Source organism: Rhipicephalus sanguineus, chromosome 2 (genome assembly GCF_013339695.2).
Source record: "Rhipicephalus sanguineus isolate Rsan-2018 chromosome 2, BIME_Rsan_1.4, whole genome shotgun sequence".
In the NCBI taxonomy this organism is placed as follows: domain Eukaryota; kingdom Metazoa; phylum Arthropoda; class Arachnida; order Ixodida; family Ixodidae; genus Rhipicephalus; species Rhipicephalus sanguineus.
Genome location: NC_051177.1, coordinates 132353760 through 132425848, shown reverse-complemented (window position 1 = coordinate 132425848; position 72089 = coordinate 132353760). Strand labels below are relative to the sequence as shown.

At 48.9% G+C, this 72089-nt stretch overlaps 1 protein-coding gene across 1 annotated transcript; it reads left to right on the top strand.

The window, feature by feature from the left end:
• Positions 1–47504: 47504 nt before the first annotated feature.
• On the top strand, positions 47505–48368 carry LOC119381883 (uncharacterized). Its single transcript, XM_037649634.1, has one exon. The coding sequence runs from the start codon at positions 47505–47507 to the stop codon at positions 48366–48368; it is 864 nt and encodes a 287-aa protein (XP_037505562.1).
• The last annotated feature ends 23721 nt before the right edge of the window (positions 48369–72089 follow it).

Genomic DNA, 72089 nt, shown 5'->3' with positions numbered 1-72089 from the left:
CGTCTACTTGTATAGAAACATACATCGTCTTGTATGTCACTAAGGAAAATGCGTGTCATGGGTTTCATGTTACCTTCTATTATTTATGTTCGTCACACAGTCACGTCGCGCAATACCAATTCCGGGGTAGATCAAGCTAGCGGAACGGCCGCCAACGCACCATGAGCGGGGCACGTAAGTCATGCTGTACATGACATGCGTGTCATGATTTTCATGTTAACTCGTGTTTTTATGTTCGTCACACAGTCACGTCGCGCAATACCAATTCCGAGGTAGATCAAGCTAGCGAAACGGCCGCCAGCGCCCCATGAGCGTGGCACGTAAGTCATGCTGTACATGACATGCGTGTCATGATTTTCATGTTATGACTTGTCATTTATGTTCGTCACACAGTCACGTCACAAGATACCAATTTTGGTGTATATAAAGCTAGCGAAACGGCCGCCAGCGCACCATGAGCGTGGCACGTAAGTCATGCTGTACAGACATCCGTGTCATGACTTTCATGTTATGACTTGTCATTTATGTTCGTCACACAGTCACGTCGCAAGATACCAATTTTGGTGTATATAAAGCTAGCGAAACGGCCGCCAGCGCACCATGAGCGTGGCACGTAAGTCATGCTGTACATGACATGCGTGTCATGATTTTCATGTTATCACTTGTCATTTATGTTCGTCACACAGTCACGTCGCAACATACCAATTTTGGTGTATATAAAGCTAGCGAAACGGTCGCCATCGCACCATGAGCGTGGCACGTAAGTCATGCCGTATATGACATGCGTGTCATGATTTTCATGTTATGACTTGTCATTTATGTTCGTCATACAGTCATGTTACGCCATACCAATTTTGGTGTACATTCGATTAACCAAGCGACCAGGAGAGCACAAAGTCGTAGGCGGCTAGATAGATAGATAGATAGATAGATAGATAGATAGATAGATAGATAGATAGATAGATAGATAGATAGATAGATAGATACGCTCAAAGTCGCAGAAGTTCGCTAAGAAATGCTTCGCATTTAAAAGTGCCGCGCTGTCGCAGGTATGCGATGCAAATAAAATTCCCAAGCTTGCCAGGCTGGCAATAAAGATATTAGCAATTCCGGCGACGATTGCAAGCAGCGAACGTAACTTCAGTTCGGGGGCCTACATTATGCAAAAGCGCCGCACTTCGTCGAAGCCGGAATCGTTGGACTGCTCGCTGTTTTTGCACTACAATTTGTAATCTGTGTAATAGAGACTGTTCGTCGTAGGTAGTTTGATCATATTTGATATGCTCAATAAAATGCCAAATTACCGGAAAACAGTCTTTTGTTTTCGCAGCGAACCTTCAAAAAGGCGGGCCCGGCCGGGCGGGCCCGGCCCGGCCCGCCCGGCCCGCCTTTGTGTTTTCGAACGTCGGGCGGGGCCGGGCGGGCTCGCAGCCCGTTGCTGTCGGGCTCGGGCGGGCCTTCGACAAAGTCAGCGGGCCCGGGCCGGGCTCGGGCTCGGAAATACGGCCCGTGCACAGCTCTACCTCCTAGCGATATTGTATTGATTGAATACAGGGCAGGCAAGTGGCGAGCAAAAGAAAAACATATTGGAAACAAGGAAAAAAACAGGAACACAAAGAAAAGAAAACAAAAGAAAAAGAACAAAAGTTTACCCAAAAAAGGAAAAAAGTTTATTTTAAAAAGAAACAAAAAATGCACCAGATGTCTCATTTTACCCCAATCTGCGGGGCAAAGCGAGACGCTGCGTGGGGCGAAACGAGACGGTGTGAAAAAATTTCATCCCTTCAGTTCTTACAGTACAGCACAAAAAATTCACTCCGTGGGCCCTCACGCAGTCTTCATGAGCACAGTCTTTGCACTCCACGCATTTAATCAATACAGAACCCGGCGCTGTGTTACTCCAAAACGCCTGAACAACATTCAGTTCATTTTTCTAGTCGTTTTCCTCCCAGGAAGCTCTAGATGATGTTCTGGTTGTCAAGACGTTTATTAGCGGGCACTCGGCGACGGCGACAGTCAAAAGCGGGGCCGACTCTCTGCACGAGGAGCGTGCTCTCAGAGAAGAAGCGACCCACTAGAAGGCGCTCGAGAGGACGACCCATTACCGACTACGAACGCTTCGCTACAATTACCCCGGGTACAAAAAGGGAGCCGCCTGGCGACCTAGCAGCTTGTCACTATGAGCGGGTCATGGTAGGGCTTCAGGCGCTCCACGTTGACAATGTCGTGCCCTCGACGGCGCATGTCCGAAGATGGTTCGATGGGTTCGATTAGGTAGTTGACCGGGGATGTGCGTTCCACGACACGGTAGGGGCCTTCGTATTTGGGCAGTAGTTTGGAAGAGAGGCCAGTTGCAGTGGTCGGGACCGAGAGCCACACGAGCGCTCCAGGGAGGAACGTGGACTCAGAAGTGGTGGTGTCACCGCGAATGCTCCTCTGCCGCTCTTGTTCGTGCGCTGTAAAGGTCTTCGCAAGCTCGCGACATTCTTCAGCAAGCCTGGCTGTGTCCGAAATAGGCGCACATTCAGATTGATCTGGCTTGTAGGGAAGGATGGTGTCGATTGTGTGCGACGGGTGCCTGCCGTACAATAAGAAAAATGGTGAGAAACCAGTAGTGCTCTGAGAGGCGGTATTGTAGGCGTACGTGACGAAGGGTAGAATGGCATCCCAATTTGTGTGGTCGGCGGCGACGTACATCGAGAGCATGTCGCCGAGCGTGCGGTTAAAGCGTTCGGTGAGGCCATTCGTCTGCGGGTGGTAAGCAGTAGTTTTGCGGTGAACAACGTTGCACTCTTTGAGAATGGCTTCCACGACTTCCGACAAGAAGACACGGCCTCGATCACTGAGCAGCTACTGGGGCGGACCGTGACGCAGAATGAATCGGTGGAGCAGGAAGGAGGCCACATCGCGCGCTGTAGCCGCAGGGAGGGCGGCAGTTTCAGCGTATCGCGTGAGGTGGTCTACAGCGACGATGACCCAGCGGTTACCAGCGGATGTCAGAAGAAGTGGCCCATACAGATCGATGCCAACGCGCCCAAACGGTCGGTCAGGGCAAGGTAGAGGGTGCAGACCTGCCGGCGACAGGTGCGTTGAAGTTTTGCGGCGCTGACAGTCGATGCAGGAGCGAACGAACTTCTGCACGTAGCGGTACATCCCTCGCCAAAAGTACCGTTGGCGAATGCGGTGGTAGGTTTTCGATACGCCAGAGTGGGCACACTGCGGATCAGAGTGGAACGACTCGCATATGTCAGAACGCAGACTGCGGGGTATTACTAGTAACCACCGGCGGCCGTCGCCGTTGTAATTGCGTCGATGGAGCAGGTCGTCGCGAACGGCGAAATGGTGGGCTTGACGACGCAACGCGCGAGTAGATGGTGTGGCCGACGGATCAGTCAGTAAGTCTATCAGTGAGGCAATCCATTGGTCCTTGCGCTGTTCGGTAGCAATGGTGTGAATGTCGATGGAAGAAACGGCAAAGTGAGACACTGAGCTGTGGGCATTTTCGTCAGGCAAGGGAGAGCGCGACAGGGCGTCGGCGTCAGCATGCTGGCGTCCGTTGCGGTACAGCACGCGGATGTCGTAGTCTTGCAGGCGAAGTGCCCAACGGGCGAGACGGCCTGAGGGATCCTTCAACGACGACAACCAGCACAGTGCATGATGGTCGGTGACAACATCAAATGGGCGACCATACAAATAAGGCCGAAACTTCGCAAGGGCCCAGATGATTGCCAGGCATTCTTTCTCCGTGACGGTGTAGTTGGTCTCGGCTTTAGTAAGCGTACGGCTTGCATATGCCACGACATATTCTGGGAACCCAGGTTTGCGCTGCGCAAGGACAGCGCCGAGGCCAACACCGCTGGCGTCCGTGTGTACCTCTGTAGGGGCCGTTGGGTCGTAGTGGCGTAGTATGGGAGGAGACGTCAACAAACGACGGAGCTTTGCGAAAGCGTCGTCGCACTGTGACGACCACGAATTGAGGGGCCCGTTGCTGCCAAGGAGCTTCGTCAGCGGCGATATGATAGTCGCAGAAGTTTCGGATAAAGCGCCGAAAGTAGGAGCATAATCCTACGAAACTGCGCAGTTCCTTGACGGACGTAGGCTTGGGGAACTCTGTCACGGCCCGAAGCTTGGCTGGATCAGGGAGAATTCCGTCCTTGGACACGACGTATCCTAGTATCGTCAGCTGCCGTGCTGCAAATCGGCACTTCTTTAGATTCAGTTGTAGCCCGGCCTCGCTCAAACGCGTCAAAACATGCCGCAGGCGTTGAAGATGCGTGGAGAAGTCCGGGGCGAAAACGACGACGTCGTCGAGGTAGCACAGGCACGTGTGCCATTTCAAGTTGCGCAGAACGGTATCCATCATGCGCTCAAAGGTCGCGGGCGCATTGCACAGCCCAAACGGCATGACGTTAAACTCGTACAAGCCGTCGGGTGTGACAAACGCTGTCTTCGGTCGAGCGTCATCAGCCATGGGGACTTGCCAGTACCCTGAGCGCAAATCGAGCGATGAAAAAAATTCTGCTCCTTGCAGGCTGTCAATGGCGTCGTCTATTCGAGGTAGGGGATAAACGTCCTTACGGGTAATCTTATTGAGTCGTCGGTAGTCCACACAGAACCGCACAGAGCCGTCCTTCTTCGCAACGAGAACGACAGGAGAAGCCCACGGGCTGTTGGAGGGTCGAATAACATCGCGGCGAAGCATGTCTTCGACTTGCTCGTAATTACACGACGCTCTGCTGGCGATACGCGATATGGACGTTGCCGCAGTGGTGGTTGGGTGCCAGTGTCGATGTGATGCGTGACAGCAGACGTGCGGCCGAGAAGTTTGCGCGACATCGAACGAAGAACGAAAGTCTTCCAATAGGCATAGAAGCTGGGAACGCTCGACCGATGTAAGGTTGTCAGCAATCGAGGAACCAAATACATCAGCGGGTGACGAATCAGATGTGGAAACAGCACTGAGCGAACGGGAGCTGGCGCAGTGCGTGTCACCCGGTGCGTCCATAACTTGTGCGTCTTCGAGGGCTTCCGCTCTGCCGAGACATTCCCCTCGCACCAATGTAACAATGTACGGGAATGGGTTCGTAACAAAAATATCGGTGTCGCCCTGAGTGACTTGCACGGTCGCAAATGGCACCAGCAAGCCTTTCCTGTTGAAAACGCGGTCAGATGGAGAAAGGAGTCCAACGGTGTCAGCGAGACCGGTGCAATAGGCTGACACAGCCGTTGACGAGTTTGCAGGAAGTGTGGTGTCGTCTTTGACGAGTACCTTGGTCGCAGCCGGTAGACTGTCCGCCGGCGTCAAATCTGGGAATGGTGAGAGCTCTATTTCGGCTGGTGCTCACCGAATTACGGCGTCGTGACGTGCGAGAAAATCCCATCCCAGGATGACGTCGTGGGAGCATGAACAAATTATGATGAATTCAACGGCGTACAGAGCGTCCTGAATCATGACACGGGCGGTGCACACCGCTGTCGGGTGAATACTTTGGGCGTTGGCTGTACGGAGGGAGAGCCCGGAAAGTGGCGTCGTCACTTTTCGTAGTAGTCGGCTAAATTTAGCGTCCATAACGGATACAGCAGCTCCAGTGTCTACAAGGGCCGATGTGCGCACACCATCTACAAACACGTCTACTACGTTTGATGGGCTTTGCTGAGGGCTTTGGCAGTTCGATAGCGTCGCAGCCCTTGCCTCTTGGACTGCGACGACTAGTTTTCCTGTTCTCGTGCGACCGGACGAGGCCGCATCGGCGACAGTGATCGGCGTCGTGGGGACGGTGAACGGCGGGTAGATGAAGCTGGGCGTGACGTCGGCGACATAGGCGGCGGCGGGTCGTAATACGGGCGGCTGGACTGGTTGGTGACGGTTGATCCGACTCGAGGCGGCTGCACGCGGTTGCAATAGCGGGCGACATGACCGGCCCAACCGCACGCAAAGCAGATGGGGCGGTTGTCGGCAGTGCGCCATCGGCTTGCCGGGCTAGGTCCCATCCATGTCGCAGGACGCGAGGGACGGGGCGGCGGCTGATATGACTGCATGGTGGTCTGCAGTCGAGGCGTATGAATGACGTCGGCGTACGCAGCCGGCACACTCGCTTCGAAGGCCTGAGGCCTGGCGACGGCTCCGGCGTAAGTTAGCGGGGGCACCACAGGGAGCGCTGGGGGCGGCCTGGCTACAACTTGCGCGTAACTGAGAGGCGCAGGCGCTGGAGGGGGCTGGTGGTATTCCGGCATGACCTCCGCGATTTCCTGCTCGATTGCCCGGCGTAGGGAGGGAGCAGTGTGGTCGACGGCTGCTCAACATGCTGCGGGTGAGCGAAGGACAGTAGAGAAAACTGGCGGGCAATTTCCTCGCGCACGAAGGACTTGATCTCGGCGAGTAAGACGGAGTGGTCCGACGTGGCCGACAAGCCAGCGAGATCGGCGTCGCGTGATGGAGGTCGGCGCGTCATCAGCCGCTGCCGGCGCAGCTCCTCGTAGCATTGGCACAATGTGATGACTTCTGCCACAGTGCGAGTGTTTTTGGCGAGCAGCATGGTGAAGGCATCGTCGTCGATGCCTTTCATAACGTTCCGGATCGTGTCGGACTCAGACATTGTCGCATTGGCTTTCTTGCACAAGTCGAGCACATCTTCAATGTAGCTCGTGCAAGACTCGCCGGCCTGCTGGGCTCGTTCACGTAAACGCTGTTCGGCTTGCAGCTTGCGAACGGCAGGGCGGCCAAACACGTCGATAATGGCGGTCTTGAAAGCCGACCACGTAGCGAAATCGGATGCGTGGTTATTGTACCATAGGCCGGCAACACCCGCGAGGTAGAAAACGAGGTTGCTCAGTTTGCCTGCCTCGTCCCATTTATTGGGGACGCTCACACGCTCGTAGATCGCGATCCAGTCCTCGACGTCGGTGCCATCCGCGCCGGTGAAGACAGGAGGGTCGCGGATGCGGGGGACACCTGGACATGGCGTCGGTGGAAGAGGAGGCGTTTGCTGGGCGGCGTCTTGAGTCATGGTAGCAGGCACGGTACGGGATCGAAGCTCCAAGGCCATCGAATGCGGACCGTAGTTGTTGAAAGGGCACAGCACTCTCCACCAAATTGTCAAGACGTTTATTAGCGGGCACTCGGCGACGGCGACAGTCAAAATCGGGGCCGACTCTCTGCACGAGGAGCGTGCTCTCAGAGAAGCGACCCACTAGAAGGCGCTCGAGAGGACGACCCATTACCGACTACGAACGCTTCGCTACATGGTGCACGTCCGCACCATCCTAAACAAAAGAATATTATATTATGAGCGCAAGTAAATTTTTCACTTAATAAGACATTCTCTAAGGGAATTCAATGCCTTTTTGTTGCGTTTTGCCCCTCTCACATGCCCAAATTTTAAAAAATTTCCCCTTTGGCTCATGGCACCAAATGAACTAAACATTTGGGGGCATGTACACTCTAAGCCAAAAATGGGGAAAATGAGAGTAACTGTGGGTTTTAGTCCTAAAGACCAACTGTTACTCCCCAAAAAGACCAACTGGAACAAGATGGCTGACATGTCTCAAGTTGGGGGAGTAACCGTTTAGGGTTAGGTTGGAAGGGAGCAACAGAAGGACGAACGGCAACATTTGCTCTCGGCGCGCAACCGTTGCTCTCCTGCAGGACGCACCCTGTATCGGTCGATGCATGGGCCACATTTCCTTGCGGGCTGGCGTAAGGAAACTACTTTTTGTAAACAGAGAGATACGCACGCTAATAGGGACATTTAGCTTGTACGTATACTTTTTAACCTCACCGTGTTACCGGAACACATGTTTTATAAAAGTTTTAGCTCCCCGTATGGTAAACGTTTACGTAAGTACGTAAACGGATACCTTTACGTTTGAAGAAACCACGAAATGGTGATGATAACAGCACTTGAATTATATTTAATTTAAATAATAATTGTATCACTGCTGCGGCAAAATCTCGAGGGGTTTTTAGCGTGTACAGTATCCCGGTATGCGCAAAGGCGTGTAGAATACAGAGTTATCCGACGATGGTGTCGCCATCTTGTGACGCTTCGTGCAACCATAGTATGGCCACGTTTGTTTTCGCCTAGTGTTTTTGAGGAAAAAAACGATTGAAAAGAAAACTCATTCGTAATTATGCCGCGGCAAGGCATTTACACCAGAAGTAGAACGCACGACCTATTTAGCCTGTCGGGGTTTTATGTCAAGGCTTCTCACGTGCTTGCAGCTTCGGTATTCTATTTCTAGCTCACTCTAGTGACTTTAGCCGCTGAAACAAGGTGATCGCAATTGGCGCTCGCACTTCGGCTTATTTTTACTCGGCGGCTGGGGCCTTGGTAAAGCGGGTATCGCGAGTAGCCGCGAACGAAGGTGGATTTGCGAGATAGGGCCGTATGCATGTAAAGCCAATCCGGCGAGTAGTTCACGTTCCGTAAAGGCCCGCGCATGCACAGATTCCTTCCGGCAACTCGTAACGCGGTAACGTAAAGCTAAAAGCCCCTAATACAAGCTAAACGTTCCTAATAAAAGGCATGGTTGCACTAGAACGCCAGCACCTGAAGCTGCTGTCGTCGCAAGCTAACTGGTGTGCTTGCGTATATCACTTGGCATAAATATATAGCCTGAGAATGTGGCAATAAAATGCGAAGCTTCGCGAGACTCCGTATATATATACTTCACGACAAAGAAGCGTTTGAGAGAAGTACACAGTTGATAGACTTTACATTTGCGGTTTTTTGCTGAACGGCCGTCTCCAGTACAAATCAGCAAAAGCCCCGACTGCAGGGTTGCAGCAGAGATCACGCAACGAACACTTTTATCGCGATGCGCAGAAAGACTGACAGCGAGCTAATGCCGCTGCCCCCCCCCCTCATCTTTACCTTGTCACTTGCTTGTCACTCTCTTGTCACTCTCTACCTCGTCACCTTGTCACTTGCTGATTTTGCTGGAGGGCAGCTATCGCAATCGGGTCCGGTAGTTTGACATTGTGTTTAATCTCAGAGCAAATTGACGTTATCAGCTCAAGCTGTGTTGTCTTTTCAAAGGGGAGGTGACACTCCCGCAAAAAAATTATTAATATTCATATTAATAATAATAATGATAATAAAGAAGAAAACACACCTCCGGGCAAAACAAAAAAGAAATTTCTGGCCTTTTAGCTAGCGCAAAAAGGAGCTCTGGCAAAGCCTGTGTTTTCGCGAAAGCCTCATTACCCTGACGTTTTCAGACGTTTACACTGTTGCTTTCGATTCTCTTTTGAACATCACCAATCGGTTCTGCACGCCTATGCTCATATCCCTAAAGTGTCACAACGCGCAACGACCCGTCTGTACATACATAACCCCGTTTCCTTTCAAACGGGGCCGTAACGTGTGGTGGCTTAGTGGTTAGCGTAGGCGCATGGAGATTGAGGGGTCACGAGTTCGAATCCTGTGTGTTTGTTGCAAATTTTCTAATATTTATTTCTCTGTGAGACGTCTGTATATCGTTTGTGCATCCAAACAAATGTCTGTATAAACCTCAATATGCTCTATAAGTCAATGAAAAACGAATTTTTTTTGGCCCCAGAAGAAATTAAGGAGTAACGTGAAGGAGCATCCGTTGCTCCCTTGAGGAGCATCAGGAAGGTGTAACAGTTGGTCCTCAAGGAGCAAGTGGGGGGGACTAACCGTTCATCCCCTGAAGGAGCAACTGAAAGGAGAGCAACGGTTCATCCCCTTGCCGTTGCTCCTTTTAGGAGAGTAATGGGAGTGGCAATGCACTTGCTCCCTCAAAGGAGGAACCCCTATACCCCCGTTGCTCTCTTTTGGCTTAGAGTGTAGCTAACAACATAAATACTTGCGGTGTCGGACTGACGTCGGAGTAGCTTCATGCACGCATCAGAAAATTTAGACGAGCAGAATTTCGCCCTTTTTCGGTGGGTCACGAACACACTGGCATTGCTCACATCAGCCGCGCAATTGTTCCCGCGTGAACGCGGTGAGCGATCATCAACTTTTACACAAAAACGTCGAAAACTACCGGTAACTATCGCTGAAATAGAGAAACAAAGAAAAGGTACTTTTTGTATTAGCTATAGAGGGCGGCAAAGTCAAAATGTCGCCTTTTGCCCCGCGTCTCATTTTGCCACGCCTTAACCTAATATTGCGTGGCAGAATTCTAGAATCGCGCCAGGCTTCAAGATATCTGAATTGAGCAAAGAGAGGGTGGTTTAAAGGGACACTAAAGGCAAATAAAAATTTATGTCAGAGTGAAAGGTCAATGTTTGAGAACGCCTAAAACGTCGATATTATCAATAGCAGTGATCTAGTAATCGAAAAATTAAGGTAAATGTAGGACACTATGTGCGCCACCAGTGGGACGTTTTGGAACGAGCCCGATGGCATCAAGAGTACTGAGTACAAATTATCACTAGTATTCAAGCTACTCATGATGAAAAAGAACATTCCGAAATTTGCAAGACGTTGTGCAATACGGGTTGTGCAAAAGTTTCGTTTTCGCCAGGCTGCGCTCCGCGCGCGCGGTCGCGTCTCAGTGGTAGTTTCGTTATCGCGTACTGCTGCCTGTGCCTTGCACGCTCATGAAAGTCCCTCTAGCGGACACTCCGACAAAAGGCCGTGGCCATGTGATGTTGTGTAATGTGTCCTTGAGAGCAGAAACCACGGCGTTGGCTGCCGGGCAGTAAAGACGGGCAATGTTGCCCAAGGCTAATGCTACGTTAGGCCTTTTCAGGCGCGTGATTTGAAATGCGTTAACGCTTTGCGGACCTCCGAAACGTGATTTTCAATCAAAATAAGCATTTTCTTGGCACGAAACAAGCACTGTGACGTTCCTGGAACGCTATTTCAACAATCAACGTCGACTTAACGTTTGCCTTTAGTGTCTCTTAAAGCTGCCGAATCATTACAAAGTGTACAGGTGCGCGTGACACCTAACTGACGCGTAGTGAGTACTTCGCAATTAGCAAATGGAGGAATAATGGCGTAGTGGGCGCTTCGCAACTGTACTTGCAGTAGACATTCTACGATAGTTCGAAACAGCCAATGTTACGCGCATGAACGTTCCTTTCCATGCGACACGGTTGAAAACAGTGCGCACGGGGCCCGATTATGCTGTCGTGTTGTACTCTTGAAGTCGAAGTCATGCTCGCTTCACTATGTGTATTGTTTTGTACAACGTAACTAGAAGCATTGGCGCGTCATTTTATCGATGCAGAAACATATTTCGTGTTTCCGTGAGTGTAATGAGTTTGAAGTGCATAATTTTCGCAGCACCCTAAGCAAGCAACATGTCGTGTTCGAAGTCAGCTTACAGGTAGAAGCCACTGCATTTGCAGCACAGAAATCTAGTAATGAAATGGGAAATCTATATGGTTAATTTGAATCTGAACACTAACATCTGTGTATTTCAAAGTCTTTGAATGTCCACCCATACCTCTTTACTAGTACCCTACTTTGCTGAATTTCTGTAGTTGAGCAGCCATCTTGATCTATTTGGATTCTACATAAACAGCGATCTACAACACCTGTCGTTTTATTGTTTATCTGAACCGCTTCGTATTGCCCTGTTGTGGAAATCATTGTTTTAACTGCTGCACGCTTTCCTCTTGTACCATGCTATAGGTGTGAGTGCTATATCGAGTAGGCCCGTTAATTACGACGTGTTGGGAGCTCTCTTTAGCAGATGCGAGAAACGCGCATCTCGACAGGTTGGTAGAAAAGAGTAGACTCAGGTAAATTTACAAGTAAACAATCATAAAACAGTTCTCGCAGAGTGTGCCGAGAAATGCCCTTGAGTACTGGGGCCATTGCCTCACTACTGTGGGAGAGAGACAAAAGAGAGACGGACTGTCGCTAGAAAACTCATCTGGATCAGAGCCACACGAAGGCCAGGGACTCAGTCTGTCAGTTCAAAAATGAAAATACATCAATTCAAGAAGTTTTGGCCCGTATTCGCGACCAACCTGAACGTCATACTGTAAAGCGCCCCTTTAATTAAGAAAGTAGAAAAAGTCACAACAAGAAACTCTCGGAAAACGTGCACATGTACACACTCATCGTTATAATGCCAGCGCGACAAGTCACTATAACTCCGCTTCTACCTGACTGATTTCAAAACTTTTTGCTGCAGTCGATTCGTGAGGCAGTAACGAAGCACATTCTGCACGAAGTTTGCTGTGCGCGCAGGCACGAATCTGTCATCTCATCCCCTCAGGCAGAGTCGGCCAAGCGCCAGCAAACGAAGTTTGCTGTGCGCGCAGGCACGAATCTGTCATCTCCTCCCCTCAGGCAGAGTCGGCCAAGCGCCAGCAAACGAAGTTTGCTGTGCGCGCAGGCACGAATCTGTCATCTCCCCCCTCAGGCAGAGTCGGCCAAGCGCCAGCAAACGAAGTTTGCTGTGCGCGCAGGCACGAATCTGTCATCTCCACCCCTCAGGCAGAGTCGGCCAAGCGCCAGCAAACGAAGTTTGCTGTGCGCGCAGGCACGAATCTGTCATCTCCTCCCCTCAGGCAGAGTCGGCCAAGCGCCAGCAAACGAAGTTTGCTGTGCGCGCAGGCACGAATCTGTCATCTCCTCCCCTCAGGCAGAGTCGGCCAAGCGCCAGCAAACGAAGTTTGCTGTGCGCGCAGGCACGAATCTGTCATCTCCACCCCTCAGGCAGAGTCGGCCAAGCGCCAGCAAACGAAGTTTGCTGTGCGCGCAGGCACGAATCTGTCATCTCCTCCCCTCAGGCAGAGTCGGCCAAGCGCCAGCAAACGAAGTTTGCTGTGCGCGCACGCACGAATCTGTCATCTCCTCCCCTCAGGCAGAGTCGGCCAAGCGCCAGCAAACGAAGTTTGCTGTGCGCGCACGCACGAATCTGTCATCTCCTCCCCTCAGGCAGAGTCGGCCAAGCGCCAGCAAACGAAGTTTGCTGTGCGCTTGCAACAGACATGCTCTGTTTGTTGTTGTTGTTGTTGTTAGAACGACAGTGACGCAATTCGTTCAGAGGTTCCCCTTACGCCAACCTGTTGTGGCTGCGCCTTGAAGAACGACAGTGACGCAACAACAACCGCACGCACCTTTTATTAACTTTTCTGCAATATTATTCCCGGAAAATATGGCACGTCAGCCAATGTTCTAGCCGGCTAAGCCATCCCTGAACATGGTCGTGGTATTAAACAAACAATAACAAGACCAGCTAAACAGAATAAAGCTATATACAATAACCCAAAATAATCACGACATATATGTATATATACGACGTCCAGCACACAAATATTGCGCAGAGTCTAAGGGCATATCCAATGCGTACAGGGTGGTCACGCATTCGTTCGCGTACGCACACGCTCACGTCGCGGCTGCCTTTAATCGACGCTTCTTCCCCGATGTGAGCGAGTTCTTCGAAGCACTCAGACCGCAGGAGCCGCTCACGGAATCACCTTGACTTTCGCCGACATCTAGCATACTTCTCTTCACCCTAATTAAGTGCAAAACAAAAACCACACGACCGATTAGTAAACACACATGCTCAGGTAAGTGTGAGAAATCTAAGCTTAGTTGAACTTAACGTCCTTGAAAATGTGATTAAAGAATCGACACCAGCATTTCTCGTCCACTACCTTCGTCTTTCCTGCTCGGAATGTTCGCGTAACACTACTACGTAACACAAGCTTGCACTGGTATGCGTTCAAGGCTCACACAACGAACGGCTATCATTACATCCGGCTCCAATTCTGGCGTCGTATGCTCCTAAATGGTCTACTAGACGCTACGAACCAACGAGTTCTTCGACTGAAAACCCTCTAGTACTATTTACCTGAACGAATAGTAAACGTCACGTTGTGATGAATTAGGCGCGACATACTAATGCAGTCAGACTGGAGAAAGAACACAGTTCTTTTCGTTGGTTTTCTGTTGCCAATTCATCACGAGATGGAGCTACACCAACTCACCCTAACGTCTACGCTACTTCCGCACACGTCAAATTCAAGCTGCATATGGTTGGTAACTGCCCAAGCAATGACATTAGTGTGAGCATTCACTGACAGTTACGGAACTGAATGTATAATTTTTGCGGCCAGCATTCTCCTACGGCGGTAATTGAATGTACACGGCAGAAGTTTTATTCAGTATGCATCATTGATTAAGAGTTTCAATGTGCAAACTAATGTGCACACGCTTTCGCAATTGAACAATTCAAAAGCGAAGCCACACGCAAGCCACACACATTATTGGTTCTCAATAAATAATATACACCTCGGTGAATGTATTTACGCACCACCATTTGATGGTCCTTGAACTCTGCTGCTCTTGGTCCATCGGTACTGCAATGGTTGAGCATCTCGATTGCGGGGAGAACGCAAGTCGCTGACAAGTACGCTCGGTCGTGCAGAACACTTGATCGAGAGAACCCCAAAGTACCAGATGGAGAAGACGCCAAGTACGCTGACATGGGTCACCGAGCCGCTGCGAAGCATTGTCGAAACAGCTGAACCCCTGGGCATCGCAGAACACGATGCGAATTCTGCTACTCTCCGGATCCTGCGAAGAAGACGAGCACCCATATTTCTACAGTGGAAAGATAAAACCACACCATTGCTTCTATAAGGAGGAATCATGCTACACAGTGGCTTGATAAAACTCCTTGGAATCTCAAGCCAAAAACCTTGCATTACAGGACTAATCTTGCAATAACAGTCATGTTGAAAATTACTACATTGAGCTCTTTTACTGCGGGAAATTACTTAATCGGGAATGGCTAAGTGATCAGGTAAGGGAGCTTGAGATGTGATTGAGCAACACATACTCCTCCTTCAGAAAAGGTTAATTCAGCAAACGCTCGTAATTGCCATGGGATCTTTCATTCTATGACTACCGGCAATTTGGGAACGGAAGTCATTAAACAGAAGGCCCTCGCTTACTTTGCGCCCAAACCAAATATTTTCGTCCGTTACGTAGACGACTGCTTCAGCATTATAAAAGTGTAAGACGCTACATGTCTCCTGAATCTTCTCAACACCATAGAAACAGCCATGCAGTTCACTGCAGAATACAAGTTGGATAACATCCTTTCCATCCTCCACGTCTGCGTGAGTGAACCGAACTCTCGTTCGGCGCCCGGAAGGACTCAAACCGGCTATTCATGCCATCAGATTTGCCAGAAGCCTTCCGCTGTTTTATCTCTCGTTTTATCGAAAGCCGTCTCAAAGCAGCTCTTCTGCAGGGCGCGCCGGTGTTCCGTCCGTTTCATGTATGAGCTAAGCTCTAAACCGCATGTTTACATACGACATTCACAATCCACGCATGCCGTCCAAGAAACTGAAAAATCAGCTTGCTAACGTCGGGGATCCGATAAACAGCGAGAATTCCCCCTTGTCGACAAAGTATCATGTGCAGACTGCAGCTACATCGGCGAAACTGGCATGTTCACGAGGATATTGAAGGAGCGTCAGATAGAAATCTGCAACAAGAAAGCATCGAACGCCCTGGCTGAGCATGCAGACATTCACGGTCACCGCATCGATTGGGATGATTCCAATGCAATGGCTAAGGAGAACGATCTAGCAACTAGTATACTTCTAAAATTTTTATTCAGTCGACAACACCGCCATCAGGAACAATGGAAATCTGCCCGCTAACGACACCAACTCGCTAAGTCATATTTTAGTATAAGAGACTTACGTCTTCTGCCTGCTTTAGCGTCATCAAGGAACCATTACAAGCCCGTAAACGTCCCTCGTGCGTTTTTGCCTTGACTTGGTTAGTGACCGCCACTTCATCATAATGTTACCTGACCAATCGAACTTTCGTCGAACTCTTCCCTACATATTCTACCTGTCAAGATTTCGCATATTAGCAATGGATGGAAAAAGTCCATTAGGCTCCTTCGGAGCGCGCACTATCAGATGTCGCAGATGTCGGGAAATAACACGGGGCTTCAACTGGACTCACCGGCGGGATGGATTGCATGTCAACGCAACCAGTAGTGCACAGTTTGGCAATGTCCCTGCAGGATAAGATTGGCAATGCATGGTTTGGTATATTGGGCATTTTTAGGCCCACGCAAACATGACTGGACGAATTTTAATGTTGATAAGTTTAGTTGGAATCGGGTCATAATTGGCTTCGCCCCTGCCTACAATTCCGTGCGGACCTTATCGACGCTACCTTGTCCCACTTCCACAATGGACGTGGCTAACGCCAACACTGACCTTGCACAATTCCAGCATTGAGTAGAACCATGTACGAAACTGACGACCCAATTCAAAGGTAGAGTTCACTCATGTTCAAAACAAACTTGGCCCACTCCAGACGTTTGAGCGATAGAATTGTTGGGGTTTTGCGTCCCAAAGCCAGCTTTTATGAAGGACGCCACAGTGGAGGGCTGTGAAAATTTCGACCTCCTGGGGTTGGTTAACATGCACCTAAATCTAAGTAAGGCGTTAAGAAAAACCGAAATCGGCCGCGTTGACCAGACGAATGCAAATAAAAATTAGGGTCCCAGCTGGAATCGCACCGCAGAATTCTGCGTGGTAATCAGGTATTCTACAACAGAGCCACGCCAGATCTAGAAACGGCTTTGGAAAAAGACCCTATGCAGGCGTTGTTGCATTAACTTTATTCTGATTCAGAGAACACGCAGGCGTAATGTCGGTGCTACGTCAATTGTGGTTTTAGTGCTGGTTATCTAATTCTGTAATGAAACAACAAACATTACATATGTACTCCTATGATACAGGCATCATATCGGGTTAACGTAAGTTGAGGTTCCAGGGATGGCTTCGCTTTTATAGCAGCCTAATAAACATTACATTTGTATCTGATTCAGCATGCTATATTCAATCGTTGCCCGACCACAAAGGAATACGCTAACGAAAGTTACGTATGGCACTGTAATGTGCGCTTCGTTTCGGTAATACTGACGTCTGTGCTCAAACGTGAGTGCTGACGTTACGTACGACTATAAGCTACCCTGTGAACGCCAGTGCAGTCGACGTGCCTGGTAAGCCCTCTGCCCACAAGTGGACAAAGGTGGAAAAGACGAAACTCATGCGCAAAAGCATTAGACAAGTCCTCAGCCTACCCCAAAACACGAGTATCTCCCGTCTCGACCAACTATGCATGCACAACGACATCGACGAAGTCATCAAGGCCGAGACTACGGCCCAAGTGGTCCGCCTCTCCTCCTCCAAGGCAGACCGTCGACTTTTAAACGAGGCCGGCATGTCCCCCACACCCCTACCTTTAATGCTCAGTAACCCTCCCGAGAGATGTCTGAGATACCTACATGGTAACCCCATTCCCACGAAACGTCCACCAACAGCCCAACAAGGGCAGACGCCTGGTCCGGGCTCGCGCGATCCTCGACCGCACCGCCGCGAATCGCGACTGTACCGTACTCGTCGATGCGGCGCAATACGGTAACTCCCACACCTTTGCACTCGCGGTTGTAGATGGCGACGGAGCCTTACGCTCAGCCGCCTCGGTTAGACTAGCAACGAGCGCCATAGCCGAGCATGTCGCCATAGCTTTAGCGATGATCGATCCCTCGCACACCAGCGTCTTCACAAACTCCAGAGCCGCCACCCGGGCTTACGAAACCGCAGTATCGCGCGTGAAGCAACCCACATTTTACAAACACGCAAGCACATGGGCTGGCACTACCTCTCTTGGTTTCCTGCCCACATGAGCAAAGACGTCCACTCATGACCGAGCGCGAGACCTCACCCGCCGCGACCATCAATCAGCCACCGAAAAGCTGGGCCCACACAGTTTAGTTTAACGACCCCTTACTCACCTTCCACGAAATCACCTCTCACTATCGTAGCAACAGAAGCCATTACCCCCTAGCACACACAAAGCTTGAACGCGCGCAAGCGGTAGCCTTTCGCATGCTACAAACGAGATTGTACCCATCACGTTGCCGACTCGGCCATTACAACTCAGACATCACTCCACAACGCCCAGATTGCACAGAAATTTTATTGTTCACTCTCGCACATGCTCTGGCAATGTCTAGCGTTGCCTAGGGGACTTCTCACCCGTTAGTCCGATTGGGAAGAGGCACTCAGGAGCTCCGAGCTCGACCATCAACTCAAGGCAGTCCAGAGGGCCCAAGAACTGATGGAACGCCATCGCGTTCCCGCCCCGACTCGGGCGTCGCCTACGGTAGCGGCTGCTAGGGTGTCCCTCGTGGATGCCCCGGCGGCTAAAACTCCTCAGGACCTGTCAATAAAGTTCTTGTTGACTGACGAAATGGCCACGCAAACCATACGATTATTCTGAACTCTGAAAATGCGTCATATTTATCGCAATCGTCCTAAATCTATCAGCATGTTTCTTTAAAGATACACTTTTTGCCAGCTTACAGGCTCGCACTATTACGAAAGCACGTCTTTTGTGCAATATGTAAAGTGCCACACCTATTTCACTCCCTCCCCCCCCCCCATTGATCTTTTTGTAGGACGCAATACTACTCAAGTTAGTCTAATGTGAACTTGTAGGCCATGACGGAACTACAAGCATGGCCTATATCATAACACTGATTAGCGACAAGCACTAGCCGGACTAAACGCTAACAAGACAAATACTACACGCATAGCCGAAGACTCAATTAGAGGGCCTACCTTAATTTGTAAAACAAGAGCTACAATTTTGCTACGAATGAAAGAAGGGGGAATTTTGCAGGGTTTGTTTTTCTTTGTTAGACACAACGTTGTGTTTAACAAGAAATACGAGCTCTTAAACATTCCCTTTCTTTCGTTCCTTCGTAGAGGGATTTTTGTTAGGGCAGACTTTATGCCACGTTGTGTCTAACAAAGAAAAACGAGCCCTTAAAAATTCCCCTTCTTTTAGAGGTGAGCGAATAGTGAATTTTTAAACCAAATCGAATACGAATCGAATAGTGATGACACCGAATCGAATACTCTTGGAATAGTTTTCGAATTGTAAGACAGCCATTTTCAAAACAATCGTACACTCCACAACATTTTCATTTAAACAAGTATTCAAAAACTTTAACCAAAGAACATTACGGCTACTTTTAACCGACCCAAATACCTCGTTTATGAATACTGAGGTAAGCTCGTATACAGCAGCGACCAGAGCCTTCGAAATATTTCGCAACTGTAGGTTTAATACAGCAGTGACTACCGTAATCATGGTGTTACTTAGTCGACTGCTTCTAAATAAAATTGAAACAAAAAACTAATAAATTTTTAACCGAACACGACGCATACAGCTAAATTTGTCATAAAACTGATAAATATGACATTACAACATGAGCCTCTGCACCGAAAGCATCAGTGTGGAAAGCTGCATCTGCAAGAACAATTTACGCAAACAATTTACGCGTCTGTTGTCTATAGTGAAGCGGAACGCAGCCGTAGTCCCCGCCGTCAGCTATTGCAAGACGAAGAGAGGAACCGAATAATGCGATGCAGCACAGTAAAAATCGAGTAGGAGTGGAGTTTTAAGAAGAAAAAAACGCCTTCATCCGGTAATCAATTTAGCACAGGTAGTCTCGTAAAATGTTGGGCTGCGTGCATATTGGTAATTCAGTGATTAAAGACGAAAAATGACCTTCGGCTGTTGCAGAGTTTCATTGGGTTGGGGTTCTCGCATCGGTGCTGATTATTCGCAAACTATTCGAAAAAAATCGCGAAGCTTGCACTAACCGCGCAAAGCTTGAAAGAGCGATACTGGACATTTCTGAAGACTTGTGGGAAGACGCGAGGCGTTCGTTTTTCCACATATTTTATTGATGCTTGCTCTCCGATTGGCAGCCACAGATGCTGTCTCCTTGCGGGCCTCCTCTTCTCTCGCGCTAGGCTCGAACGTGCGGAGCAGCGGAGGCGCAACTTCGTCGTTTTCTCCGAGACGCTGACGGCTCGCCATAGACTAATCTGGTTGCTTCAGGTTGCTTCTGGGCCTTAGCTAGGTGATGCAGGTTGTTTCAAGGTCGTTGCTGGGCTTCAATTAGGTGAGGCTAAGTTATTTCTACGCTGATTCTCAGCGCAGAGAGTTCCGAGTTAAACCACAGACGGTTACGGACGACATGGATGTCCGAACTCCAGAGACAGAAACTCGCGCCGAAACCAAGCGTTCGCCTCTTTCACATATCTACGGGCACGTCATCGTTGGCCTTCCATCGCTTCGGGGTCTTCCCGCTGCCGCCGCTGCCTTTCCCGTTACCTAGTATTCTCTCGTACGTATTCAGGATCTTCGGCTCGCCGTCGTCGCTTCGCAGCCATTTGTTGTTGCGCTAACTGTTGTCTTCTTCATTTTTAGTGGACCAGTGGTGAGAAGTGGGATTTGCCCAATTTCTGCGGCACATACCCGTTCATGGTGACGATAGTTTTTTGATTCGTCGGACAGGGAACGATTTGCTAAGGAGCTTCGCTGTTAAAACAAGCGGTATTTCGAATGTCTGCTATTCGATTCGAGTACCGAATTGAATAGAATGCTATTCGAAATTTTCGAATATTCGTACACCCTACCTTCTTTCGTTCATTCGTAGCGGGGGTCTCGTTCTGGCATACTTGATGCCTGCAGGTAGTATATGCCAGCTCGTAAAAAGATCACGCCCTACGTGACGTCAGCATGCGAAAGATCTCATTCATGATTACACCAACATTTGTACATTTGTAATAACATACGAAGTGCCGTGTGCGTATACTGCTTACGTGTTTAATACGTACATTTATGTGTCGAAATGTTTGATGTAAAATGCACTGTAGTACTTTGTTGTTTATCGGAACATGTTAACCGCAGAGTGCCGTTTCATGCGTACTGAGGGTGTTTCAGAAAAAAGCACCAAGTATTAAAAATATTAAGCTTAGGTGCTACGCGTCTCCAATTAGCGCAGTATTGTTCTGAGCCATGTCCAGGAATTCAGGACATCAAAAACTAGCGCCATCTGTTGAGTTGGCGGCTGAGTGGCAGCGTCACTGAATGGGAAACGACTTTTAAACATTTACTGTAGTGCAACGCCTGGAGTAGCATGTCAGGCTAATAGCCAGGCAAACACCTCCAGCTTTTCATTAAAACATTTCTCTATGTCTCTCTCAATATACGCTTAAATCACTTTGTCCATATAATCTGGGAGTCCATGCCGCAGTGCGAGAAGTATTGCTTTATTCCCATACACTTCCTGGGTTCGACAACCACTTTAATGTGCTATGTGAAACTCCATAGGAGAGAATTTAAAGATTTATACAAAAACAATGCGCCCTCATCTGCTTAAATCACTGAAGTGACCCAATCTCGATTATTCAATCTTCGAACCTGTGAAGTTGGGCTGATGTTGGCGAAGTTTGTGAGGTTTGACGGGAAGTTTTATGAAAAGGTGCACTGCAGCGAAACCACCTTATAGGGGTGCATGCGCTTCATAGTGTTTTCGGTGGCCCCAAAACACGTGAAAATGTCAGTGTTTTTATACAAGTTTGTTTTTCTTGAAGCTGCTCAAGATATAGCGAATACGAATACTGTGGAGGTCTTCAGTTGATATTTAGCAATGAGAAATCGTAGGTTAATTAGAGCAGATCAAAAACGATAATAGTTCCTCGTAATTCAAAGCAAGTAAGAATAACCAAGATACATTGATACGCATGCGAATCTTCATCTATTGAGTATATGTAATCAAAGGTAGTAATGAATTTAACAGTTTCTTTAAATCTTATTGGTGAAAGCGGTCTGTATAGAAGGACATGTATAATATATATATTTACAGATAGTACTGCAATGTACACCATTGATACTAGATGGCTATCGCATGTAACTAGCAGTAGTTACTGTTATAGCTAATTTCCAATCAAAGGTATAAACGATATGGTAATCGCACTCTGGAATTATTAATACTTACACTTGGCGTTAAATAGGAAAGGGGTAATTAAGAATCAACTAATCGGATGATCACATGGAGTGGAGACGAAGAGGATGAAATATTAGGAGTCTTTTAGCTTATTTAGATATAAGAATCTTACGTTGCTAATTCGTAATTGGGGGTCTCTTAGCTTTATTACGGATAATTAACAATTCGGCAATGACCCGCAAGAAGTGACAATGACTGATGATTACTCAGCAAAATTATGGACATTTGCACCCTGACGATATAAGTCATAAGTTGTAATATTGAAATGGCCAATTTTAAGCTCATAATAGAAGGCTTTCAGTATAGAAGCATACGTACATGAAATATATACGGTATTCAATGTATGAAATTGCGATCAGAGATAGGTAGTAACAGGCAATTATCTTTAGTGGTAGTGATCGATGATTAGTAGTCAGGGATGATTTTTGGGGAAAATCTATGGAACTGAGTGATCAAAGGTGTCAAATAAAATTTTATGCAAGAGAAACATATTTTATAGTTTATTAGTGATCGTTGTAGGCAATTATCAAGTGTGGGTAGATGATCAAAGAATTAACAGGACGACATCATTGTAATGCATCAAACTAAAGCATAGAGGGAGAGGCTGAATATATTCTGAATGTTTTGCTAATTGGCAATTAGGAGCTCTGCAGCACAATTAAAATATTTATTCTTATAGCAGAGCTGTTATGCCCACCCTTTGTCAGACTAGCGATGTCGACAAACAGTCATCATCATGCCGGCGCGCTAAGCATAGCTGTGCCTAGCTAAGCCAAGTGAATTGTAGCCAACCCTAATTAAGCCTAGTTGAGCAGGGCAAAACCTAATTAGCCAGGCATAATTAAGTCAAAGGCTAATTAGCCATAATAAAAGGACACTGAAGCACTTTTGCAAAAAAAAACGAGGTTGTCGTGTCATGTTAAGTAATTTCGTGCGGCAAACTCGAAAGTCAAGTCGAAAATTTGCATAGACTAACGCAATTTATTTTGCTGAAAACGAGCAACAGGCGCCTCGGGCGGCATTGCGAGTCTCGCCGCCGCCTGTGATTGGTCGAAGCTCGGTTACATCATCGACGGTGTCGTGAAGACAGCTGACAGCGCATTCCAGAAGGCGTTGCCGTCTTTTTCTTTTTCTTTTGTTGAAATCGGCGTGTATGGTGAAATCTGGCAGTCGTAACGAGTTCACTGTATATCCGTACATGTTCGAGCCGGTCGCCACTGTAAGAGCGACGACCGAAGATGCTGCCAGCGCCGATGATGCGGCAAAAGAAAGCGTGTCCCAACCGGTAACCTTCACCCGCGTCGGAAACATGGACTGGGACGTGCAAGATGCACGTCAGTGCTTAATTTCACTGCAGTAAACTGATAGAAATGATACGTTCAGCCATGTATATTAAATCCGATAAGGAACGACAGCATTGGCACTAGCTTTTAGCCGCGTATTGTCAGGGTCCGCGCTGCGCGCGCACATCGTGCGACAACATCAGGTGTTCATGGATTTCACTGCTCAAAGTGCAGCGTTGTTGACGCAATCAGTGTCTCATTTCGCAGCGGGCAAGAAGCTTGTGATGAGTCCGTGTGCTATCGCGAGAGAAAAAAAAAGCACACGAGAGCCGCTCTTTGTCGCAGTGGTGACATGTGCTCCGAACTGCGCTGCAATCTTGCGCAGTGGCGTAGCCAGGGTGGGGGGCCCCCCTGCCCCCCCCCCCGTGCCCCCCCCCTCCGAATATTTTTTTTTTGCCACAGCATATAGAGCACAAAATGACACTCGACCACATCTTCCTGCCCAACCCCCCACTTCAGATCAAGGAGTTGCCCCCCCCCCCTGAAAAAAAACTTCTGCCTACGCCCCTGATCTTGCGCATGGATAGTTTGGCTCATATATTGCAGTTCTGTTTACAATGTCATCGCTTTTTCGGAATTCTGGTCAGTACTGCAATGGTGGTGTTTTGAAATGCAAACGGTATATTTGCTGCGTCATAAGTATGCGACTGCCGTGTAGAGTACCCGATTTCGAGATGTCATCGTAAGACATATCAAAACGTTTAACACGGAAGCACATACGTCCTGGGCGAGGGCCCCCTCAGGTGCGGGAACACAGAAGGAACCGCATCGCTGCTCACTCGCATAGACTTGATCGTCAATCCCAGCGACTGCATCAGAGACGGGCTTCGTACGTAGTCGCTGTCATGGAAGTGCTTAGAGCACAGCACACTTGCTCTCGTAGGTTTGAAGTCTTTTATTTTAAGTGCAGTGACCCATTTTGCAGCCATCTTCTGATCCCGAGCAAACCTATGAAAATCGACCTCATCGAGACCGAAAGTGTTCCAGCAGCTATATGCCGCGCAGTACTGCGTCATCGCGAGTCCGCTTCAACCCCCGACAAACACAACTAGTGAATGCCGGACAGCAAAAATCTCTAATCGAAACAAGAGAACGGTGCAGCGGCAAGAAATCCCTGCGATTTGGCACAACTGATGCTTCGCTAGGCAGCAGGTCGCAGCAGGAACAAGGAACAAACCGAAGCAAATAGGCGCAACGGCCCTGCTCGTTCCTGTCGATGACGTCACCTCTCCACGTTTCTCTCTCTGCCGTCCTCCTCCCCTGCGATCCGCGCGCGCAGGGGGGCGTTCCCTCGGCCAAAGTTTGCTCGCTTATAGCGCCGTTGTTTAGTCGAAAATCGGGAAAAAAAACCTTCGCAGGCATGTTCTAAGAGGTCGCGCTACCGAATTCGCAATAAATTCGCGAATTCAAAACTGCTTCAGTGTCCCTTTAAGCCGAGTTGAGATTCTGGTGTGCGTAGCAATGCCGCGCTCGGCAAGATGTGCCGAGCAAAGCCTAATTAAGACTAAATAGTACTGCGTCTAATTAGATTTCATTATGATAATTAGCGCATTAGGCTTAGATTGACTTCGAATGCAAGCTAGTCGAGGCCGAGCCTCGAGTGTTCGAGTTAGGCTAATTAAGCTAATTAAGTTATAATTTAGCTAATTCAGTTATAATTAAGGCTTGTCTGACTTGGGATGCAAGCTAACCGAGACCAAGTCTCTAATGTGCCACTTAGACCTATTAAGCTATTGCATGTCAGTGGGCTAGTTGGTTTGGTAGCATTGTAAGGAAAAAAAAATGCGCGTGGATACGGGAACGGAAGGGGCATCCGCACGAGCGCTGTGTGTGTGCCCCCTTCCGTCCCTGTCTTCTCCCGCTGTTTTGCCGTTACAATGTTATTAAGCTAATTATTCTGAATGCCAAGCGATACCGAATCGCACCCGATCAACAACTATAGTCCACACTCGTGATTTAGAATGATCCCGTGAACACTTCGTGCATCGGCGTGTGAATGCACGTGTCGACACTTGGCTAATCAAGCCAGGACCAGCCAAGTGTCGACCAGCTTCCCTCTAGCCATGCTTTGCGCGACTCAGTGCAAGCTGCGCGAATTTTTAAAATTAGGTTAACCAAGCAGAATTCACAGTAAGAATGACTAATGTTGATTTATATTCACACCTTCGCATGCAGTGCATTACTAATGAATGGAGACAACGAATTCAACATATTTTAAATTAGGGGTGCAAGCTATCAGTGTAGGACATAATCAAGACAGATAGCTAGTACCTCAGTCTATGCAGTTATAGCACGATGCCGGGAAATGATAGATATCGTTATTTACGAGCAGTGATAAATATCATTAATTCGTAATCAATGATAATTATACCTTTAATATAGATGCCATTTATCACTCACATGTGCCACAAGAAACATTTACGAGAGATCACGATTTAAAGGAGTACAGCGTTGAAAACGGCGCGAAAACTGGACAAAAGCTAAGGAAAAAACGACACAAGCGCTGGAACATTGATGAATTATGCAAAGCACTGGGTGCGAAAAAGCCTGATGTAAGAGAAACAAATCGCAGAAGGCTGTGTTGAAGGGCCAGTTGCTACATGTTACTGCGTTGAAAACAGTGCGAAAACGGCACGTAAGGTAAGAAAACAAAGGAACAGCGCCTTGTGTTTGTTCCTTACCCTTTGTCCCGTTTTCGCGCTGTTTTCAACGCAGTAACAGGCACCAACTGGCCCTTCAAGACACCCTTCCGCAATTTAAATGAGTAATTAATTGCGCTGATAGTTATAGGCAAATAATTAAGTAGAGATATATAATAAAAATAATAGAAGGATATGTTGCAAAGCGTCAGATGATATCCTAAAGAGAGTGTGAATGCATTGGGAGATTCTTGCTAAAAAACCCTTTCAAGCAATCCCAGAACGCCCCGCGGGAGCACGAGGCACTATGGGAAAAGTGTGTACATCGATCGAGCCAGCCGTTCGGTCGCCCGCTGCTCGTTGGCGCCGTGGGAGCACGGGACAACTAAATAAAAAAAAAAGACGTCGCCGCTTGAATATTCTTACATCGTAAAACACTGCACATATGCGAACGCATCTGCATGTATCTCTACACATGAAATGTGAAAGGAATAACGCAGTCAGTGTAGGTATTGCCGAGCGTATGTATTTATATTGGACGTAGCACTTAAACGGCATGTGCGTTATCGCGTGCCGATGCCGTCAAGACGTTCTGTTGTCATCAATATGAGCCGAACGCCGAATTAATGTTTAGTGTACGAATACTTGTAATGTGAATGTAAATGTGACGTACTGTATTGCCATACACACCTTTCCGTTTGAGCATTTGGTGTCATGAACACATTCGCGCTTGCTCGCTGTGTTTAGTCGCTATAGCCTATTCAAAAGGTAATTATCAGAGTTGCAGCTCATCTTGCTCACGACTATACATATCTGCGGTATACATTCACCTGCTAGCCAACACGCGAAAGCACAACCAGCGTTTCTAAAATGCAACAACTGCAGTTAGTATCAATAAAGGGCGATAAAAGCTTACCTTTTGTTACATATATGGTGCGAGCGACGCACGCGCGGTCTAATCGATGTACAGTAACCTCGGTGATACGATCACGGCTCGTACGAATTTCTGGGTGATGCGAATTTTTCTGTGGTCCCGGCCAAGGCCCATTAGCCTGCAGTGTATTTGAGTACAGTTGTTGCGAACCGATTTTCACCCCGCAACGTTTGATACGAACGTACAGGTACGAACAGGTGCGGCCCGCGCTATCGCGGAAGACGCGGCAGTCACGCGCGGACGCGGGCATGCGCGCTGCGCGACCATCAACGTTGCGTCGTTGCCTCCGAGATAGTGCGCGCGAATATTGGAGGCCTTTAGGCGCCTTCGCGTTTAGGTTACAGATGGGTGTGTCCAGATAAGATCGAACACGAGGTCCCGGTCACCATTCCCGATTGTGATGAAATTTGCTGAAGGTCTAGGCATTACACCCAGAACAATGGTTTCGCAGTTGGTTTAGCAAAAAAAAAATATTAAAATTTTGGCCGCAAAAAAAAAACGCTTTTCCGCCAATTTCGCGATTTCTGAATTTTGAGCGCACCTAGGAAAAAAACGGTGCACTTAATAACAATATGTATTCCCCTTAAAGAAAAAGTGAAATACAATCTTATGAGTCTATTATTTCCCTTGCTTGTCGAAGCACGTTTGAAGGAAAAAATCACAAACTTGGCAAATCGCGCAAAATACCTCTATTTCAGGAATTTATTGCTACAAGCAAGTTAAAGTGAGGATAGTAAAAATCAGTACGTAATAACTTTGATACTTTCGCTCTCTTCTAAAATAATTTGCATGGTTTTATCGCGCTCCGTTTTACTTGATAATTGGGCTGAAACGTAAGTGATTTACCAAAAACGCCGAACTTTGAAAATGATTTTCTCAAGAAGGCCATTTTTAATTTTTTTTAAAAATCCCTCTGATTGAAGTCAAGGACGTCATCTACCATTGTGAAGAAAAAAACGTTGCATTATTTTGGTTGCTAATTTATAGTGCGTCAAATCTGACCATGCCAGCCTAGCGGCCGCGTCGTTCGTTCTGGGTTGAAACTCGGACATAAGGTGCTAAAAATACTTGTACGTGACATAATCACAAATCAGCAGCTCCACACAAACAAATGCGCAGCCCGGTGTCATGGTTCAGCAAGCTTTGTCTTGCGATCAGCCGCTTGACAAACCCGCAGCAGCGGCCGCTCGATGCTGCGGGCGCTGACATTACATGAGTGCCGCTTCGACTGCGGAATAGCTCCGCTTGAGCGCCAAACTACGCTCAGAGAACAAATGACAGAAGGAATGCATCACTGTGAAAGTTAAAGGCCGTTATTATTTTTAACACTTGACACTGGTAGAGTGTTGGTTTATGTATATTGAATTACCAAAAATGGAAGCTCGAAGCCTTTATATTCAACCTGGTTGAATGCTTTCTCAGTGCATGGGTTTAAACCGCACTCGTCTTAAGCGTCTAGTCGTGTTTTGGATTTCTCAACTTGCTATATGACTGAAAAAAGTACAAAGACCAGGAGAAGCCATTTCTTGACTTGTACCCCGCGAAAATACAAACTGCGGTGTAGCTTTTCGCATGCGACAGCAGCGCCAGAAGACGGCCTAGCGAGCAAAACAACTTGCGAATTATTACTAATACTTGCGAATTAATACTTTGTGCTTTTTAGCTGAAATACCCTGTATAGCATGGCCTTTGAGGCTGGTCGTGCAGCTATTTGCTTGGTCTCGCGCAACACGTATTGTATCTGCGAAGCAATTGATTGGGTTTGTTGCTCCCTATGTCACTTGTTTCTGAAACTATGGGAGCGATTATGCAGTACTACACGCAATAGCACTTTGATGCGGCTTTGGTCAGCTTTGTAGTTTTTTTTTTAATTTATATATGAAAAAAATATGGGAAGGTAGGCTACGTCAGAGACGGCTATCCCATCTTGATAGTAGTATTGGAGAAATACACAAAGACAAGAAAGTTAGGCAGAATAAAAGAATAAGAAAATAATAAATAATCAGAGGAACTTTGTACATATACAATATGCGGCGTATAAAGCATCAGCAGATTCTAAGGGCATAGTCAGTACATATAGCGGATAGAGTCCGTTGAAACCAATCGTATGTTCAATGAATTAGTCAACCGGTCTTTTCGTTATTCACATCCCATGTTTTGTTTTTTTGTAAAAAACGTACAAATGTCCTGTGCAAGTGACACGTGCGGGAAAAGGTCAGGCAGGCCGTGGATGTGATTTTACCAAGCTTTCTCAATAGGTTCGACTAGCATCGCGCGGCGTTCTTCGCGATAAGCTACCTATACCACATTTTGAGCCCATTTCGCTAATGCAGACGATTTTTTTAATAATCCTTAGAAAGGGAAAAAATAGAGATGCACCCTAAGTGCATCAGAAGGCTAACTGCAACGAAATTTAATTTTGTCTAAGTTAGTTACATGGGAGCAGTATTAGCCCCCCCCCCTCCCCCACATCTCTAACTGCCGTCCCATCGCGTATGACGACAGCAGAGAGTCGTCAGCCGCGCTGCACGTGTGTTTGCTACATGAAGGATGCTCAACGCTACCGGCCAATCTGCGCCGCTTTTGAAGCAACACTTTTGCATGTTTTGTTGAAAAGTGTGGGCGAGATCATCCACAAAAATGTTACCAGCAAAACGGAATCGCAGTCGGCAGCACAATAAGGGTGGATTACTCCTGGGGCTCGCTATCGGTGGGTATATGTGCGTATGCGGTCTTACGGTTTTCGGTCACGACGATGTCGTGGCCGTTACGGCCTGCATGAAATGCCCCCCCCCCCCCCCCACCTTTTTTGTTGGAGATTAGCTTGAGCAATCTGCCTTCTGCCAACATGTCTGCGCAATAGTTTGTACAAAGTTTTCGCTCAACGCGCGGCGCGCATCCGGCACCCCGCTACGTTGGCCACAGAGCTCTCAACTTCGCTGCAGCCGTGAGCTACAAAATGGTTATCGCTAATCGCACTTATGCAATTAAAAACACAAGAAAGCGGCTGCATCGCGTTAATGGATGTACTGCTTTAGCGGGATGGGTTCAATTGGTTGAAGAGGTGAGCGAGCTTTAAAATTGCAAAGATGCCAGCTGAAAGACCCCCCGTTGTAGCTTAGCGCGTAAGCTGTCACGCTGCTAAGCCCGAAGGCGCGGGTTTTGTTTCCGGGCAATGGCGGCCAGATTTCGATGGAGGCCGAAATGCGAAGAACACCCGTGTTCTCAGAACTGGATGCAATTTCATAGTAATATTATCTGGGGTTTTACGTCCCAAAACAACACGATATTATTATGAGAGACGCCGTAGTGGAGGGCACCGGAAGTTTGGACCATCTGGCGTTCCTTAACAAGCACCGACATCGCACAGTACACGGGCTTCTACCTCTTTGCCTCCATCTAAATGCGACCGGGATCGAACCCGCGACCTTCGGGTCAGCAGCCGAGCACCGTAACCACTGCTCCACCGCGGCGGACTTTCAATTTAAATCCCGGTGGGTCTACATTAACCCAGAGTCTCTACTACGACGTTCTTCAATCGTATCGTGGTTTGCACATGCTTTCTCAGGAGTTATGTCATGCAAGCGAAAGATGCCCCGAGAGCATCAGTGAATTAAGATTCCTAAAATTTTTTTGCAGCACGTCACGTACTAGGCCTGCCCAATATTTCACACATTCTTACTTAGAAAATGGCATTTGTACGTGAACTTGTACGGTGGGTATGGCTTTAAAAAACAGCAACAAAAAAGTGACACCACGGTTTGTTTGAACATCAGGTTTTTGAAAGCAGTCACATCGAAGTGCTGTCGTCTAAATTTCAGTGTATGCCTGTGGCCGCCCCTGCAGGAAAACGTTGCATGGTCTTATGGAAACGCATGTCTCGAACATCTTGTACCCGCACGGACAAAATTTACTGGTAAGGAGACAATATTACGCAGTCATTTATTTGCTGCAACACTGACCACCTGAAAATGACCTTGACTTCGTCTATGATTCAGCTAACGTGCGCATGTTAATCTATACAACGTAACGTCACTTATTCGCTCCTGCATTGCTGAACGGGCGCATTTCAAGGGCGAACTGCTGCATCTGACAAGTATAGCATACGACAAAAAGCAACAATCAGTTTTCAACAGAAGTTGTTGTGCAAGCGCGCCATTCAGAAACAAAAGTGGAAGTTATCGATATAGATCACACACGTCGTGTGCACCGCTGATCACCTTTCTAAATGCGGTCTTGCACGGTTGTCTCTTTTTTCGGAAAGTACGGGAAACATGTACAATATTTCCAAGCACCGCGCCGGCAGGCGAACAAGAGGGCGTGCAGCGAGATACAACAGTTGACACGCCGCGGACAACTGAGTGAAGTGCTGGGTGTAAAAATTTGAAGACCACATCAAATATGTCCCTTTAACCGTACAGTGAATGGATCAAGAACTGCTCGTTTTCCACGCAATAAAGATAGAGAGTTTGTTCAATCATGCGCGAGAAAAGCGTCCCAGTGACTACGAAGATTTACCGCCAAACCGTGAAGCATATGTGGCGTTTTTTTCTCTAGAACAGCCAAATCCAGAAATCTAAACTAGGAGAAATTTCATGGGAGCGTACAACGCTCTAGTATCTCACTTCTAACACAGTTGGAATCAAAATGGGGCAATTGCCGATTATAACGTGAACTCAAAAAGGCACTTTCGAATAAAAAAAAAATGAGCCAAATCATACCTGTTTGAATCAACCTGAGCCAGATTCACTGAACCAAAGCTGCGTCAACAATTGCGAGGAAAAGAAAAACATGCCCGCATCCAATCTTTCATTTGTGTCCTAGTTGCTTTGCTAGCGTGTCTTTGCTTCCCAATTAGTTTTTATTGGACGAGATCGCACGTACAGCCGTGGCCACGTCTGTGTAGAGCGTGCGAGCAGCCGGTTTTTGCTCTACGGGGCGACACCTTGAGGCAGTTTCGGGCTTTGATGTGGTCAGCCTGACTTCTAGGCCACGCACGCTTCTGACACACCACGTCAGAGCGCGAAACTGCCGCAAGGTGCCGCCCGCAGAGCAAAAAGCGGCTGCTCGCGCGCTCTACACAGACGTGACAACGGCTGTACTTGAACGACATGATGTAGGGAAAAACTCGAATACACAGAGGAACAGGCCGACGTTCCTACTTTCTGCCGTTTAGTGTTTTTTTTCGAGTTTTTCGCTATACAGTATCATGTACTGTCTTGGAACGAAAGAAGGACATTTCAAAATGAACACAACTGAAATGAAGATTTTGAGCACCAATCTATTCTTTGAAGAAGTGGTCCGAAAGGGTGCGGCATAAAATGAGCTAAGAATAACAAGAATAAGAAGCGCTGAAGCATTTTTTGAAGGCCTTCAACGGATGTCAAGATCAAGAAAACGCTGCCGACCGTCCAGAATGGTGCGCCTTTTGCCTGGAAGGACCGCTTGATCTAGTCATCGCCATTAGAGCCATGCAACGAAGGACGGCACAGTGGGAAGCACGAGGATGGTGTTAATTTTATCGCAAAATAGTGCTGTATCGTTCATTAGTTGAGATTTAAATTTTTACGAGCTAATTCTACCCAAATGCACTGTTCCAATCTATAAGAGCCAAATCCAAATTTTACTCCTGAATACCGACGATAGCGGGCTATATAGATTTTAGCGACATTTATATATGTGAGGTAATTTGGTGCATGAGCGCCCTGGAAAAATATGCTGGAGCAGCCCCAACCAGATTTGCAGCAGCAAAAAACTGGGTTTTTCTCGGTGGACCTGGCTCTTTTAGAAAAAAAAAAAAAGAAAGAGCGCCACACATGTCTCGCACGAAGACAGGTTTCAAGACTGGAGACAAAGAAAAGAACAGATCGCCGACTGTTAGCTACTCCTTGATAAGGGTACGCGCCTGTACGATCACCAAAAATAATTTTGTTTACCCAGTAACAGTCATCTTGGTGCCCCCCTCGATAAAATCTTAAAACCAGCCCCCAGTTCCACAATTTAAACGAAACGTCAGGATTATCACAGCTAACGTTGATAAAATGAGTTGTGTTATCATATATACTGGACTCAAACAACAGGTGCAACACTGTGGGGGCTAGCGAGACCTCTTGCAGTAATCGCGTTCGTAACAACAAATAATTTAACGTTTTTACCACTCGGAATGAGATTTATTCTTTCTAGGCTGAGTAATGCGTGAACGTGTTTTGAGTATTAGAAATAAATTCCGTTATACGAATATCAATGTATCGTTACGCATCACTTAGCGTTTGGTTGTTTTCGGTTTCTCGCATTTCATTTGCAGCAGGTCGCGACGCCTCACGCGCAGGCTAGTGCTCGACTCGAGCAGACCACGAGACTTGCGGAGTTATACATTTTGTTGACTGAAGTTCTTGCATATCTGCGACAGCATTGCATCTCATCTGTTAAACTGAGTGTAAATGTACACCTTCTCTTTGCAAAGAGTATCGAACCTTCTTTCTCGCGTAAACCAAAGTGCGGGAGGCTTCTTTCGTTGGAGATATGGAGGAAACATCTATGCGCATGCGTGAATTTTGTTCCGCGCGCGGAAAGCGTCAGTTCCTGGCAAGCGTCCCACGACTGAGGACATTTAAGGAGCAATATCCGGATTCCAGCAAGTTGTAAAAATACCGAACAGCAAGAGCAGCGATATTGAATTGAGTTTCGCCGAAAGCATGGCGACACTCGAGCGGAAACCATCTGTAAGGATAATCAGGCTATTGGTGACGATGACATGAGCACCTCTCGGACACATGAGTGGTACAACCACTTCACAAGTGGCCGCACATTAGAGCCTCAACAAGCCGAAATCAGAATGTAACTGCGCAAGCGAGGAGTTTGGTCAAGGAGGACCGCCACACCACAGTCTGAGAACTTCCGAACGAGATAGATGGAGTTATGCATTGGATCAGTATACGCAAGGATTTGGGCATGAGGAGAGTGTCCGCAAAATTTGTACCAAAACTGCTTGCAATGGAGCAGAAGAAACTCAGTCAAGAAAACATTTATGCGATTCGTCAAGCTCCCTACTTCCCTAACAGGGTCCGTGTGACTTGGCGTTTCTCAAGCTGAAAATGCCGCCGAAACGAATCAGATTCGAGCCAAGAGATTTGGAATGCGACAACCCGATTGATCATTCCAAAAGTGCATGCCAGAAGTGTGTCCAACAAGGACGGGAGCGCTAGGAGAAGTGTGTCCATTACAGAGGAGATATATTGAAGGGAATGAGGATTTTGTATATTCTACTCAAATTTATTTCTCATGACGTAAACTTTGATACTTCTCGGACGCACCTCGTATGTATAGTCGACTTCGTCAATGCTCCCAATACAGATCGCAACCTGGTCAAGGGAATGGTCATTGCTCCTGTACACTAATGACTATTCTTTACTAATGACTGACTGCAGGCCATCCTCTCCCATACGCGAATATGCAATATCTAGCTTCATTATCTTGATCATATGAATCTAAGTACCTTGGAATATGCATGCGCTCCGCTACGCGAGACTGTCTGCTATAGCTACCAATATCTCCAGTTAACGTGTAATTAGGATGACTACATACTTGGCTTTCCTTCGCTGCTCTGTCCCAATATACCGGGTGTCCCAGCTATCTTTAGTCAAGGGTTAAAAAATGCAATATTAGAGGCAGGCGAGTGGAATCAGTTGCAAATTGCTGACAGTCATCTTCTGCACTACAGACAATTTTTGTTTGGCAATAATTCATTTGTTAATTAATATTATTTAACTAAATCGCTAAACATTGACTTTAGGCAAGAATTGCGACTTTCAATGTTCGAGAGCGTCTTCAGAAACCCCAATTGCGTTATTTGCTATAAAGAAAGTCACGTATACCATTTTTTCCAAGCTGCAAAGAAATCCCGCGAAATACAACAAGAACCACATGACTAGCGCATTCGCGCGCAGCGAACACGCTGCTCTCAGCCGTGGTTTGAGGGAACGAAATCAGCTGCGGCCGCGACACGCCGGCTCCGTTGCAGCGGTAGGCCGATAGGCTAACGGTGGTTTCTTGGCCCGCGTCAGCCAGTTGGCGCGTGTGACGGTGCAAGCTGTGCCGAGCGCGGGCCAAGAAACCACCGTTAACTTATCGGCCAGAATACAATCTGGCACGTATTTACGAAGTTTAGTTCTGGGTGGCCATCTAGTCTGTGTTCTTTGCATGCAAGAGATGATTTCAACTTCGTGAAGTGTTCAGTACCTTCCTGCATGACGAAACACACCAGAGGGGCACTAACGCACCTTATCCTACCTAATTTTTAGAGCACTACATGCACTTCAATCTGTTCCCAGTGTATTCCACAGAATAGAGAATTTTCATTAGACTAAAGGGTTAGTTGATTCGGCGCAAAATGCTTATGTTCTGCCATAAAAAAACAAACTAGCGTGACTAAGACGACTGGTCGACGGCACTGAACCTGCGGTTAGATTGTTTTAGTGTTTGCCAACGGTGCGGCTACATTCATCGGAAGTGGTAACATATGAAGCACCATATAAAGAAAACCACGCCAGGACAAAAGTCACGGCGCTGATTTCTAAGGTGTGGAACTCGCAGAATCCGCGAAAACAGGAAGAGTGCAAACACGCCACTACTTTCGACCAAAACTGAAGTGAACACATCACGGTATCGCACTCAAGTTACCTTACTCGGTAGGCTTTGAACACATTTCTTGTAGCCGTTGGCGCAAATGTCACGGTATTGCACTCAAGTTACCTTACTCGGTAGGCTTTGTGATGTATAGGACGGCAACATGCTAGGTGTCGACGGAAGCCGGTCGAGCTGAAAGAAGCGTCCCAAATTCTTCGCAGGAGCAACTAAATCAAAGAATAACAGGACTGCTGTGTATTATTAAAGCACGGCTCTCATCATAAGATTTCTTTCTCTGTGAGAGTAACTATCTGCTGCTTTTTTGTTGGCCCGTTCTCCGTTACTATACTGAAGCGCGTTCCTCATATTCATATTGTGGTTGTGGCACGTAAAACCCGACGAATTGTTATTACTCTTGAAGGCTTTTTGTGCTAATGTCAAATTTCAGTATTACCACTCTACTCTGAACAAATGAAACTTCGTTGCCACCTGCAGCAAAACACGTATGCTCTAACGAAAATATTACAACGCATAACTCACCTTCACTTAGAGCGCTGTTGGTAGAACCATGAGGCCTGGCTCCTGGTATGCAGACACCAAGCCATGCCGATACGCAGATGCTCGATCGGTGAATCGGTCGTCCAAGCACATCTGCAGGAAGACGCGAAGTGCCCACCGCGGGAAGAAGCCGCACGAATCGTTGCCAACACACAGTTAAACCGCTGATACTTGTAGACCATGCGGCTTTGCCTTTTATACCAATGTCGCTCCCACACGCATGCGCAAACTGCTTCAGGAATGAAACATTCGTCATGCTTTTTTTTTTGCTGCTGTACGCAATGTCTGGTCTGACATGAACGCTATCAGAATCCAGTCGAAATTTATTTTTTTATTTAAATTTTCGTTTTTATTTGTCCACCAAGTGTCGCGATTTGTTTGGGCTTATCAGCGGCCGATGCTGCCTGTACGCGGGACTGAAGAACAACGCACGCGCTTTTACGTGACCGTAGTACAACTACGTGCTGTTTGCATGTCTTAAAGGAGGGTTGACAGAAAATTTGTGAACCTCTTTTTTTCTCTCCCAATCAGTGGCGACAGTCTCGTTAATAACGCAACGAAACTCATTTGCCTCAGCGCGAGACCAATGTTTATTTATATGCTCCTATGTTAGGACCTGAGGCAGTTTCGATTTCGAAGAGCACTCCAAGGTCCCGTGACGTAGCCGGCCTACTCGTTAAAGAAGTACTGACAAGAATGTTAAACATTTTCGGATTGTTGCTCCAAATAAAAATTCGGCAGATCCCATGCTTTCTGGGAATCGATTTCATGCGAAGCAGTCAGCGAGTACTTCTATGCTGTGTTTTATGGCTTTGAGCCAAGCGTTACGAGATTGATCAAGGTGATTTTGTAAGTGTACTAGCTGTGTGCACATATTGGGCTTACCAGGCACGTGGACAACACTGGCGTTTAAAGTGTAACTCATGGTGCGATGTAACGTCAGCCCTCACGTTAAGGTACATACGTCGGTATTATTGAAACTAAATGCCCTTTACGGTGCAATCATGGGAATATCATACGTAACTTTCGTTAATGTATTCTTCCGGGGTCGAGCAATGCTTCATTATAGCTTGCTGAACCATGGGAATAGAAATATACTGTTTATTAGACTGCTATAAAAGCGGAGCCAACACTGGAACCAGAAACGTTAACCTGGCATGACGTCTATATCGTAGGAGTACATGTTTATTGGATTGTTATACAATTATATACCCAGCACCACAACCACAATTGATATTGCACCGATATTACGCCTGCATTGGGTGTTTTTCCAAAGCAGTTTCTAGACCTGGCGTGGCTCTGTGGTAGAATACCTGACTGCCACGCAGAATCCTTGGCTTCGATTCCTGCTGAGATCCTAGTTTTTTTATTCTTTCCATTCGAGGTCAACGCTGCCCATCTCGGTTTTTCTTAATGCTCTGGCATTTAAATTACCAATGTGTGTTCTCGCCGTTCCTGGGTAGATATGAAGTGGCAATGACCTGTTGCGCATACCCGTACACCGCGGCCCGTGGTAAACGGGTGTGTGTGCCACACGTGTCTGGATTAAAGGGTTTGACGACGTACGCAACAGGATTTTCGTATTCTTCATGTCATGACCCGACAGTCATATTCGTCAAATTTTCTTACCTCCCCATGCCAATTTTGGTCTACACCAAGTTAAGAAGGCGATCATGAGAGCACCCAGACGTAGGCGGCTAGATAGATAGATAGATAGATAGATAGATAGATAAATAGATAGATAGATAGATAGATAGATAGATAGATAGATAGATAGATAGATAGATAGATAGATATATAGATAGATAGATAGAGAGATAGATAGAAACGCTCAAAGGGCCAAAGGTTCGCTAAGAAATGTAGCAAATAAGAGAATTACTAAGCAGTAATCAGAATAAAAGTGACCTATCAGTTGTGAGCATGATTCAGCCGGAGTGACATTCAAATTCGTCAATTGAGCGAATTGGTTAAGCATCATGTCATGATTCCTGCGTAGGGGGCGGTTCAAAATTCCGTGATCGAGCGTTTGATTCTTCGCCGCAGACGGGAAGGTGGCAGCGTCCACACTACCGCACAAGCACTGTTCGTTGTCGAATTCTTCGGTAGCTCTTTTGCGCACTCCTTGAAATGGGTAGCGTTCCGTATGGGTCAGTCTTGCGACAGTAATGAAGCTGTTCCTCGCCACTTGATGATCCTCTGCAGATCCTACCATGAACGTCTGCAGTGAACTCGTGGCTTCTTTAAAGTATGTTGTCACTAACGGTTACAGATCGTGTGTACGGGCTCCACGACGTTGCTCCGTGTACTGCTTCGAAGAAGGTTATTTCTGTGCGAAGCACGGGTGCAACATTTTCATCGCTTGTGCGGGTTTTCCAAAGAAAAAAATGACCTTTTAAGGCAGAGATATCTAGTCGCCTACTTCACTTGGTCGTCGTCCATGCAGAGAGGAATGCAGTGGTGTAATCGTTAACGCATTCGCAATGCCCATAGACTGTCGCGCCGCCAAGCGGAATTTAGGAGCGTCCTCTCGAGGAGGGTTAGTAGACGACAAAATGGCAGCACTACGCAGTCGCTCCATTGTTCGGCTGTGCTAACCTCAGTGTTAACGCGTTGGCAAGGAAGGAACACTACGACTTGCCATGTTCCCTGCATCAGTGAACAAACCGGGCCCTCCGTAACACGAGAAATCTGATTCGTTCTTGCGAGGCGCGAAGTTTTCGTGAAAATACGTGGCGTAGCCCACAGCGTACGCCTACTATCAGCTTCGCGAGGCTTTCTGTAGCCACGTAGGGTAGTTAAATGTTATCGTCTGACATATTCAGTTGAAGCTCACCCGGTTTTATTTTAGAGTTTCTTGTAGTGCATAAATCCCATAACACTGTACGCGGGTGGTCGCGCCGGCTCGCAGTGTGCTCTTCTAAAACTGAGCGATCTCAAGTTGTCGATACATTAAAATATGTCTCTATCCTTTGTCAGCAAAGCGCTGTTACTAATCATGCGAGCGACGTTTCAATCATTGGAGGACGCGTCTGCTCCACGCCTTTCGTGGAGCGAGCGCTTTCCACGCCGTCCTTCGCCAGTGTGTTGGTTTCATAGCCAGCGCTGGACCGCTTGTTCTTGTACGTTTGTTGATAGGTGGCAGCACACTGCAAGCGATTTGCTCGTTGACCAATCTGAGAGCAAAATATGGCAAAATGTTCTCCGCGCCCAGACGTCTCTGTAATTGTAAACGTGGTGACGCGGAGTGGTCGAAGTTGTTCGGCGGAGGAAATTCTTCAGATTGCTTTAAGGCAGTGATGTTGAAAGAAACCATGTTGACGACGAGGATTTTTCACTGGACGTAGAAGACTGTGAAGGCACCGAGAGTGACAGCGACGGTGAACGATCAGCTGCTAACTCACGAGGAGCGAGTTGCACTTCACGTCCCCTCGTGCGTTATTGTTCTTTCACGCTCGTAAGTCACTTTCATTGTATTTAATGTACAATATCCTTGAGCGAGATCAAAATAAAAGCATAGTTCATCTTGTGCATTGCATGTATCAATTATTGTGGATATTATGGAGCGCCGCATGCCGCCAACACGCTCGAGCTCGACCAGAGAAGCGAAATGGTTAGAGCGATAGAACGTGCAGTCACAGCCACAATCCACGCCTCTCGGCTAACTTCTTTGACGTTGCAAAAAGGATACGTGTGCATTCTTTTCGATATTCGTGTTTCGATCGTGCTGATCGAGCCTGCAACATGCGAGTGAAGTGAATTGCACATGACTAGAGTCTCAGCATGGCTGTGACACAAGCGCTACTGAATGGGAAGTTAAATGCTTCTGTTCCGTTGAAGACGTAACTCCGCGTTCCCGACTGCACAAGTAACGAGGACGGCGTATTATGTTTGCACACCATCACCACGTTAAACGTGCGGTCCCGTGCAGCAGCGATGGCGCTACTCGCTGGCGGCCTACTACTGCGGCAAATCCGTAAGGCAGGCTCGGTACAACGTATCTATAAACGTTGGCTCGGTACGTACTACCTCGGAGTGCCGTTCTGCACTCCGAGGTAGTACGGAGTTCTGCACTCCGAGCTAGTTCATGTAGTTTTATGTAGCACACACAGGATTTCGCTAAGCATCGTTATGCACGGTAATGGAGCTGAAATATAACATTTCACACCACAGCGAATAATTAGGTGGCGAGTACTTAGCACTTTCCATGGTTTGGGAAAGTAGTTTAGTCTCATATCCAATTCAGCACAGCTCATGACTTCATCCGGTGAAAGTGGCACGGGCCGTACGTCCGCACGTACTATCTGTTCCTATGCTAACAAACGGGTTGACCCTCCTCCTGGCGCCATCTTGAAAAGCACGGCGCGCCACCTATAGTTCGTGGGCATTGCGAATACTCTGATGGGGTGGTGAATATGTCACGCCATCCATCTATGCAGCTGTCGCGAAACGGCGCGGCGCCATTTCTGCACCTGCGCGCAGCGTAGGCGCTACTAAACCGACCGCCAGTGTGATAAGAACTCTCGACCTCGGAAGACAAAAACTGTGTGGGCTCCCGCAATCAGTTCAGTTGGCCAGTTGTCGCTGTTACGTCTTTTCGTGTGGACGCATTAAGGTTATGTGTACCCACATCTGGTGACCCGGAAAACGAACTTACCGCACCGCCATAGCCGACCAGGAAGCCCTCGCCGCTCTTCGCCAAGAAGTACAAAATCTTCAAGAGCAACTTCAGGCCCAGCAACTGGTAATCAAGAACCAAGAGCAGCAACTCCACGAACAGCAGCAACGCACCCAATATGAACCACACTCATCCGACAATTCTGCACAGCCGCGTTCGGGCCACGCTCCCCAAAGCTCTGCCCCAGCGGACGCCACCACTCCAGCGGCCACCACCGACACGGACGTCTGTCGCATCGCCGTCAAGCTCCCACTCTTTTGGGCAGAGTCACCTGAGGTATGGTTCGCTGAAGTCGAGGCGCACTTTTCCCTGGCACGTATCACCCAGGACGGAACGCGCTACGACTACGTCGTCGCCCACCTAGACTCAGCCTACGCAGCTGAGCTCCACGACGTACTCGCAAGTCCTCCAGTTGACGACTGCTACCTGCACCTGAAGAGGGAACTAATTCGGCGGCTGTCACCTTCGGAAGACGAGAAAGTGCGTCAACTCCTTCAGCACGAAGCGCTCGGTGGCCGCAAGCCATCACAGCTCCTGCGCTTTATGCGTGCCCTCGCGGGCAGCACGCCTGTTGACGACTCCTTCCTCCTGTAGCGAAGCGTTCCTACTGAGTAATGGGTCGTCCTCTCGAGCGCCTTCCAGTGGGTCGTTCTCTTCTCTGAGAGCACGCTCCTCGTGGAGAGAGTCAGCCCCGCTATGACTGTCGCTGCCGTGCGCCGTCGCTGAGTCCCCGTTAATAAACGTCTTGACAATTTGGTGGAGAGTGCTCTGCCCTTTAAACAACTACGGTCCGCATTCGATGCCCTTGGAGCTTCGATCCCGTACCTTGCCTGCTACCATGACTCAAGACGCCGCCCAGCAAACGCCTCCTCTTGCACCGACGCCATGTCCGGGTGTCCCCCGCATCCGCGACCCTCCTATTTTCACCGGCGCGGATGGCACCGACGTCGTGGACTGGCTCGCGATCTACGAGCGTGTGAGCGTCCCCAATAAATGGGACAAGGCAGGCAAACTGAGCAACCTCGTTTTCTACCTCGCGGGTGTGGCAAGTCTATGGTACAACAACCACGCATCCGATTTCGCTACGTGGTCCGCTTTCAAGACCGCCATCATCGACGTGTTTGGCCGCCCTGCCGTTCGCAAGCTGCAAGCCGAACAGCGGTTACGTGAACGAGCCCAGCAGTCCGGCGAGTCTTTCACGAGCCACATTGAAGACGTGCTCGACTTGTGCAAGAAAGCCAATGCAACCACGTCTGAGGCCGGCAAGATCCGGAACGTCATGAAAGGCATCGACGACGATGCCTTCACCATGCTACTCGCCAAAAACCCTCGCACTGTGGCAGAGGTCATCACGCTGTGCCAAAGCTACGAGGAGCTACGCCGGCAGTGGCTGATGACGCGTCGACCTCCATCATGCGACGCCGATCTCGCTGGCTTGTCGGCCGAGTCGGACCACTCCGTCTTACTCGCCGAAATCAAGTCATTCGTGCGGGAGGAAATTGCCCGCCAGTTCTCCTTACTGGCCTTCTCTCACCCGCAGGATGTTGTACAGTCGTCGACCACACTGCTGCCTCCCCTACGCCGGGCTATCGAGAAGGAAATCGCGGAGGTTATGCCGGAATACCACCAGCCCCCTCCGGCGTCTGCGCCGCTCAGTTACGCACAAGTTGCAGCCAGGTCGCCCCCAGCGCTCCCTGTGGTGCCCCCGCTAACATACGCTGGAGCCGTCACCAGGCCTCAGGCCTTCGAAGCGAGTGTGCCGGCTGCGTACGCCGACATCGTCCATACGCCCCGACTGCAGCCAACCATGCAGTCGTCATATCAGCAGCCGCCCTGTCCCTCGCGTCCTGCCACGTGGATGGGACCTAGCCCGGCAAACTGATGGCGCACTTTCGACAACCGCCCGATCTGCTTTGCGTGCGGTTGCGCCGGTCACGTAGCCCGCTATTGCAACCGCGTGCAGCCGCCTCGAGTCGGATCAGCCGTCACCAACCAGTCCAGCCGCCCGTATTATGACCCGCTGCCGCCTATGTCACCGACGTCACGCCCAGGTCCATCTACCCGTCGGTCACCGTCCCCACGACGCCGCTCACTGTCACCGATGCGGCCTCGTCCGGTCGCACGAGACCAGGAAAAAAAATCACAGCATATCCACGGAGTGAATGATGATGAGTGGGCGAAGCTGCGGAGGTTCATCGGTAAACCGTGAATCTTCCGTGAATTCTGCCCAGTACATCATCACCGACGTGAGATCGGGCGCGTTTATACTAAAGGTTCGATGAGTTATGACGACTTGCAGCTCACTTTAATTTTACATGTACGCTGTGAATTTTCATTGTTTAGAAAACCATTGCTTTAGAAAACACCTGGCGTCTTTCGTTAAGCAGCTGGCGTCTTTTCGTTTTGCTTTAGAAACATCTGGCGTTCTTCCGTTTTGCTTTTACAAAACATCTGGCGTCTTTGGTTGGTTTATTTCATCAATCAACGGCGTTTTGAACAAAATTTTTATTGTTTAATCACGCACAGGAGAAATCTCACCAGGCACTACCTTGGAGGTAGAGAATGGCTGCTAATGGGAACGAGAGACAGAAGAAGTCGGCTTTTAGCTACCGCTGCGAATTTTTTATTGTTCAACAACGCACAGGAAAAATCTCCCACCGGCACCACCTTGGAGGTGAAAGCGTAAGACTGGTTACGCACTACGACTACGACTACGACTACGACTACGACTACGAGGGACGAACGGGTGCCGCCTTAAGGAGCTTCGCCCCTAAAAACTAGTCGTCGCAGTCCAACAGGCAAGGCTGCGACGCTATCGAACAGCCAAAGCCCTCAGCAAAGCCCATCAAACGTCGTAGACGTGTTTGTAGATGGTGTGCGCACATCGGCCCTTGTAGACACTGGAGCTGCCGTTTCCGTTATGGACGCTAAATTTAGCCGACTACTACGAAAAGTGACGACGCCACTTTCCGGGCTCTCCCTCCGTACAGCCAGCGCTCACAGTATTCACCCGACAGCGGTGTGCACAGCGCGTGTCATGATTCAGGACGGTCTGTACGCCGTCGAATTCATCATAATTTCCTCATGCTCTCACGACGTCATCCTGGGATGGGATTTTCTCGCCCGTCACGCCGCCGTAATTCGTTGCGCACCAGCCGAAATAGAGCTCTCACCATTCTCAGATTTGACGCCGGCGGACAGCCCACCGGCTGCGACCAAGGTACTCGTCAAAGACGATACCACACTTCCTGCAAACTCGTCAACGGCTGTGTCAGTCTGCTGCACCGGTCTCGCAGACGCCGTTGCACTCCTCTCTTCATCTGACCGCGTCTTCAATAGAAAATGCTTGTTGGTGCCATTTGCGACCGTGAAAGTCATTCAGGGCGACGCCGACATATTTGTTACGAACCCATCCCCGTACAATGTGTAGGTTGGTGCGAGGAGAATGTTTCGGCAGAGCTGAAGCCCTCGAAGACGCACAAGTTATGGACGCACCAGGGTGACACGCACTGCGCCAACTCCCATTCGCTCAGTGCTGTTTCCACATCTGATTCGTCACCCGCTGATTTATTTGGTTCCTCGATTGCTGAACACCTTACGTCGGTCGAGCGTTCCCAGCTTCTATGCCTGTTGGAAGAATTTCGTTCTTCGTTCGATGTAGCGCAAACTTCTCTAGGCCGCACGTCTGATGTCACGCATCGCATCGACACTGGCGCCCAACCACCACTGCGGCAACGTCCATATCGCGTGTCGCCAACAGAGCGTCGTGTAATTACCGAGCAAGTCGAAGACATGCTTCGCCGCGATGTTATTCGACCCTCAAACAGCCCGTGGGCGTCTCCTGTCGTTCTCGTTGCGAAGAAGGACGGCTCTGTGCGGATCTGTGTGGACTACCGACGACTCAATAAGATCACAGGTAAGGACGTCTATCTCCTACATCGAATAGACGATGCCATTGACAGCCTGCAAGGAGCAGAGTTCTTTTCATCGCTCGATTTGCGCTCAGGGTACTGGCAAGTCCCCATGGCTGATGACGATCGACCGAAGACAGCGTTTGTCACACCCGACGGCTTGTATGAATTCAACGTCATGCCGTTTGGGCTGTGCGATGCGCCCGCGACCTTTGAGCGCATGATGGATACCGTTCTGCGCAACTTGAAATGGCACACGTGCCTATGCTACCTCGACGACGTCGTCGTTTTCGCCCCGGACTTCTCAACACACCTTCAACGCCTGCGGCAGGTTTTGACGCGCTTGAGCGACGCCGCGCTACAACTGAATCTCAGGAAGTGCCGATTTGCAGCACGGCAGTTGACGATACTAGGATACGTGGTGTCCAAGGACGGCATCCTCCCAGATCCAGCCAAGCTTCGGGCCGTGACAGAGTCCCCCAAACCTACGTCCGTCAAAGAACTGCGCAGTTTCGTAGGACTATGCTCCTTCTTTCGGCGCTTCATCCGAAACTTCGCGACTATCATATCACCGCTGACGAAGCTCCTTGGAAGTAACGGGCCCCTCAATTCCTGGTCGTCAGAATGCGACGACGCTTTCGCAAAGCTCCGTCGTTTGTTGACGTCTCCTCCCATTCTACGCCACTACGACCCTACGGCCCCTACAGAGGTACACACGGACGCCAGCGGTGTTGGCCTCGGTGCTGTCCTTGCGCAGCGCAAACCTGGGTTCCCGGAATATGTTGTCGCATATGCAAGTCGTACGCTTACTAAAGCCGAGACCAACTACACCGTCACGGAGAAAGAATGCCTGGCAATCATTTGGGCCCTTACAAAGTTCCGACCTTATTTGTATGGTCGCCCATTTGATGTCGTCACCGACCATCATGCACTGTGCTGGTTGTCGTCATTGAAGGATCCCTCAGGCCGTCTTGCCCGTTGGGCACTTCGCCTGCAAGACTACGACATCCGCGTGCTGTACCACAGCGGACGTCAGCATGCTGACGCCGACGCACTCTCGCGCTCCCCTTTGCCTGACGACAATACCCACAGCTCAATGTCTCACCATGCCGTTTGTTCCATCGACGTTCACACTGTCGCTACCGAACAGCGCAAGGATCAATGGATCGCTTCACTGCTAGACTTGCTCACTGATCCTTCGGCAACACCATCCACTCGCGCGTTGCGTCGTCAAGCCCACCATTTCGCCATTCGCGACGACCTCCTCCACCGACGCAATTACAACGCCGACGGCCGCCAGTGGCTACTAGTAACACCCCGCAGTCTGCGTTATGACATATGCGAGTCGTTCCACTCTGATCCGCAGTGTGCCCACCCTGGGGTATCGAAAACCTACCACCGCATTCGCCAACGTTACTTTTGGCGAGGGATGTACCGCTACGTGGAGAAGTTCGTTCGCTCCTGCATCGATTGTCAGCGCCGCAAAACTTCAACGCACCTGTCGCCAGCAGGTCTGCAACCTCTACCTTGCCGTGACCGACCGTTTGGGCGCGTTGGCATCGATTTATATGGGCCGCTTCCCCTGACGTCCGCTGGTAACCGCTGGGCCATCGTCGCTGTAGACCACCTCACGCGATACGCTGAAACTGCTGCCCTCCCTGCGGCTACAGCGAGCGATGTGGCCTCTTTCCTGCTCCACCGATTCATGCTGCGTCACGGTCCACCCCAGGAGCTGCTCAGTGATCGAGGCCGTGTCTTCTTGTCGGAAGTCGTCGAAGCCATTCTCAAAGAGGGCAACGTTGTTCACCGCAAAACTACTGCTTACCACCCGCAGACGAATGACCTCACCGAACGCTTCAACCACACGCTAGGCGACATGCTCTCAATGTACGTCGCCGCCGACCACACGAATTGGGATGTCATTCTGCCCTTCGTCACGTACGCCTACAATACCGCTCCTCAGAGCACTACTGGTTTCTCACCAGTTTTCTTATTGTATGGCAGGCACCCGTCGCACACCATGGACACAATCCTTCCCTACAAGCCGGATCGATCTGAATGTGCGCCTATTTCTGCCACAGTCAGACTTGTTGAGGAGTGTCGCGAGCTCTCCAAGACCTTTACTACGCATAGCCAAGAGCGGCAGAAAAGCATTTGGGGTGACACCACCAGTTCTGCGTCCACGTTCCTTCCTGGAGCGCTCGTATGGCTCTCAGTCCCTACCATTGCACCTGGCCTCTCTTCCAAACTACTGCCCAAATACGAAGGCCCCTACCGCGTCGTCGAACGCACATCCCCGGTGAACTACCTCATCGAACCCATCGACCCATCCTCGGACATGCGCCGTCGAGGGCACGACATTGTCAACGTGGCGCGCTTGAAGCCCTACCATGACCCGCTCATAGTGACAAGTTGCTAGGTCGCCAGGCGGCTCCCTTTTCGTAGCCGGGGTAATTGTAGCGAAGCGTTCCTACTCAGTAATAGGTCGTCCTCTCGAGCGCCTTCCAGTGGGTCGTTCTCTTCTCTGAGAGCACGCTCCTCGTGCAGAGAGTCAGCCCCGCTTTGACTGTCGCTGCCGTGCGCCGTCGCTGAGTCCCCGTTAATAAACGTCTTGACACTCCGAATAATGTGGCTTGACCGTTTACCCTCTCATGCTAAAGCCATCCTCCAGGTTCAGCCAAATCTGCCGCTGGACCAGCTCGCCCAAATCGCCGACCGAGTCGTCGAAGCCTCTTCACCGCCGCCACCTCTTTTCGCCCACTCCGCCGGCGCCCCACAGCCCACCCCCGAGCTCGCTAGCCGTATCGACGAAATCGCCCGTCAGGTGGATTCTATTCAAAGGCATCTGGATCAACGCCCGACGTTGCGTCCCGCAAAACGCCCCCAAAGCCGAGGCCGAAACACCGATTCATCGCAAGAAAACGACAACGGCCGCTGCTACTACCATCGTCGCTTCGGTGACAGTGCCCGGAAATGCCAGCCACCCTGCTCAGTTGGACATCAGGGAAACTTCGACAACAGCCCGTAGAGACGGCCGCCAGCTGCCAACTTAGAGGCCATCACATTTTTGTCCCCGACCAAGTCAGTAAGCGTGGGTTCCTTATCGACTGCGGTTCTGACATCTGCTGCTTTCCCCGACCCTTCCTGCACGACAAGCGCCCTTGCACGTCGTTCGAGCTAAGTGCGGTGAACCATTCAAGCATTAAGACCTACGGCCGACACCGCCTCAACATCACCCTCAAAAACCTACGCCGTGAATTCCCATGGAATTTCGTCATCGCCGACGTCGGAGAGCCAATCATCGGGTCCGACTTCCTGGCGCACTACCATCTCTTACCTGACTGCCGGCATGACCGACTTATCGACGCCACAACAGGCCTCTCCGCGCCGGGCCAACGCACGACTACCCAACAGCCCAGCGTTAAAGCTTTCACCGTTGAAGATCAATCGCCATACCACGCCATCCTCGCAGAATTCCCTGACCTCACACGACCTAGCGGGCGTCCCCGAGATGTACGCCACTCAACCGTGCACTACATCCGCACTACTCCAGGCCCCCCGGTCTCCTGCCGCGCCCGCCGCCTAGCTCCGGACCGCCTTCGAATCGCCCAAGCAGAGTTTGAAGCGATGCTCCGCGAGGGTACTGCCCGCCGCTCGGAGGGGCCTTACGCCTCACCGCTTCATTTGGTGCGGAAGAAGACCGATGGCTGCGCCCCTGTGGAGATTATCACGCCCTCAACGCCCGTACAATCTCAGACAGGTACCCCGTTCGTCATATACAGGATTTTGCCCACCGCTTACACGGCCGCACCGTATTCTCAACTCTTGACTTGGTAAAGGCCTACACACAAATTCCTGTGAACCCAGATGACGTCCCGAAGACCGCGATCATCACGCCCTTCGGCTTATTCGAATTTCCTTTCATGAGCTTCGGCCTCCGCAGTGCGGGACAAACCTTCCAACGCTTCATCGACGACGTCGTCCGCGGCCTAGACTTCTGTTTTGTCTACCTAGACGACAACCTGGTCTTCTCCTCCAACGAAAAGGCTCACCGCCAACACCTTCGCCAACTGTTTCAACGTCTCGACGACCACGGCTTACTCATAAACGTCCAGAAGAGCACACTTGGCGCCCCCGTCGTCACGTTTCTTGGTCATCAAATTTCTTCAGAAGGGGCTACACCCTTGCCTGACCGCATCTTGGCTCTTAAGAACTACGCCCGGCCTGTCACAGCGAAAGACCTCCGCCGTTTCCTGGGCATACTCAACTTTTACAGGCGCTTCGTGCCTAAAGCAGCCGCATATCAGGCCCCTCTTCATGACGCGTTGGCTGGCCTACGAGGCAACGTCCTGTCACTTGCACACCACTTTTAACTCAAGTGTTCGAAGACTGCAAAACTGCCCTCTGCAACGCCACTCTACTTTCACATCCCAAGCCAGAAGCTCCCTTGGGCCTTTTCACGGATGCCTCTAGCACCGCCTTCGGAGCCTCCCTGATGCGGCGCGTGGGCCAAAACTGGCGCCCGTTGACATTTTTTTCGAAGAAACTTTCTAGCCCAAAAACACGCTCGTCTACAGGCATCGCCGATGAAACTTCGGCCCCTGCGGAGACAACATGGCCAGCCTACTAGAGAGCGTCTCGCCATCTATGAAGCGGTCCAACATTTTCGACATATTCTCGAGGCACAGCACTGCACCATCTACACTGACCACAAACCTATCACTTACGCCTTCTCCCAACGACGCGAAAAACTTCCACCGGTCCAGCAGAACCAACTGTCCTTTATCGCCCAGTTTACCACCGACATCCAACACATCAGCGGTAAGGATAACGTGGTCGCCGACGCACTTTCACGCGTCTCTGCTGTCGAGCTGCCACCCGTTACGACTGACACCCTCGCCAACGCTCAGAAAACGGACGCCGAACTCCAGCAGCTCCTCGAAAATGGCTCCTCTCTTCAACTTAAACAAGTCGCCGTCCCTGGGTCGACGTACACTCTCTACTGCGACATATCCACCGGACGAGTGAGACCATATGTTCCTTCGCCGCATCGCCGCAGCGTTTTCAGCCAGTTACATAACCTCAGTCACCCCGGCATCCGCGCTTCTACACGCCTTGTAACTGACCGCTAGGTTTGGCCCTCAATGCAACAGGACTGCCGCACATGGGCACGCACGTGCATCCCATGTCAGCGCGCCAAAATCACCCGGCACGTCACATCACCGCTCGGAGCATTCCCCTTACCGTCCCAACGGTTTCAACACATCCACATCGACATCATTGGCCCCCTTCCACCGATCGGGCCTTACCGCTACTGCCTCACCGCCATCGATCGGTACTCGATGGCCCGAAGTATTTCCGCTCGAAAGGATTACCGCAGAAGACGTCGCCTCGGCCTTCTTCACCGGCTGGATTTCCCGCTTCGGCACTCCTCGTCGCGTCACAACCGATCAAGGACGGCAATTCGAGTCCCAACTCTTCAGGCTCCTCGGGCTTTCCACCGGGTTCGAGCGCTCATGTACTACCAGCTACCACCCCTGCGTCAACGGGATGTTTGAGCGGTTTCACTGACAGCTCAAGGCAGCCATCACGTGCCACCCTAACTTAACTCGGCTCGAGGCTCTCCCGGCCGTCGCTCTTGGTCTGCGCGCCACTCTCAAACCAGACATCCAGGCAACGCCTGCAGAAGTGGTTTACGGGGAGCCGCTTCGCCTACCTGGGGAACTTCTCTCCGCTCCAACTTCCGACATCACCAGCTCGGACCCGACAGACTTTGTCGCACGGCTGCGTCGCACAATGGCCTCACTGCGCCCCTCACCAGCAGCACGTCACACCAAGCCGACCCCGTTCGTGTTTAAGGACTTGGCAACGTGCTCGCATGCCTTTCTCCGCGACGACACTGTACGTGCGCCGTTTCAACCACCTTACTGCTGACCCTATAAAGTCATCCGCCGTGACGACAAAACATTCACCCTTCAAATCAACGGGAGAGATGTTCGCGTCTCTATCGACCGACTGAATCGATCATACATCCTATCCGAGGAAACTACCAACTCCTTCGCGCCTCCCGTATATCACCCACAACAGCCTCCAACGCCTCGGACCGTGCCCTACATCACGCACTTTGGACGCCAGGTGCGCGTCCCCAATGCTCTTCAAACTTGAGGGCACCTGTCTGCGTGGCGGGGGGGGGGGGTGGTGTGGCGAAACGGCGCGGTGCCATTTCTGCGCCTGCGCGCAGCGTCGGCGCTGCTAAACCGAACGCCAGTGTGATAAGGTGTGATAAGAACTCTCGCCCTCAGAACACAAAAACTGTGTGCGCTCCCGCAATCAGTTCAGTTGGCCAGTTATCACTGTTACGTCTTTTCGTGTGGACGCATTAAAGTTATGTGTACCCACACAGCCATGTGCAAATAAGACATCAGGTATCTGTTGAACCGTTAAATGAGGCCACTTACTTTATTGTTGGCATACATAAGAGAAAAAAGCCGAAGTTTCGCATCAAGGGTGAAGCAATGATGCGATAGGAACAATTTTGAATGTTATGTGAACTAAGGCTAACATTTATCTACTTTAGCAACCAGCCCGGCGTAACTGAAGAATACGCCGCGTAAGGAAACGCAGCCGCTGTAACGAGCGCAATGACCTTCGTCGCAAACCGAGCGTGTTGGTTAATATATATATATATATATATATATATATATATATATATATATATATATATATATATATATATATATATATAACGCCGTAAATGTATACATTTCCTTCAAAGTGCTGTAAAACGCTCCTGCATGAAATTGGGGCTCTGTGTGTATTTTTTCAAGGAGTTATATACTCCTGCCTGTAGTGAGCCCACAATGAAAACAACACGATGTGTCGAATCACCTTACCCCGAAGAGGCACAAGGGGAGGAGCAGTGATAATCAAAATATTTGTTCCTGTATCTGCAAATTTAACCGTGTAGCGTGCTCGGCTGTTTTGAGTCCTTAGAAGAACTCAAAATTAGCAACCAGTGTTCAGAACCTGCGCGAGAGCATGTGCATCGACACCAATAATTAAAAGGGTAACCTACTCATGAAACCAAAATTCGCCGATGATGGGCTGGTGTAGGGCTTGAGATACACATTCTTAAGTCATGACAGGCGCATAGCATGCGCATGTGAACTTTTCCACATTGCGTACGGACTAACTTATGCTTGCAATAGAACATTCCCAAGCTTAATTTCGGCGAAGCTTAGTGCGTGACACTACCGCGTTAACGACGAAGCATAACTTGTGTGGTTATGTTCAGCGGGTCGTATCTTTTTGCCCCCCAGTGACCCATGTCGGCGACTTTGGACTAATAAATGTTAGTACTGCCCTCTGAATTTTGTGAAGTGCTTATTGGTAGTATCGCATGACTGAATTTGTGAAAATGAGGGACACAGTAGTCGAAGGCACCGAATAGGTGTGCTATAGAGGTTGTATGAACAGGAAAAACTCAGAGGGTCCCTCATGCAATTGCCTAAGACGACTCGAAGGCAAAAGCCATTTTCTTGTTCTTTTTCTTCTCCGTCGACGTGCCGATCCTCCCCTCCACCATAACATTCAAAAGCTTTTTGAGTTCAACGTGCTTTTGCACAGCCTCCCCGATCGGGGGCATTACAAGCTTTTTGCTCCTGACATGGTTTCGAAGAGCCCCCGTGATCGGCCCGCCTTTAATCAAGTGACGATGCCCTTCGATGTCGCCGCTACGATGTGTCAAATTCTGGCGATCTGTGACGTCATGCTGACGTCATGTTACACTGAGGTCATGGGACTTTCGGTACGCCGACTGCACACACACACACACACACACACACACACACACACACACACACACACACACTTGAGTATAACGTGACTCTGAACCCACGTTTGTAACTTTCTTTTGCATCCTTCAACGCCAACCCCGGTTTCGCGAAGTATCGAGAGATATTGTCAAATCTCGAAGACGCCGACGGTCACTTTTCGCGTTTCATTAGGCATCTAAGGCTTTCGCCATAATAGGGGCCTCATACCGGTTAGCTAATGTTCCGATGGGTGGTATATTTGTCAAAGGCGTCATATGTTTGAAAGAGTTGGTCATTGACGCCTTTGACTAAGGTAGGCTCACCTACGAAAACATCGGCTAGCCTGCCTTATGCCCTTATTCCTCCCCTGCACTTCGGATTTCCTCACTATGATCAGTGCGCACTACAAATAAATGGGCAGTACACATCATTCTGTAGTGATCGTGTCTACAAAACATGGGCCGCTTCGCAGAAGGGCGGCCAAAATTTGATACAGAAGGCCATGCCTTTCTGAGGGAGCCGGCCTTTCTCCGAACGTGAGCCACCGACTGCAGCGCAGTGATCGAGTCACTGACTATGACACGCAACTTCAGTTAACCCTCTAATCTGAGACGCTCAGTGACGCCACTAGAATTTTGCCGGAATGAAAAATAACGATAAAAACATGCGGGACCCATCACGTGAATATTACAACGTACTGAGGCTACAGTGTCCACAAGAAAGCGGGAAAAAAAGAAACTAACTTCGCTTGCGGACTCTTGCCGAGGCAAAGACACAGAGTGCCTGAGTTGTCAGTGGTACTGATCTTCTGGAAATGCGGTAACAGGACAGTTCAACATCTTGCAACTCTTCCTATAATTAACTAATTTACAAAAAAAAAATCATTCTTAAAATCTTAGCTAGATGGCATCTACAACTTTAGGTGTAATCGAAACAATGTCTTGCAAAGAACACGCACTTTTTTCACGGTAAACAAGCATTCATCACAGAGAACAAGAATACATGCATTTCGAGACTCTTGCAGTTGCCTTGTTTACATAAGCAACAGAAAACTTTCAAAATGTAACAAAAGTTTTCAATAGATATCGTGAAGGGCCTGTTAACGTTCGTTGTCACGTAAAGAAACACGTTTTTGTTTTCGTTTTTTTTCCTGCTTTAAACAGGCCGCAATAGCTTGGTTTCAATCCGTGACTTCGCACAAATCTGCAGACTAGCAGATATCTATTCAGGTATTGAGGTGGAATTTGTCAGTTTATTCGATTTCAATTCATTTTCAGAAACACTGAGAAGAAAGGCGAGGGCGGGCTGTAAATTTTGTACTGTGCTTAGGAACATAAGTTATTTAGGGCGTATTTTATTATGAGTTTGAGAAAGGAAAGCAACACGGTTGAAACTATGGTGCCTAATTAAAATACTTCAACGAAGGCTACGGAATAATAATCAGTATTCAAATAAATTTGTGCCTTAGTTCTGTCGCTTATTGAACACGAAAAAGCGAAGTCTGTTAGCGATTGTAACTCACGGCTTGGCGCTTTCACCCAGTTGTGCATATAATGCGTTTGTAAACTGACGCCAACGAAAATGAGGGAAGTCAAGCCTGAGTATGCACAGTCCGAAACGCACGACCATCATCATATTTTAAGATGGTATTATTTCTCAAAATTAGCTTCTATGATTCAAAACATGGCAGCGACAAAAGGCGTGCTCGCCAACTTTAACAGGAACCAGGGGAGGCCAACGGCAGTACGATCGGACGAAAAATATTGAAGAAACTCGGAAAATATTGAAATAAAAATGAGAGGAAGGGCAGGACGCCCTTTCCAGATTCCGTCGTCTTGAAGAAGGACCGAGCCACTTTGCAACAAAACTAGTGCTGAATCACAGTTGAGCAGCCGCCCGCTCGTCGCATGCATTGCGGTTATCAGTCGGCGATTGCCGGTTCGCGCGCGGTGGTGAAAGCCGATATTGTCGTCTGTCTCTGTGTCCGCTACGCTGTCGGAGTCATAGCGGGAATTATGAATCTTTAAGGTCCGTACGCCACGTGGTGCCAAAAACCGCGAACTGAAAGCGATGTCCGGAATTGCTGGGTATGCAAAAAACTGCCTATGCAGGCGCAATGTCGGTGCAACGTTGATTGTGGTTGTGGTTCTGACTATCTAGTTTTACAAGAAAGCAATAAACACTACATATGTATTCCTATGATACAAGCGTCATATCAGATTAACATCGGTGGTTTCAGTGCTGGCTCCGCTTTTATACCAGTTAAATAAACATTACATTTGTATTCCTATGATCCAGCAAGCTGTATCGAAGCATTCGTAGACACCGGAGGAGTACAATGAAGAACGTTACATATGATATTCCCATGATTGCACTATAAAGTGCACTTAGTTTTGATAATACATACGTATTTACTGAAACGGGAGGGCTGACGTTACGTCACACCGTACGTCACCCTTTAAACGCCAGTATTGTCGTGCCTGGTAAGCCCACAATTTGCACACAGCTACTACGCTTACAAAAACATTTTTTTTTCTTGCACACACACACAACACTTCATATTTACTTTTTGTTTTTATTCTTTATTGATAATGTTAAATTTATATTTACGTCTCTTTTTTTTTCTGTTTCGGTGCCGATACTTTCAAGGTAATACAGCCAGCCTTGCAAAAGAGAGCGCCGCCGGGTTCTAGGTGCTTGAGCCAGGAGGTCTTTTGCTGCGCTCAATTCGATCCTCTATGGCAAAGCCTGGGGACGGCGCTCAACGAAGGAACGAAAGCATAACAGGTGCGCTCTAAAAACAAACGTCATAATCTGTGTTTAGCCTTCGTCTTGGCGCAGCTCAATGCGTTCAGCGTGGGGCACGTCAGCTGCCTCGAATGGCGGTAGCTGCAAAGAAAATGGCGCAGTGTGCCATTTGTGTTATGGCGGTGGGAAAGGTTGTGACGCCTTGGTATACGTTAAACAAAGCAGTTATCCATTTCTCTGTCACTTTGTAAACATCAATTTTTCTAATGTTAAAGTATTTCAATAAATTCTAAGGAAATTCAGCAACCCTACTTGTTTCAGTAATGGCAGTATAGTTGAGAAAATGCGGTATCCTGACGTGGTTTACCTGCGTTATTTCTGCACATGATGTTGAAATCAAAAGAGGTCATAGTGAAAATACTCTCATGCTACCTATCATTTAAGAAATGTGGGAGCTGAACTTTAATTTCTTTATTCAACACGAGATAATTAGACAAAAAAGCATGCTTTGCGTTTGTCGTGTAAGAAGTAGTACATAGAATTTTAGTAATACTAGTAAAAAACCTTAGATTTGGAATATATAAATATTTTTGTTAAGCCGAAACCTCCAGAACGCCGAGAACAAAATATAATGCAATGTGCCACACAAACCACGAAATTATTACAGTCTTCGCATATTCTTCCTTTTACCTATTACAAACGGCAGATTTTGGAACTTGTAGGCAAACTTTCCTTCTTAGAACAATTACCAAGTATCGGAGCTGATTTTATGAAAGCTCATACCACTTCACGAAGCAATACGGGAACTGTATGTACACATCTGTGAAGTATCTAAGCTTCATCACTTCAGAAGAAAGAGCGTTAGTTTTATTCTCGAATCAATAGCACTCGAGTCCCGCCTCTTCCAGTGGGCCTGGGCGCACGCCGCGGACGCGATACGCTACCTTAAAGGGCCCCTCACCAGGTGACCTAACGAATTTTAGTTAGACATTGCAAGTTGTTGCGAGCCCAATAAAGAGCATTTTGCCAAAAGAATTTTTCGAATCGGTCGGTTAGAAGCTGAGAAAACAAATAATTTGTAGCGGAGCGAAACCATAATGCGAGGAGGCGAGCTGCAAACCCTTGCCGCTCGCTCCGTGTAGCCTTTGCAAGCCAAATCCCTTCCCTGCCCTCTTCGGCACGCGAGCAGAAGGATCACATATCGCATACGCATGAACACGTCATGCGCACAAATTGTCACGAGCGCATGACGTGCCCGAGCCAGCCCGAGCCCCCGAGACGCGAGCGGTGTTGTGGCGGCGTTCTTTGCGCTTCATCTCTGCAAGTTATGCCGAATGCGCCCTCGCCGATCACTTGGCTTTTAACCTATTACTGAGCACGAAAGCTGCCACATTTGTACGGACGCGACACTAGCAGTGTGCCGCATGAACATCTGGTCAGACGCGGGAGGATAAATTAGCCTAATGAGCGCTGGAACGCGGTAGAAAATTAGTTTCTTTGGAACGGGTGGCGTCTGCACGATGCGCAAAGTGCGAGAACACGAACGCGTGCGAAACGGAGGTAGATTAGTCTCGAATCTCGCTGCGATTCGCAGTAAAAATTAAAAAAAGAAAACGCACACATTTCGTTTGTGTGTTCTATTATTGCTCTCAAGTTTTATTCGTCCATTCAAGCAACAAATTACACAAACTACACGTCGTGTCAAATAATTATCGCAGTGTCACGTGCTACTGTTGGCGACGTCAGAGCACATTCGTCTACGTAGAGGAGCGACGTCACAGCACTACCATCTACGTACGGCCGTTTTCTCATGTACGTCATCCCCTCATTCTCTGGGCGCGCGGACGCGAGAAGAAGGGAAAGCAGCGTTCAGCTTGAAATTTGACCCATTTACGCGGCGCGTAGCGTTGCAAATTTTGGCAGACATAATCGTGAACGCCCAGTGCATGCATTGCGCTCGTCAGCTCAAAATTGTCAAACCTGGTGAGGGGCCCTTTAACTCGAAGCGGCTGGCTTGGCTCGTTGTACGGCCCAGTGTTGTGCCGTCAGGTACATGCTGAGAAGTGCTGTCTTGCAGCGCGAGCGGAGGTTGGCAGTGGGAGTGTACACTGTCACATCAGAAGGCAAATGACTGGGTGCGCAAGGCTTCAATTTTAGCGAAAGACAATACGCACGATCGGTGCTTCTGCTGCATTTGCATATTCTATAAAACGCCGCAGATTTTTGGTAGCACGCGCTCTATTTCACCATACTTGTTGCTTTCTATATGCGTGTTAATGTTGCTTGATGTTGCTCAATACTTGCGTACTTCTTTGTTCTTATTCACGCAGTAAATATTGTGCATCGAACAAAGGCAGTGATCGCTTTCTTGGCTTCTGAATATGTGAAATGTGCGTAGGGCTCTCGTTCAAGGACCTTATAAAGCAGTATATTCTTGGTGCCTTTGTTGAAACTACAGTTCAAAAAGACATTCGGGTTGGGTATAGCAATGTTCCACAATTGCAATCATTGGCAGAAACAGAAAAGAGAGCCATTTAGACTGCCATGTTATTGATATATGCAATTTTGCTATGTCCCTGGCTTCGAGTGTTTTAGGTGAGTAGGAACATTTTCTTGCATTGATGCTTGGTAAGTCTATCTTCAGTGGGCTTATTTAAAATTTTGAAGTTGTTGCAGTTAGGTAATATGTGGCAGCTTACTCTCTCGGTTATACTAAGGCAATAAGTGTTTTTTCATTATGTGTTTATACACAGTACCAACCTTATTGCTTAGGTGGTCTCTCATGTTTGTTGGGGACGTAGCAACTCGTACTAATTGCACCTACCAGCACTTTTGATCTATAAAAACAACTCAAAAATAAAAAAAAAATTTAGGATGCTTGAGCTTCGCCTCCAAGAGTGAAACACGACAGTGCAATCGGGCTCTGTTCGCATTGTGTTCTGCGTCTGTGGCCACCCGTCGCTTCTCAATGGGCGCCTCAACCACGCCGGGAAGAAATGAACATCTGTGCAGGTTACGTCGGCCGTTTTAAGCCCGCCTATGGTGCTGTGGCGTTGCACTGAACGCGACCAGTGCTTCGAGGAACACGTGTCGGAACGCATCGACATGCTCCGCCGTACGACCAAGCGACGCCCGCGTTCCGGGACGGCTGCGGCTTCTGAACTCGCCGGTGACTTCTTCGTCGACTGATGCTACAAGAACAGGACATACAATAAACTGGGGGCTTTTTGTTTTAGGGCTTGAACGCTTGAATGTTGTCTTCTTTCTTCAGCGCGTCTGCCTCGAGAGGGTGGCAGGAACGCGACATGGTGTCAGAAGTTTCCGGCTGACGTCCAGAAAGTAGCATCATGCAGTATTTTTTCGTCTCTGAGAGTCTCTATGCACAGAGAACGACGGCCCCAACATGCCTGGCGACGACTGAACAGCGACTTGCTCGGAAGCGTTCGCCATCCAGCAGCCATCAAACTTCAAAACAACGTCCGAATGGCCTAATAATACAAGTTTTTGACTAATACCAGTCTGCTTCGGGATTGAACGAGCGCAGCGAGGAAGCTCAAGTCAGGACTCTGCTTTACACAATGGGAAGACAAGCGAGGACGATATTCGAAGCCTTTAATTTGTCGGAAGATGACGCCAAGAAATACGAGGTCGTCAAAGGCAAGTTTGACAAGCACTTCTTGGCTGCTCGCAACATCGTCTACGAAAGCGCTTGCTTGCACCGCAAAACCACGATCCCGGTGAGTCCGTCGACAGCTTTGTTAAAGCTCTGCGCACGCTTGCAGACAGGTGCGACTTCGGTAGCATCAAGGAGAGAATGATTCGCGACCGCTTTGTCGTTGGCCTCAGGGACGCGAAGCTCTCCGAAACACTGCAAGTAGACGCCGACCTCGCGCAAGCAAGTGCCGTCGCCAAGGCCCGTCTCAAGGAACCAGTACATAAGCAACAGCAGCAGTTGCGAAACAACGCCAGTTCTTCCCTTACTACAATGGAAACAGGCGCTGTCGAAAAGATGAGCGCGTCTTCGCACCCTCTTCTAAAGGAGCATCAAACGCATCACATCGGGAGATCGTCATCTGAAGGTCAGCCGTGTCCTTTCTGCGGACAAGCGTCGCATTCCGGGCCGGTCTTCCCGGCCAACGCCTCCTCTAGAAAGATGCCTGCCGCGTGAGCCAAAAAAATCACAGCACATCCACGGGGTGAATGATGATGAGTGGGGCGAAGCTACGGAGGGAATCATCTGTAAACCGTGAAACTCTTCCGTGAAATGCGCCCAGTACATAATATAAAGAGTGTGAAACATCGTGTATATATTAAACATAAAACTTTTATTGTACTGTTGCTTTACGTGGTCCCTTCATTATCACTTGTGATCGGTGAAATGCAAGGAAGAAGTCCGCTCCCGAGCGAAAGAGCGCCAAGAGCGACCGCATTCCCCGCTCGCCCTGTGCGAATTAAAGGCAAGGCTAGAGGGAAGACAGGACGCGCGTTCCACGACGCGAGGTCGGTAGCATGCCCAACGAAAGCCAACGGAACGCGATCGTGCAAGTGCTCCGGCTTCGCATCGCCTCATGGTTCCATTTAGCGTCCCAAAACCAAACATATTGCTCAAGGTGTGCCTTGCGTTTTTCGGAGAAATAATTTCTTTATCATGTACATTAAGACGAAAAGTTGAAAGCTCACTAGAGTGTATCGCCCGCAAAGTATGTCTTTTAGTGTGATTTAACTCTCGTACGGCAGGGTCCTCGCGCCGTTGCCGGTCCACCTCGCCCGTTGACGATCGGGCGAGGTGGCTACATGCAACTACTACTACTACACTTTAAGAAAAACATCTGGCGTTCTTTCATTCTGCTTTTACAAAACATCTGGCGTCTTTCGTTGGTTTATTTCATCAATCAACGGTGTTTTGAACAAAATTTTTATTGTTTAATCACGCACAGGAGAAATCTCACCAGGCACTACCTTGGAGGTAAACAATGGCTGCTAATGGCAATGAGAGACAGAAGAAGTCGGCTTTTAGCTAACACTTACACTTCTACTTCTACTAACGTTTCCTACTGGAACATGCCAATGGCTGCTAATGGGGAATGAGAGACAGAAGAATTCGGCTTTTAGTTAACGCGCACGCTGCGAATTTTTTATTGTTCAAAAACGCACAGGAGAAATCTCCCACCGGCACCACCTTGGAGGTCAAAGCGTAAGACTTGTTACTCACTACTACGACCACGACGACTACGAGGGACGAACGGATGCCGCCTTAAGGAGCTTCGCCCCTAAAACCTCCTGCCCTACCATTTCCCTCCTTCACCGTTTCTAATGATGGCAGTAGCTGGCGATCCTTGCGGTGGCCGCTTGGAACACATCTGCGCATCCGCACATTACCCCCTTCGACGTCACACAACGCCAGCCCCATTGAAAAGAATAGGGGAGATCGTGGCGTCATCTCTCGACAAGCGACCACAACTCAAGGCAGGACGGCTACAATGGGATAGGCAGCGACCCCGCAGGCATCTTTCTAGAGGAGGCGTTGTCCCGGCGAAGCCATCCAAGTGTTACCACTGCAACGTGAAGGGACACTTCAGCGCGGTCTGCCGCAAGAAGGGCTTCGCAACCAGCAAGTTAGGACTGTCTTCACTTCAGAAAGACAATGCATTGTACTTTCTCGGGACTGTTCATAATTCTGCCGCGAGTGCCATGTTTATTGAAGTTTGTATCAACGGAACGCGTTTCCGCAAACGTTGACACGGGCGCTGAGGTATCAGTGGTTCCTGCAACACTCCCTGGGATCCAACGAAAGTTAAAGCGAACGGGCAAAGTTCTCACGGGACCAAGCGGTAATCCGCTAAAGGATTTGTGAAAATTCACTGGCGTTATTAGTTGGAAGCAGGCAGCTATCAGGCAGATAGTAATTGTCGTTGCTTCGTTGCGATCCGTTCTTCTTGGTATAGAGGCCTCAGAACGGCTAGGGGTCGTTAAATGTGTTGACGGCGTAACGTCTTCAAGCTCTTGGCAGCATCGGTACCCTCAGCTGTTCCAGTTATTATGAACGCTATCGGGAGAGTATACGATCCGCTTGAAGCCGAACTCTGCACCCTATGCAGTTCACGTGGCGCGCCGCGTTCCTCTTCCCATGAGAGATGCTGTAAAGCACGAGTTGGACGACATGGAAAGACAGGGTTTAATAAGGAAAGTAGAGGGGCCTTCAGAGTGGTGCGCTGTAATGGCTCCTGTGTGGACACCATCATGAGCAATACGAAGTTGTGTGGATTTAACGCACCTAAACAGAAATATACTTAGAGAACGTTATGTTCTGCCCACCGTGGATGTGATGCTAGGGTTATTGGTTGGGGCAACAGTATTTTTAAAGTTAGACGTGAATTCTCGTTTTTACCAGAGTACGCAGCGAGTGGGTTGTTGAATGCTGCCAACCCATTACAAAGGGCTCGGCCATAATTCTTCGTGGTCATAAGCCACAGCATCAATAAAGTGCACTTAATGTCTTACAGGTGTTTAGAAGGTACCACTGTTCTCCGCAGAATGACGAAAAATTGCATAGTGGGTGCCTCCCTACTTCACAAAAATTATGCTGATTGCGAGAAACCCCTAGTGGGTTCCTCGCAGGTACACTTCTATTGGTTGCCAAAGAAGCCCATAAGGCTCCCATGATGAAATTCCTGAGCGTTTCAGTGAAACTAATTCTCTCTCTCTCTATCTCTTTTTAATGTTAGCGTATTGTTACGGATGATATGGGTTTATTTACAATGAGGTCAATGAAGCGGCAGGCAAAAGGCAAGGGACGATCCGATGATGCCGAGCACCAAATCCCTCGCGCCCGTTCTTCTTCTTCGTTCTTCTTTCGCGCTCTTCCAGCGCCGCGTTACATTTTCCTCGGGGCCAGACGAAGCTCACCGAGCAAGTCAGAGGGCTCGCTGAGTGCAGGGCTTCAGTCGTGCAACATGGACAAGTTGCGTCTTGCGTGAACGGCGGTTGCCAGCTGTCACTTTTGCGATGACGTAGGTGACGTCGCTCAAACCTTTAACGACGACGAATGGACCGGTGTACTTAGAAAGAAGCTTTTGGCAAAGTCCCTGCTTTCTTAGTGGTGTCCACAACCATACGAGATCACCTGTTGCAAAGGTGACTGGCAAATGTCTTGCGTCGTAACGGGCCTTAGCACGGGAATGGGACGAGAGAGTTCTGAGCCGGGCCAGTCGACGTGCTTCTTCAGCGCGACACAATGTCTGCGCGACACTTGCGTTTTGGTTGGTCGAGAAAGGAAGCACGGTGTCGAGGAAACTTTGAGGATGGCGAGCGTAGAGCAGAAAGAAAGGTGTATAACCTGTTACTTCGTGTTTGGCGGTGTTAAAGGCATACGTTATGAAAGGTAGTACGGCATCCCAGTTCTTATGATCCGCGGAGACATACATTGAAAGCATGTTTATGATGGTACGATTGGTACGCTCAGTTAGCCCGTTGGTTTGCGGGTGGTAAGGCGTGGAATGCCGATACTGGCACCCACAGAGCCGTAGTAGTTCTTCGACAACGTCAGCGGTGAACTGCCGGCCACGATCACTTATTACCACACGGGGAGCTCCGTGACGCAGGATAATCGAATGCAGTAGGAACCAGGACACATCAGATGAGGTGGCTGAAGCAAGTGCCATCGTCTCAGTGTAACGTGTTAGATAATCCACGCAGACGATAATCCAGCGGCGTCCGGTGGAAGACTTCGGGAAAGGGCCGAGCAAATCTATGCCGACTTTTTCGAAAGGCGAAGTCGGTGGCGTAACTTGTTGCAGTGTACCTGCAGGAAGAGCAGTCGGTTGCTTGTGGCGTTGGCATACATCACAACTGGCGACGTAGTGCTTCGTCGTCTTCCACAGTCGAGGCCAGTAGAACCGCTGTCGGATGCGATGAAGCGTCCGAGCAAAGCCAAGGTGCCCAGACGTAATGTCGTCGTGCATTGCTCGGAACACCGCAAGGCGCAAGCGTTCTGGGACGACTAGAAGCAGTGGGGCACCATTACTTGAGTAATTCTTGCGGTACAAAACACCGTCACGAATCACAAATTGCGTTGAGTGTCGAGATCTGTTGGTGGCATCAATAATTGGTCTCAGTGATGGGTCGCGCAGCTGCTCCTGACTGAAGATGTCCATACTCGGAAAGTCCAAGGAGACCGTCGCAAGGTAATTGTCGAAATCGTCGTCATCGGTGCTTGTAGTTGGAGACGGTAGACGAGATAAGCAATCGGCGTCGGCGTGGCATCGCCCACTCTTGTAGGCAACAGAAAAGTTATATTCCTGAAGCCGCAAAGACCAAGGAGCCAACCGGCCCGCTGGGTCACGTAATCCGACAAGCCAACATAGGGAATGATGGTCGGTTACGATCTTGAAATGTCGGCCGTACAAATAAGCTCTGAACTTGTGTATGGCGAAAACAACTGCGAGGCACTCCAGTTCTGTTACAGTATAATTGCTTTCAGCCTTTGTCAGAGCACGACTTGCATACGCAACGACGTGTTGGCGTCCGTCATGAAACTGGACGAGGACGGCACCAACGCCCACTCTACTTGCATCGGTATGCAGTTCTGTGAGTGCCTCCGGGTCGAAATGATGCAGAAGGGGCCCAGAAGTGAGCAAAAACTTCAACTGTTCGAAAGCAGCCTCATGCTCAGCGGTCCACCGGTAGGGGGTGTCCTTTCGAAGCAAGTCTGTCAGTGGATGAGCTAGCTGGGCGAAGTTTTTAATAAACCGGCGAAAATAAGAACAAAGGCCCAGGAAACTACGAAGGTCCTTCACCGTCTTTGGTGGCTTGAAGTTGCGGACTGCAGTGATCTTGTTGGGATCTGGTCGTATGCCGTCCTGGTCGACTAGATATCCAAGAACAACGGCTTGGCGCTCACCGAAGTGGCACTTCTTGGAGTTTAAAATAAGACCAGCTTGTTTGATACAACTGAGAACAACGCTGAGCCGCTGGTTATGCTCGTGGAAAGTCCTGCCGAAAATAATCACGTCATCGAGATAACACGTACAAATCTCCCATTTGAGACCGCGAAGTATGGAGTCCATGAATCGCTCGAAGGTTGCCGGAGCGTTACGTAAGCCAAACGGCATAACGTTAAACTCAAATAAGCCGTCGGGCGTAACGAAAGCAGTCTTTTCTCTGTCAGACGGATGCATTGGTATCTGCCAGTACCCAGACCTGAGGTCGACGGATGAAAAGTACGAGGCGGAGTGCAGGCAATCAACAGCATCGTCGATGCGTGGTAAAGGATACACGTCTTTCTTCGTGACGGCGTTAAGGCGGCGGTAGTCGACACAAAATCTCCATGAGTCGTCTTTCTTTTTGACGAGTATAACCGGAGCTGCACAGGGGCTGCATGACTCCTGAATAACGCCCTTCTGCAGCATGTCGTTGACCTGTTCGGCGATCACTTTCCTTTCCGAAGGGGATACGCGGTAAGGCTTCTGGCGTATCGGTGTAGCATCTCCCGTGTTGATACGGTGGTGCATACGGGAGTTTGGCAGCGTGAAACAATGATCGCTTTGCGCAAAATCAAAGACTGGCGCGTACCTGGCGAGTACCTCTTGGAGAACATCCAGCTCAGTAGAAGACAGCGACTTGTTTATCATGCGCCGCAAGTCGGCTGAGTAGTCAGGAGTTGGTGGACGGATGTCTCGAGACCCTTCAACCGTCCGGACGTTAATTGTGGTCATCTCCTCAAACGTTCCCAATTTGAATCCGGCTGGCAGACAGACAGACTCTGCAGAAGCGTTGACTGTCCACAAGAGAGCACGTCCGTCGATAACTTGAATAAACGACCGAGGGACCAGCACATTCTTCTTAAGGGCGTTGGTATGATCTGGTTCCACTAGGCCGCTGCAGGATCCCAACAGGACACGAGAAGAGCACACGGGAATAAACATGGCTGAATGACCAGGGATCAACGCATCTTCTGACAACGAAAGAACGTCGGCGGGTTGAGCCCGAAAATCGTCAATTACGGCAGTTGGCAACGTGCTTTGGAGAATAATTTCCCCAGTCCCACAGTCAAGTGTAGCGCCACATTCTCGCAGGAGGTCTATCCCTAAGATAACACTATGAGTAGCTTGCGCCAATACAATGAATTCTGCTCTAAAACTTTGTCCTCCAATCGTTACTAAAGCCGAACAAACACCAACGGGGCGCAACATTTCTCCTCCAACTCCACGAAAAGTTTCATTGCGATCCCACACAAACATAACCTTATGTCCTAAAAAGTGATTTTTAAAATGAAGGCTCATCACCGAAATAGTCGCACCAGTATCTACAAGAGCTACAGTGTTTACACCGTCTATACAGACACGCACTTTGTTCTTCAACATCACAACAGAAGGAGGAATTGGCGAATCGGACCGTCCCGCGACCGCACCTCCATCGGTCGCACCAGCTAGTTTCCCAGCTGGGGAGGAGAAGGCGACCGACGACGCGGGGACGGCGAACGGCGTGGTCGTCTCGAAGGCGGCGTAAGGCTTCGCTCGGATGCTGGGGACTCGTCACGCAATCTGTTAGGCCACTGCTGTCGTAGAGGGCTAACGATAGATGGAGATGTCGAGGTTTCGTGTACACGAGCCGGGTATGCCGAGAAACGTGGCGCTCGCGGCTGGCGGCGACAGAAGCGTGAGATATGCCCTCGGAGGCCGCACGTGTAGCATATTGGCACGTCACGGTTCAAATTGGTAGTAGCAGAGGCTCGCGGAGTTGGGTGGTATTCCGCAGGCGCACGTCGTGACGTCTCGTAGTAGTCTGCAGGAGGACGTTGTGGTGTCGGGGAATATTCCGCAGCAGCACGACGGGGTGGTGACGTCCGGCGGCGACCGTGACTTGTCGGGAGCGATCGGAAGCTCGTGCTGGAGTGCGCCTCTTCAGATTGTGGTCGATACTCGATGCGACGCTCTCGCTTCCAGAAGGATGGTGGTTCGGGAAACTCGTCGAATGCGCATTGATAGCCATTGATAGCCAGCCGCTGCTTCCTGAAGCCGTGCTAGCTCTTCTTGAACTACTCGACGCACGATCAGAGGGAGGTCTTCGCAGGCGGCGACGTCCATACTTGCAACCGTAGGGACGTTGTCCAAGCGCCCGAACTTCGGCAAAATTCGTCGGGTCTTCAGCGCCTCGAATGCCCGACATTGCTGCCTAAACTCGGAAGGTGTGTGCAGGTTTTCCCGTGTAATTAAAAAGCTATAAACATCTTCAGCGATGCCCTTTAACAGATGTCCGACCTTGTCGTCGTCGGACATGTTCGTGTTCACAATGCCACAAAGCTTCAGTACTTCCTCAATGTACGTCGTACACGTTTCGCCGGGCAGTTGTGCTCTACGTGCGAGTGTCTGTTCAGCCTTCTTTTTCTTGGAACTTGTGTCCCCAAAGCAGGCCTTCAGTTCCTCAACAAAAGTCGGCCAAGTGGTCAGCACGTGTTCATGGTTCTCAAACCAAAGCAGGGCGGTCCCGGCGAGAAAGAATGCCATGTTCACGAGCTTCGCTGACGTACTCCATTCGTGATAGCGGCTCACTCTTTCGTAGTGCTTTAACCAATCGTCCACGTCTTCATCGGTCCTACCTGAGAATATGCGTGGCTCAGGTGCCCAGTAGCTGGGTTGTCTCGGTCGGTGGCTGCCTTGCTCCGTGACACCGGTTGGTGCGTGGGCGTTGCCGGCCGACGTGCCTTCGCGGGCGTCGGTCATGTCGGTGTGTTCCGGAGGTAGTCCAGCTAGGCGTCGGCTTCTTCGAAGGTCGTCTGCGACAGTGTTGTCCAGGGCGTCGGTTACCCCGCACCAGTCCACCAAAACTGTTACGGATGATATGGGTTTATTTACAATGAGGTCAATGAAGCGGCAGGCAAAAGACAAGGGACGATCCGATGATGCCGAGCACCAAATCCCTCGCGCCCGTTCTTCTTCTTCGTTCTTCTTTCGCGCTCTTCCAGCGCCGCGTTACAGTATGTTATAAAGCGTGGTTGGAGAGTGAAATATCGACCGGGCGTCACACAATGCGTATTACGTAACTAGTGGGTCATTGAAAGCCTCCAACCCATTACAAAAGGCTGAGTAATAATTCTTCATTGTCATCAGCCGTTGCATCACGAAACTGCACGTAATGCCTTACAGATGGTACCTCGCATCTCCGCAGAATGACGAGTAATGTCGTGGTGGGTGCTTCCCAACTTCCTAAAAATTATGATTTGTGGTGTAGTGAGTACGTTGCTAGTGTACTTGTATTAGTAGCCACAAGAGAGTTTATAACGGGATCTAGAAATTCCGCTCTATTAGCTTTCGCTGTGACTGTGCTGCGCTTTCCGCGAAGACCTGGCGTTTTTTTAAATCTTCTACCACGCTACAAATCAGTTCTGTGGAATCCCGCAAGGTGGCGGAAGGGTTAAGAAAGGGAAAATAGACAACCACCCGTTTGTAGCACGAAACCACAAGGAAATCCATACGGCCGTATGAATTTTCTTGTGGTTTCGTGCTACAAACGGGTGGTTTTCTATTTTCCCTTTCTTCTACCACGCTACATTACATATGTTAATGTGGTTCCTTCCCGACATGAAGCCTGTATAGGGTCTTTTTGCAAAGCAGTTTTTAAGCACCGTCATGGCTCTGAGGTAGAATACTGGGCTCCCACGCAGAGGGACCAGGTTCGAACCTCGTTCCATCCATGAATTTTTTTCTTATTTCGTTTTTTTTCTTATTTCGAGCGATAGTGGTGATAGACACCGGCGGCAGCGGCGGAACACTACGGCGACGAAAACGGCCCTTGTTGTGATCTCATAACAGCTTTCGCTGTAAAAGCAATAGAAAGAGTGCGGATGAATTGCGCATATTGACGCCGTTACCTGTGAGCTCATGCCAAACACCAACTACGCGACAGCTGTGTTCAGAGAGCAAGTCTGAAATGACGCACTCAGACTGAAGTGGCCGCGTAATTCAACGTATTGCTCGTGCAGTAGGTGTAAATAGACTATGTATAGAGTCTGTAGGCCATCGTTTTCCGTGTGAACGCGTTCGCTGTGTAGGGAAATTATCAAATTACTTCGAAAGCAGCCGCCAAAGATGGTGGTCCCATCGTTTACAAGCGTGCATATCTTCTTGCAGTTCTCTCCTCATAAAAATTATTTACTGAGTAATTTATCGCAGATAAAACTGTTATTTCTAGAGACTACAATTATTATCTTACACGTGAACATTACGAGAAAAGCTGGTAATTTCACCTTTTGTATTCAACTCTTAAAACATCGTGTATGTTTGCACATAACCTAATAATCTAATCTCCTTCTAAATATTTCTTATGCATGTCGTGTATCTCGTGAAATCTCATTGTCCTTCCACATTAGTCACCAGACGTTTCTTAGAAACCATCTTCAGGTTACTGTCGTCATCACATGTAAGCCTTGAGCACTTGTTCTTCACAGAAAATGAATTTGCAACCTCATCGCAATTATCTTCTGGCATGAAAGGTCAATTATTACACTTTCTAATCGCCGGGCTTCCGCGACATAACGGCCCACCAGGTCAATATCAAGATAGCCCAAGTGGGGTAGTCACGACGTACTACATGGTGTGCTTCACTTAGGGGAAAGCTCGCAGCGCATCACATCGCCATGCGGCGAGCGCCGGAGTCGGGCGGCGGCAGCAGCAGCTGGCGCATGCGCAGATGCTCGAGAATAATAATATCTGGGGTTTAACGCCCCAAATCCACCATATAGTTAGGAGGGACGCCATATTGGAGGGCTCCGGAAATTTCGACCATCTGGGGTTCTTTAACGTGCATCTAAATCTAAGCATGCGGGCCCCACACATTTTAGCCTCTATCGAAAATGCAGCCGCCGCGGCCGGGATTTCATACCCCGACCTTCGGGTGAGCAGTCGAGCGCCACAACCACTAGACCACAGTGGCGGGGCGGCGTTCGAGAAGGAAGTCTTCAACCGTGCCATCTGCTGCGGCGGCGTGCGCTTAGGAATTTTTTGGACGCGTGTCACTCTCAGTGGTAGTGCACGGATTTGATCGTTATTGCGGGAACTCAGCCGATGATCCTTGCTAAACCTTGTGCAACGCCAACTTCTGCGCCTTCAATGGCAAATGTTGGGTTCTACAAACTTCTTTGAAAGCATGTTTTGTTTGTTCTTCGAAAAGCCAGGGTACTGAGAGCATTCACGAATATTTGTTTACTGTGTATGCCCTGACAGTAACGCGCTTCCCGACAACGCAGCCAGCGCGCGCCGGCGTAGTAGACGACGCCTTTGAACTGCGCCTGCGCGAGCTGCTGCCGGCGCGCGACTGCAGTGCTCGCCGCATCGCTATGACATGCACTCTCAGTTTTTTCCTAAGTGTGAAAGTGCCAGCGATACTTCTCTTAGGGCGAGTTGGTTCATTGTAGAGCGAGGGGGCAAGAGCACGAACACATACCCACAATAGAGACGACACGGGCACATCAGTGCTGACTAAGAACTGGATTTATTGGAAGAATGAAACACCTTTTATAAGCCAGAGCCAAGCATGGAAAAATAAAAGAAGGAATGATAACAAAGTGCAACAACGTACACAGCGCCAACCACGTAAACAGCCAACTAAGGTATAACCACAACAAAATGTTATCTAAGACCTGGCGTCCGCATCCAGAAGACAAAATTAAGAATCAAAGGGTCGAGCGATGGGGTGCTACTGCATGTGTTCTGAAATGTCCTTAATACGATAGGCTTCTAAACTGATACGCGCCATTTTGTCTTCACTCGCACATAGAATCGTCGTTCCTTCAAACCAGGCCACACATCTTGTGCACTTACTGACATGCGCAACTATATGTGCGTAGTTGTCACCTAGCTTTTGCAAGTTTTGTGCGTGTTAACCCAAACGGTCATTGACAGACCGCCCAGTTTCGCCAATGTAGAACCTTTCCACATACCATGGGAATGCATTACACAGTCATGATGTTGCGAAGAAGAATGAAGGCATGCTGCCTCTACTTGGAAGATTCTTGGCGCCCTTCGATTTAAACGCGACCTTTGACATGCGCGGACGGGAACGTCTGTCTTTTGAAGCCTCTTTGGACTACTGGATGCCTAATTCCAAATGATGATGCTACCTTTAAACTGCGAGGATGACCGTGGATGACTTGCCCTATGCAACGTTCTTGGGCTACTTTAAAACTAATTCAGGCTGTACATCAAGACGGCTTTTGAACTGCCTACATGCACTAGGATAAAATGTTCTTGAAACGTTTTCTACTACTGATACGGCGAAAAAGCACCCTTAAGGACGTTCCTAAGGAGTGATAGATAACACAGGAATATCTCCGGCATTGTTGCGTTTTCTATGATTTCCAATGGTGCCAATGCAAATATGTTGCCTTTCATGTTGCGTGACCAACGTGCCCGGAAGCCTCTGTATTGGCGAAAGCCTTTAAAGAAAGAAATAAACGGAATGAACTGAAAAACTTTTTCACGGGTGTAGCGATTGTCGATGGAGCGATGACTGAGGGCTAGCTTCCTCTGCTTCCTTCAATCAGCGACTCCCAATGAAGGTAAAGACAGGGGTTTCTATGCTTGACGGACGCTTAGAGAGACGGCAAATGAAAGTTTGATCGTCATGTTTGCTTCGATTACTTAAAATGGAACATTGAACGTAATAAACGATTTGAAGAAGTTCTCGAAGCCGTTATAAAGACTTCTCATGAGTAATCCTTCATATTACATAGATACTACATACGCGCACACATAGGTGCAACTTTGCCTAGTAGCACCGAAAGCCATTTAAATTTTATTGTACCTGAAAAATAATACCATTTGAAAAAAATATTTTAAGTAATTACGAGCGCCAATCCGGTGATCCTCAATTATTTCGTGCCTTTTAGAGAAGTTCATGTGACAGCGACCTTCCATACGCTGCCAACAGGAGAGGTGTCGGGTGTAGTTTGGCCATGTGAAATAAGCGGCAAAGAGCCCGCAATGGCAGGACCCTTGAGCTGCCTACAGGGAAGGATGCAAAGCTTTTACTGAAGTATAATAGGCATCAGCTAAATGCCCTAACAAGGCAAAGAGGCATTGCTTCCATTTTTTTTAGGTGGAACATGGACAAATATTTCTGACAAGTGTTGTATTCAATAATCAGGAAGGTGTGCTGAGATAAGAACGTCGGTGCATGTCCGCGTACCACCTTTATTTCGCAGAAAAATATATTGCCACGTGCGTTTCTCATTATCACTTTTGCTGCATTTGGTTTCCGCCCACAAAGACTGTCAGCAACGCTCAGCGTGAACCCCGCCTCATTGTTCGAGAAGGTTCGCGATTATTGTAGACCGTTTTGTTAAGATTGCGCGCAAGACGCGAACACTCGTGCTTATTCTAGAGCTTGCGCGACAGCCAGTGATAACGCTGGAATATTCGACGGTGCATGTATAAATGCCGGCACGCTTCACCGCTTGTCAGCTTATCGACGGTCGGCGCTCTGTTCGCCGCTATCATTGTACAGCGCGTATTGCTGTAGCTTGAGTTTTCATTTCTCGGCCACAAGTTCGGCCAAATAAAGGGTTTCATCTTGAACACGATGACAGCTGTCTTGTTCGACGTCACGACCCTGTGACAATATATTTCGCGTTTCGTGTCCCCAGAGATACGATACCATTCTTAGTCGTGCAAAAAAAGTTGCCTTAGCAAAAAGAGATGCGGAAGTATCCACTCAGCAGAACCACTTTTTGCGAATTGCGCGAAAATGGGATTTTGACGAGGTCCTACAAAATAAATATTGTCGCTGTGAATCTCAATCTATTTCTTGGCATACTGTGAGTAACCTATGTTTACCAAATATTGTTATCTTGCAGTTTTGTTGCCCGCATTTTATGAGAAATATACGCAAATACGGCAGCTCAATAAAGCTCTTGTTTCGTTTTTTTTCTTGTCGTCTATAATACTCAGAATTTCCAAAATTTCCCAGATTGTTGCCACGCATTAGTTTAACAATTTTGTGA

What these genes read in the sequence shown, in the direction of transcription:
- LOC119381883 (XM_037649634.1), top strand. Translation starts at nt 47,505, where the DNA reads ATGCCAGCCACCCTGCTCAGTTGGACATCAGGGAAACTTCGACAACAG.